This window comes from Patagioenas fasciata, chromosome 2 (genome assembly GCF_037038585.1).
Source record: "Patagioenas fasciata isolate bPatFas1 chromosome 2, bPatFas1.hap1, whole genome shotgun sequence".
In the NCBI taxonomy this organism is placed as follows: domain Eukaryota; kingdom Metazoa; phylum Chordata; class Aves; order Columbiformes; family Columbidae; genus Patagioenas; species Patagioenas fasciata.
Window position 1 is genome coordinate 12,554,024 of NC_092521.1, and position 72,089 is coordinate 12,626,112.

The window sequence follows — 72,089 nt, forward strand, 5'->3', positions numbered from 1 at the left end:
GTTATGAGCACAAGAAGCAACCTCTTTTGTTTTGGACTGCCTCCAAATTTAATAAGAAAACTCCTTTCCTGCAAGTGAAAAACCACTGAGTCAGAAATGGGATTGCTAAGTCTTCATTCCACAGACCTCTGGCCATTTCGTGTTCTTTGTTGTTTTGTAAAATCATATTTAAATGAAAAACTAGCTTCCCTCCAAGTCTTTTTCTTTCAACACAGTAAACAAAGCCTCATTTTTCCACCAAAGTAAAGCAAGATAAACCTATGATCAAAACTATGTCCTCTTGGCCTACTATTTCTTAGAATATTTATTCTCTTTTGCTCTGAAAGAAACAATTTTTAAAAATCTTCATCTTTCTGTATCGCTTCCATCTTTGTCTCTCCTCTTTTTGGAGCCTGCAATTAGCTTTGTCAAGCTGCACCGTCGCAAAATGAAATGAAACTAAACCATTTTAATTGAAGGGATCAGAAACAAGATAGAAAATGGAAACATTTTATTTTCAGAATCTTGGGGTCTGTGGGAACCTGCCTCATGAGTTTTGAACATCTGAAATTCTACAGGAACTGAGGGAAAAAAAAAAAAGAAAAAAAAAAAAAATAACAACCACAAAAACAAAAACAAAACAAAACAAAAAAACACACCAGAATTTTACTTCTAGTAGCTAGAATTAGGAAAAATCACCTTGCAGTTAAAGCCTAAGGAAACCAAGAATGCTCTTCTGAAAATGAGAACAGATACACTGCTTCTGCCATATCCTGATTTTTAAGGGTATTAAAGAAGACTAAAAGCCTTGATGAGAATTTATTCATGCTGGAGGAGTTTAAATATATAACCGAGAAAGACCGGGTGTGATTCAAGGTGAACTGTCCCAAATTAGACCCTTAGATTTGCCCTTCAAGGCCTTCCCAACCATTAATTAACCTTCTAAATTTATGTGAAGCAGTACTTGAGGAGATTAGTTGCTCTTAATTAAAGCTACATACCAAGCGCTAGAAATTCCTAAGTCTAGAAGAAACAGACCAGAGTTTTACTTCCAAACTAATGCTTTCTTTTTAAAGATTTGGGGTCTTACACTATGAATATAAAAAACAAGTGTTTGAAACAGTTCCAAACTTATTCCCTGTGTGAATAAAAGTGAAAAGCAAACATAAATTTGCAGTGGAAAATAACAACTATGCACATGATCAGTTTTCCGCTCTTGAATTGAAAAGTTAGTGGAGAATTAACTTTCTCTTAACATCCTTGAAGGCATATTTTGTGCCATGGGACTGAGCAGTTGGTATAATGCCTCTCTCCTCGCTCTCTAACAGCATTTTGTTTCCAACGGGCACAGAGCCTTTGGAGCCAGAGAACAGCTATTGCTGAGAATAAGGCTGCAGAGCTCACCGGTACTGATTGTCAAGCCCAAATACTCTGTGTTGAGGGAGAACAAGAGGGCTGTGTCTTTGACACCTACCTAGGGGTGCAAATAACTGAAGTAAAACTCCTTCCATTGTCTTTTTCCAAGCATTTTCCTGTGCCAGTTGACCACATATTTTTGAGCATTTATTGCGGCTGAAATATTTCGCAATCTACTATAATATTACTATTATTTGTATTTTCCTCTTGTGGAACTTATCAACCTGACAAGTCCTCTTTGCACTCTTAAATGTACCCGTGTTTTATTTTTCCCATGAACTTTTGCCCCACTCCTACCTTTTTTCACACATCCACATTTCTGTGGGTGTCTGTAATTTTGACACCATTCCTATACTAATCCATTCTTTTTTCTGCCTACTCCCCGTGCAGCCCTCTCAATCCGCTTCTGTCATTCCGCAAGGATTCATATATTCCATAATTCCAAATTCCATGATCAATGGTAGCCAGCATCGACTAGATCAGAAGGTCCTCGCATGCAGACACAGGGCTTGTCTCCAGTGGTGAACCAAGCCTCTTGCCTCCCTGCCCCGAGTCCTTCAGCTCCTGCTCAACCCTGGGGCAAGAGCTGTTGTGGAGTTTAATCAGGAACCCTGGGGCACTGCTGTGCATCTCAGCAGCTTCCTTCCTGAGCTGTCAAGCTGGGAGCAACACTTAAGCAGACAATCTCCTGTTAGTTACAGTGAAGATTCTCATCTTGGTAAGAGATTTGAAGCCTGCAGAGACTTAAATTCCATCCTAAGGAAATACATCATCAATGCATGTCTTAAAGCTCTGAGCATGTCTCACTTTTGGCGATGCAATGGCTGAATTTACAGCCCTGAAGTAGCCAATATTCCCAAATAGATCTATCCAAGTATACTTGCAGGAGATTTCCTTGAGAGTTTTTGAAGTATGTTTAATGAAGGTGTGGAGAAATGGTACCTTAATGAATATCAGGATCAACATGTGGTTGTAAGTAACAATGAACAAACAAAATAGACTTTAAGCATATGTCAGTCATATTGACATTAAAGCAAATTTTATATATGTTGATGACACCAGGTGATAATTTGATTAAAAGAGGAGAGAATTGTTCTGCATATTTCTGTTTAGATATAGATAGGCATATTAAACCTATTCAGCTTTGCTAGTGCAGAGACTGTCTGGTGTAAATTTACACATTGTGTCAACTGAAAGTGAGTTAAAGCAGCTGAAAACGCTGGGAGCCAGCTCTATGCTAATCCTGAAAAAAACTTTTCAGAAACCTCTCTGAACTGGATATGGATATGAACATTGCACAACTTCTAACTTTCAACATTTTAAAAAATTGGCAATCAAACAGAAGCAGTAAAAAATATTCAGTCATCCTCTGAATGAAGATGTTTCTATTACACTTCTATTCCTGGCATATCAAGCATGAATTCACAGTATTACAGAAAAATTATAATTTCTTCAGCTATTATGGGTAAAGAATCTTTAGTTATAAATTCTTTCCAGTTACCTTGTCCAACTTTTCTGAAATTACGTCAGTCTCACAGAACTGATTGTAGTGCTTGATTTTTTCTGATCCACACAAAAACAAATTAAAACATACTTCTGAAACACACAGGTAGGAATATGACAAAGTAGAATAAGTCGCTCCTCTCCTGCATCTCATGGAATCCCTTTAATTACAGCATAGCACAGTTCTCTGCTTGACACAAAGTTTGGGCTCTGTTCCCACAATCCACAGATCTTCTCAGTTCTACATATAATAAAAAAGGAGTCACAAAACAGGGCATATAACATTGATCAAGTATCCACAAAAATTCAAAAACCTGAAAGAAATCCCTCAGAAATAGAATTCAGAAATAAAAGTCAAAATACCTGGAATGGTATTTCTTCTGCTAAATTATTTCTTTTTATAAAAAATTTGTAAGCACTCACCTTCTTGCAGCCTAATCACTTGGTGCAACAGCAGAGCTCCAAATATGTCAATATAGAGCATATCTGTAACATTATTCTGCTCTCAGCTGTTTTGGATGGATTATGGTAGAATAGAAACCAGCTAGGTACATTCCAGATATAAAGAGAATAAAAGCCTTTTGAATTTAAGGGAGTTTAATCACAAGAAAATGAAATGAATACACCCTCTACCTTGTGAAAGTTTTCCAAGGGAGGCCTCTTCTGGAGGCCATTTCTGACTGTTAACACTCCAGAAAGCTTCCCAGAAAATATATTGCAAAATCGTGCTGTGTTTGGACTATGTTACTCAAACTTTCAGCCAGAATTAAACATATTTTTTTATTTCCTCCCCCCATAACACAGCAAAGTCAGGATCTCCACCATTATTTTATGCAGCTGAACTTAGTAACTCTGCAACCTTCATCCAGTAGCACGGAAAACCTACTGGCTTAGCCCAGGTGCAAATACTGACATGGTCCATAGTAACAGGTGATCCTATCTTGATTCCCAGTACCAAAAACTTGCATGAATAAACAAAGATAAATGTCTGAGGAACCTTTGAGACTGACAAGTTTTCAGATGTGAACACACCTAAGAGTCTCCTGCACTTGAAAGAGTAAGAAACCCTCTTTCAACAGTCAACAGCGCATACAACTAAATCGTAAGCCAATTAGTAAAATTGCTGTTACTGGAATATAGAAAAAAACTTTGGATCACAGGATCAGCTCTGAAGAGCTGAGATGCTGAATGATCATGAAGTGCATCGGTACTGAGAGTCATTATCTGTACAAGACATTTTTGTCGACCAGAGTTTTATTCAGAGAAGAAATAAAATCAAGATAAGCAGTATTTCATCACTTTGTTTGTCAGCCTTGAGTCCATTACCACAGCAAATTGGAAGATGGAATGTCAAATAACACTAACAATTACTAGTGAAAAATGAGAGTGGAATTGCAGGCAATCTATGATGGCTGAAGATTTTTTATGTATAACAATCAGTCATTTAGATATGCCTCATTCCCTCTGTGACTGTTATAAGGGCCATAACTGTCAACCCTATCCTGAGTTTGCTGCACTCACTCCAAAACTCTTTTCCTGGATTAAATAAGTATTAGGCATGTGTCTGAGGGTAGTGGAGAAACAATACAGAGTCTTTGGATAGCAGAAGAAGAGCACCTAATGCTGATATGAAGAGATTTGCCACCTGCAGTAGAGACCTTTAATGAAATGAATGAGAAACAATAGTTAAAAACCAATAAGTTACATTTCCGTGCAAGAATAATTAGCTTACCATGAGATATCAGACGTAAAGATTTAGTTATAAAGTGAAGACTGGGACTGTCACCTCACCAAGTCACAAAGGGCCTTCAGTTGGTGACAACCACTTTCTCCTTCCAGCTGGGCTTGGTGAGAACTTGGCCATTGATGGATCCTGGTGGGAAGAAGTAGACTTGGACACAGAAGGTGATCAGTGCCACTCCCTATGAGGCTGACTTGACTATCTTGCTCTCTTTCTCATTTTCCATTTAAAAATCCCCATGTTCCTAATGTCCATAACCCCCCCCCCATATTAAAACAGATTAATGATTTAACCACAACAGTATTTTTGTAGTAGTTCATGCTATGCAATAGTTTTGCTTTACAGTGAAAATAACTCATTTTTTTAGGTGAGTCCTTGTCTCATCTGTTGCTTTTCATTTTAATGTATTGTCTTCTTGTCGTAGCTATAGAAAGTAATGAACTGAGGATCCTGATTGAGCAAACACTGATAACCAAAAGTTTTGTTTATGTCTGTAGTGGATGATTGATGCAAGGAGTCTGCCAGAACCATACAAAAGGGCTTCAGAGTTAAAGAAAGTGAGGACACGTAAACCAAACACAGCAGTAATTTCTCCTAAGTTACAATATTAGAAAGGAGTATTTAAAAACAACAACAAAAAACAAAAACTAAAACAAAAACTAAACCAAAAAACAAACAAACAAACAAACAAACAAACAAACAAAAAACCACACACAACCACAGTTGAAGGCCCCAAGGTCACCAAATCCAGACTACAGTCAGACAAGAAATTAGAGGAGCTAATATAAGCTGTGTGCCAAAAGGTGAGGGGGACTTTTGTAAAAGTAACTTCTGCTCTGTTACATACTACTCATTCAGAGCAAAAGAGGGAGAAGACAGAATAGGGACTTCACTGAATGACTGGAGAGCTAATATGAAAGAAAAATGAAGTTTTTCCTTCTGTGATGTGCAAGTGTCATTTTGAGGTACAAAAACACTATCCAGATGGGACAGATATCATCCAAACAGTGATTTTGTGGAAACAATCAGTTCCTGAGAAAGAGCTCATGGGAGAAGATAACTACGCAGAGGGAAAGAAGAATGAAATGCATGAGGATTTGGCTGAAGAGGAAAACAAAAGGGATGATTGTCCTTGCAAATGAAATTAACTGTCTCAGAGATTAAATTTGGGATTTGAGAGTACTAATAAAAGAATAAGAATTGAAACCTCCCCAAAAGGGTCATTAAAGACCTAATGCCCAAGTGAAAAAAGTTTAGCAAAAGAGAAATAAGGCCAGGAACACCTCTGTGAAGAGAAATGGCAACAGAATAGCATGCATGAAAACATAGCCAGGAAATCATTAAGGCATGCGTATTAAAGTGTTTGTAAAGTTTCTGAATGATTTTTAACACAGTCACCTGTGGTGGAAGCCATTCAACTGAGTTAAAGGTGGGCAGCATACCACCATATGATCTGCCCTTTTCTGATTTTTGAATTGAGAAGGTGGCATTGTCACATCAGCACGTATAATTAATTTGATAAGACATTTCCTTAACCTAATGAATCTGGGAAGTTTACGTTCCTCTCTAGAACCATCTCTTTTGATGATTAATGGGTGACCAGCCTACAGCCCATGGGAAATAACTAGTTATTAACTAGAGGATAATTCCTCTAGTCAGTTCCCCAGTACCATTTTTCACAGGAGCACTCTTGTCCCAAGAGAGAGGCAGACCAGGCTCCTAGGGGCAGAGAGGGCCTGGGAGCCCAGATCAGGGTGCTGCTGATAGAGTTACCCATCTCCTCCCCCGAGGGGCCGGGAAGTGATGATGTTCAAAGGGCCTTTGAAGAAGAAGGGAGTGAATCTCAAGCCAGATGAATTGCCTTGGCTGGAGGTGGTCCAGTCGCTCTCACCCCAGGGAATGTGCATGGAGCAGACACCATTTGTATTGGCACAACACATCTCATGCCTTCAGGTACCAGCAGGCAGGTGGGCAGTGTGACCACCTTCAGCAGAGTGTAACCACAGGGTGGGCAGTTGGCGTTACCTTATGGGCTGCAAGGATGCTCACAGATGATTCTTTTTTTCTCTGACTGGGTATGTTCAATATTAAAAGCGAAGGAGGACAAAGAGGGATGTACAAGCAGCATAATGTCAGCTACTACACATTGCAGTCTTAAATTTTATCTGAGATATCTTTATTGAGATACTGGGAGTTCACTGGTAGCCACTTTGCTGGGCAGTTGTCATTAGTTGAACAAATACCCTTGAACAATTGATTTCAACTATCAGACGAAGACAGAAAGTGGAGGATCTTACAGAGGCTCGGCATCCCTAAAAGACGCGCATGTATTGCTGTGAATACAGCATATAATTTGTATAAGCATACTACTATCATTGCACAGTAGAAATATGAAAGCATCTACAAACATGTCTCTTTCCCTGGTTTTGCAGGCAGCACATCTGCCTCGTAACTGGAAAAGGTACCAGGCAGCTTTGGTAGCCCAAATTTGCCCAGGCTGCAAATAAGCAGCGTTTCCCTCCGAGCCCAGCTAGTGTTCTCTGTCTTTGCAACCATCTCTGTAAGCAATACAAATGCAAATGCAACTGAAACAGAGAAGATGCAGTTCCAAAACAGCAGCATGCTTTTTCTCCTCTGACAGCCTGGAGAAGGAGAAACATCTCGCAGTTTGTTTTCCAGTTAAGTCTTAGCAAGTTATTAGATGCTGACTTTTGCACTAAACTTCTCAGCCAATAACCTTGACTAAGAACCTTAGCAAGACAAACTGCTGGGAGGAGAGAGAGAAGCACATAGGATTCAGAGCACATAGGATGTAGCTGAAATAAATGTGTATTGACAAGAAGAGATAATTCTTATATTCATCCTGTCTCATGAATGCCCCCAACAATTCAATTTTCCCGTGATATCACAGACTCTGCAGATATTTTATATTTCCAGAAGCAAATTTCTGCTCCAAAGACTTTACAGTACAAACGTTTTGCACAGTGGATTCCTAATCAAACTCAGAGCTGGCTGGATGGCAAAGTCCACAAATGCAATATATATATGCACACATCTCAGAAAACAGAACCATCCACTCTGCAAAAATCTTCTGCTTCTTCTATTTGGCATTTGCGGGTCCTCATTTTCCTCTGTAATGAACTATGAACTCAGCACCAGACTATGATGCTGCACTGGGCCCTCCAATGTCTGTGATCCCTTGGAAAAAAAAAAAATAGAGGAAGAACAGCTCTGCATATATGCACAAGATGAATAAGGTTGTTGGTTTTTCCCTCATCAGCCATCTCTTTCTTCCCTTCTCATCATCAGTTGTCATCTAGACCCATCCTACTGCATGTCATCTAGAAGTCTTCTGCTGGCCACCTACTTCCATACTTCCTCAAGAATCTGCACTAGGCAAAAGTAACAGAGAAGAAAATGAATTTCTGAAAGTTGATAATTCATCTGCTCATTGTGTGGCTTGTTCATTGTCAAGAAGGAGCATTAAGGGTGTCATGCTGAATGCTCTGTGGGCATTTTAAATCCCATCTTTTTCCCTAATGTAGTGACACATGAGGCAAACAACAACTTTTCAGAAGGTTTCATTTAAGAATTTTTTTTTTGCAATAGTAAATAATTAATTAATTACATTACATGGGAAATCTAGTAATCCTACAAAGCTACTGAGGAGAGTTTTGAGACTGAATTAATAAATTATGAAGGTAAAAGAAAACACTGCAGCGTTTACTTTAGCAACTACATGAAAGAACCATAACTGTTGAATGAACCCTGTCTGAACTAAAGCATTGGTATTAGAAAGAAAGTGAACTCTTAATCTCAGAGATTTTTGCAGGAGAAACTGTATTGTGGTTTTCACTAAATTGTACCTGTTGCTGGTTACTTTTATTGCTTTACTGTTGTGGTAAAACCGGAAATATTATCATAGACTACACATAGGTGCACTGAAATGAGTGGTGCCTGCTTGCAACCATGTGTACCAACTTTCTCCCCTACCAGTGCCACACTCCTCTATACTAGATTTTAAAGTCCTTTCATGTCCCCCCTGATTCAAGCTTCTGACTGGGTTTATTTCTATACGTGGCAAAGCCTTCTGTTCCCACTGTCAGAATGCGGCTTTTGAAGCATCTCATGAAATGTTCTGCAACCGCTCTCAATCATAATTCATCAGTTTGTTGATAGCCTTTTCCCCAGCTGACTTACCTCCTAATTGTTTTCATTTCTGTAAAACAGAATGTTTTAAAACATCAAGTACTTATTTTAGTCCATTGATTTTAGTTCTGTTATTTTGCTTGCAAATGTAATCAAGTAAAAATCATATGTACCTGAGCAACCCTAGCTTTCCGGTTTGTGATTTATTTCTCTTAATCTTTCAAAACAATGTTTAAGTTAGAATTCCCCAAGCTCAGATGCTTAAACCAAAGAACTTTTAGTTTCTTTGAGCACAAGGACTCAAACTTTTCCTATGCAGTCTCCCACCCTACATGTTAGTGCAGTTTTTCCACTGCTGTAAGAAGAGGTTGGTCATCCTATGCTCTGCCCTGGCTTGGCACTCTGTGGCAGATACAGCCAATTTGTGGCTGGCCTGGCAACTCATAAATGAACCTTAGGAGAGTACCTGTCTCCTTTACATAGTCCGCATACCAAAACCACTGTTGCTTTTCTTGAATCTTCCGCAACACAGACCTTCCTATCAGGTTTTATAAATGCCCAGAAGGTTAATAAATTCTTACAAAGGAACAGTTTCAAATCCTTACTATTTTTCGCTTCATCTCCCAGTTTTTGGCATAAAGCTAATCAAAGATCATCTCTCTATGTCTCTTGATGTTTTGATTCATTTTCTTCTTAACATCTTTTGATATTATGCTGAGTTATCATTTTAATACATTTTGTTATTAATTTAACCTCCTCTGGTAACAGCCTTCTTCCCCAGAAAACTGGCTGCTCTTCTGCTGTTGAGGACTGAAAGTTTATCATTCCCCTGTCTTAGTAAGAGAACCAGTGCAGTGATCCACAACAACAAAAACCTACCCCTCTTACCAAGTGAGCTGCTCATTTTCAGAAAGCTCTTTCTTTTGTTTGGTTTCCCTTCTCCACAACCTTCCGGAGTTCTCTTGGTTTACTTCTCCATACGCCAATGTCAATACCCATTACTGTCAGATCTGTGGTCTCCCATAGCTACAAGTTGTTCCAACTCAATTCCCGTTTCCTATCATCATTCTGAAAAGTGCACAGCCCTATTTACTTGTTCCTTTAAAATATTTTCCCATCCTTTTTGGCACAGAATTCCTAACAGGAGCATCTTTTCTCTTTAGCCTGCTGAAGATCTCCATTTAGACACACTCAATTATATTGCACTCTGGGCTGGTGGCCAGACACAGGTACGTAATTTCATAGCTGTCTAGTTCAGTCAACCAGCTGCATCTTCAGAAATGTTTTCTGCTGTTTTCATACTAGAGATATGAAATTAGCAGGGATACTTCAAATTGTATTCCTCCTATTCTTAGTCCTCTTTATCTGGGCGAACTGAAGGAGCTATAAAGAAGGGTTGTACACAACATAACTTCATTGACTGAGTTTTGACACAAATTTCCTTAGGCTTCTTCTGTAGCTACAGAAACAAGAGGATTCCCTCCAGGGAATGATTCAAGCACTTAAACAACAATCATTGGGAGAGGGATTCTTAGGAGCAGCCCTTTTCTATCTGCTTGGATACAGACAGGTCAAAGGAAAGTGCCTTCACAACACACCCATCTACACAGATTGTTTAGCATTAGGACATCTGAATATCTCTAATTCACAGCTGCTGTCATCTGCCTTAAGCCATGTTGCATGTTTGACTGACACACTGACGCTTCTGCCAGTATTGACCAATAGAAATTTCCTTATGTGAGTTTTGCCATTGCAGAACAGACAGGCCCTCCATTTCCTTATTCAGGAACTCTTTAGTCATTATCACATGTGGTATCTGCATTTGTCCTTCCAATCTTGTCTTCCAGTACAGCCACTGATTTGTATTCTGGATAAAATCCTTGCTGGCTTCAGGCAGGAAAAAAAAATTGTGGACGTAGTCACTGCTCCATCTCAAGTCAATGTGTATAGAAGAATATGGGTGTCACCTAAAGGAAAGTGTATGTTCTGTCTTAAATTATCTTCTAAATAACCCAGGCATCCCAAACAATCAGTTATTTGCTGTTCCTACTGCCCTTCTATACCAATCTGTTGGCAGGAGGGGACTGTCCCCTCCAGCACAAAGAGTGACCTCTGTCTCCAGGGTCTCAGCCACACAGTCTCATAGACATACAAAAGTGTCTCGTCTGCCACAAGCCTGATCACGGGAAGAACAAAATGAAGAGAGTAAAAACACCCACACAAGCCTACAATGGGGAACCATTTTAAGCAGTTGCTGTGCCCCTTCCCCAGAAGAAGTGCCTGTGACTAAAATTATCATTTTTATGAAGAATCCGACCTATAAGCAGAGCTAATTAAAGGAAAGGACATAAATATATGCATACACTTCTCACTTATGCCTGAGGACTCTTAGGTAAATATGCAATGTGGAAAATAATAATTATTATAATTTTAATCATAATTATGAATGGATGATCAGGAGAACCAAGGATTCACAGTTTTCAACTAGTCATTGACATCACTCTTCAAACAAAAAAAGACCAGGCCACTAATATCCAGTGCCATTGGCTTCGTCTGAAATTGCAAACACCGAAACCTGCTGGAGAAATCGAGCGAAGCAGGTTCAATGCCTACTTTCAGTCACCACATTTGATAGCCCCACAAATCTGTGTAACAATATTTTGACCGTAAAATATACTGCACTATTTCAATGCTCAACGTGTTTATGCTTGAAGCTGCCTCTTGAATTCCCAGGGAGGCAGTATAAGAAAATTAAAAAGCACAAACAAAAAATATAACAATAGTCAACCCCCAGTCATAAAGCTTAATTGGAAAGCAGGTATTAAGCATGTATCTTTATTACATTTTGAAACAATGAATAATATATGTTGTTGGCTAAAGACAGAGCTCTGAAGAGTGAGTACATTGTTTTATTATTCAAACACAAATGAAAGTGCACTGTATTATCAATTAATGTGGGCACTATTTTCTGTGGAATAAATAAATCCACCAGCCTCAGCTGCTGATTTACATACTCAAGTATCTTTAATCACAAGCGTAAAAGCAAGGGTGGGAAGAACAGTAGCCAAAGCTGTTGCCAGGACAACTTATCCCTGGATTTAGCATCATCATGAGGACAAAACCTACAAGGAATTTAATTAAGCAATACCTCAACCTTCCAGCCTGCCAAGCACAGCCTGCTCCCTTTCAACTCCAAATCCCTCAGGAATGGTTGCACTACTGGTGTTTGCACCACCCTAACAGAGAAGCAGCATGGGATGTGTCCACATGATTTCTTACAAGCTGACATGAGCATGTTCTGCCCTCTAGACCACAGCAGGAGCCATGAGCAAGCTCTCAGGCCAAAACTGGCCGTCAGCCTGGAGCCAAGCCCAGCTAATCTATCCTTTCCTTTTAACAGCATGTATTAACCTGAGTTTTGCATTGCACTGATGGGATCACACCAACCTGGGGGAGCCGAGTGAACAGGCAGAGCTTGCCTGCATCTGTCACTCTCGACAGTGCAGATCTAATCCCCAACATGATCACTGCCAGTGAGGTTAAGGAGAAAACCAATCTATCATCAGATACATTTGGCTCATGCAGTTGTGTTGGATGGTAGACAAAAGTGTGACAAAACTCAGAGGATGTCCCTGATGCTGCAGCTGCCCCCTACTTCCACAGACCCCTTGTGATCCTGCATTTGGATGGGCAGTGGCAGAATTTCTCCATTCATTCATGAGTAACCTTACAACCTTCCTCAAGACTTGAGTTGCCTGATGTCCACACTGCTGCTGTCAGCAAAATATTACTGTTGCTTTGTTGGTGAAGTCCTTTAAACATCTTCCTACGTTTGCTGAAAGAATCAGGTGGGATACTTGGTTCTCTTTCACAGTATCATACCTGTTTCTTCTTTTGGGGCAGTTCCAGAAAAGTGCTCCTGAAACATATATGATGATACAGAGAATTCAATTATAGTAATCCCTTTGTGGGAATATATTAGGCAAAATTTTTAATCATAACATTTATAGAAAATCTGTCACTGCCTTAGAGTAGCAGATATTAATTCAAACTGCTCACCTTTTCTGTCAATAGCTGAATTTGATTTAGAGACTGTAGAATATCATCAAGGTACAAGGGTAAACTTTGCCCAGCTGATCACTTTCAACACCAGGTCAGATATACATCCTTCCAATCTGTTCAGTAAACTGAATAGATTCAATAACAGCAGTTAGTAGACCCACACTCATGAATAAATATGCAGAGTTTTACAAGAGGATGCATCTTGGTGAAATTTAGTGGTCCAAAAGTTGTTCACTGGAGTGTGTTCACTAATGGAGACAGACAGTTACCTCCAGAGGGAATCCACCTCTTTTTGAGGTGGCATATGAGACAGGCAAAGCCTTTCGGATATGTTTTTCCCTCACTTTTGGAATAATGAAGGCACCTAGAAGCTTATATAAAACATTTAATTCTTAGTCATACAGTTGTCTGAGATGATCCGCCTCTTGCTGTATCAATACCATGAGAATTTGGAAAGACTGGAGAAGTTAGTCCTCATATAACTGTTTATGTTCTTGCTTTGGTTAGACATAATTCGTCAAGAACATTTTTTGGATTATTTTAGTCTTATTATTTTGTGTTGATATTATATTGTCAATCAAGGTATTGGCAAAGCTTAGATGAGCATCTACAGAGCTACGCAGAGGGGATGAAAGGGGAATGGGAGAAAGGAAAAGAGCTCGTTGACCAGTTCTTTTGGGACCTCAAAATGGGAGTTATGGTGAAGTTTATTGAAAAAAAAAAAAAAAAAAAAAAAAGTTAGGTAGTCGTAAAGACCTTATAATTCTTGAATTTATTCAGAACATGTACAACACATGCACCTGTAAGTCAGTTCAGCAAATCACTGCTTAAGAACACTGATATCATATCATATCATATCATATCATATCATATCATATCATATCTATCATATCATATCATATCGTATCATATCATATCATAATTTCAACACCTTTCTTCATAAGAGAACCTATTTTCCAAACTAAGAACAGTCTAGCAAAAATTGAAACCTTTCTCAAACATTTCTCAAATTTGTTTTAAAAGGTCCTTTTTCCCTAACCTACTTTCACAACATAAAATATTCCCTCCCCTCACATAGCCAGCCTTATCATGATTTCATCAGGTTATGTCAGAACTGCACATCCTTTTTGTTATGATGTCTTACAATAGTTTTCTTGTTGCCTTCGCGTCTTTACACCTCAGTTGGAATTATCATCTCAGCCTGCTACTCACCTATGTGGGATTCAAACATGAAACTACAGAGAGTCACCAATGGACATGCACACACCCTCCCTCCCTCCCCATATTAACAAACATACCACATCCACAGCTCTCTTGAATATTAGCATGGACTTTCAGCTCATCTTCAGTCCAGGTCTAGACCCTAGGCTCCTTTATCAGCCAAACTCAGAGCCTGGGTCTGTCCATGTTGTCATCTCCTCCCACTTGCTGGCTAGTGTGACTTGAAGATCACTGGCGAACATATACATACACTCACAATATCATAGAGAAATAGGAGTAGAATTTAGTAAGGGTAGACTATGGTTATCAGGTGCAGGGTTGTGTCCAGGTCCAGTGCTGGGCTCTCCAGTATGACAGTGACATGGAGATGATGAAGATGACTACGGGACTGGAGCATCTAATGTATGAGGAAAGGCTGGAGAAGGGAGAGCTTGGGAGATGACTTCAATGTGCCTAAATACCTGATGGGATGCGGTATGGAAGACAGACCCAGACTCTTCTCAGCCTTGCCCACTGGCAGGACAAGAGACAGTGCACACAAACTCTAATAGAAATACAGGAAATTCCACTTAGAAGTGAGAGAAAACTTTTTGACATTGAACTGGTCAAATCCTGAAGCAGGCCGGTCAGAGAGGTTATAATGTCTCCATCCTTGGATATTCTTACAACACAACTGGATGCAGCTTTCAGAATTCTGCTGTAGTTGACGCTACATTAACAGCTAGCTAACTATCTGGAGTATTGTTTTGCCACCACCAGGGCAGCCATTCCTTTCTTTTTCCTCCCTGCTGAAAAAAAAAAAAAAAAACTTAATATTTTTTTGTTAATTAGCAATTGATATATTTTTCTTTTTTTTTTTTCTTTTTTCTTTCATTTCTCCACATCACTGTTTTTGTCAGCATTAGCCTCTTTGTTCTATATGAAGGCAAGGGATTATATTTTTTTCTCTCTTTTTTTAATTTTTTTCTTTCAGAATCTTCATTAGCTATTTAACAATTAAAGTTTTAAACTGTGGTGGAGAAAGAGGCCGAGTAGTTTAGGTTGAGGTTAAAAAAGCAGTTTTAAGAATGCAGGTATTAAAGCAGCATGCACGGAAGTTTTGATTTTTGTGAATACCATCAAACAATCAATATATGGAGAAGACAGAAACAAAAGATGTTTGTAGGACTCATACAAGAAGAAAATAAAAGAAACATCACCAGGCTTTCAACTGGTTTCATTCTTGTTTTCTGAGGTTCTTCATACTGTCAGGTTTACAATATATATTTTTGTAGCCTCACATTCTTCACTTTCTTTTCAATAAAAACTCAAGAGGTGACAGCATGGAAGAGATGTTTTGTATTGCTTCATCATGTCAAAATAACAATACTGGTACATCAGCACTTAAAGTACTGTCGCACGATCAAAATGTGTGTTTTTACAGGCCTAAGTGCTGATTAATGGACTAATCCTTGTCTTTCTCATGCCATAACTGGTAAAGATAAGGACTGAAATCTTTTGACATCATGTATCAGGAAAGCCTTGATCAAAAGTCTTTTAATCAGCTTTCCTTGTACTAACAGAGAAGTCGAGTATTTCAAAATGGGACAGTGACATAAAAGCCCATGCATTACAGGTATTATAAATACACCATTCACAAAGCTACCATTGAGCATTCAGGCAGCTTATGGGGAAAGATGAAGTGTCTGACTGAAGCAAAAATTCTTTAGGCACCTTCAGACTATACTGAAACCCATGTTTCTGGACTCCCTGCTGATGAGTGGTGGCACTGAAGCATTCTCATGTTTGATTATCATAAATAATAGGCAAGTTCTTCTCCAACATGCTGAAAGGGTTTCCCCATTATCCTCAAGGAGACCAGCATAGTGGCCCGAGAGTTAAATTATGCTTAACTCCAAAAATACAAAATCCAGGGGACATCAAAAGCACACAGGACCATTTTCTGCTGTATCTTTGATGCCCCTGCTCAAAGGTAGCTGCAAAGATGCAACTTTACATCCTCACACACTGATGCAAGTGACCTTTGAAGTGCCATCTCCAGAGAGCTTCACATTTAACAGCCACAGTTACTTTCTTTTCCCCTTCATATGTCATGATGTATATGTTTACTTCTTTGTTGAAAGTCCATAGAGTGATTTAGGGATACACAGACAGGTTTACCTAAGAATTCTATGTATTTTTAAAAGAAACATATAACATCAGTGTAACAGTGGCACCCAGCCTTTGCTCAAATCCTGCATATTCTGATTCATCCTTTTAAGTCTACAAGTCCTATTACCTTCAGATAAGAAATCCCAGAGTGAGGAGCATCTATGGTATTTATGATAATAAAGAAAGGTAAAATTGTGTAAGAAACATCGGAGTTTTCATAATCAAAGGAGTGGGAACGAATGCAAACACAAGTCTTTGTGGAAAGTGTGGAAGTGCTCATTTTGCCTATGAGGGAGATGGAGAAAAAGTGGATTTCATTTGAGAGGAAGAAGTATTAATAAGAGTACGTAAAATTCCTGCATTAGGACCTTTAATAATAAGGGGGAAAGACTACAGGAAGGAAGCATCCAGGGTACATCTGAATGTGCCCAAGCTGGTGAGATTGGTGCACAGTGGATTCATTAGAATGGGCAGTGTCTCACTGCAATGTATCCTGTATCATTCCCTTCCTATTGACAGATCTGCGTTTTCCCTTCTGCTCACAAACCAGGCAGAGAAATGTATGTTACTGTGTCTGTGTACATTAACAGTTGTTTGATGTCGGATGAAGGCAGTACCCAGTCTTCATACCTCTCATAGAGTTAACTTTACCTTCAACCTCAATTACCTTTTTCCCCACCTCAAAACTCCTTTCGTGTCATTTTTGTTAGACCATTATTTTTAGTCTTTGCCACATCTTGGTTGAAATGTCCCACTTGAGAAGGGAAGTCCAGGATATATCTAGAATATAAAAATAGAGAAATATGAATCACAAACCCAGTCACTCAACAGGAATCACATGGTATGACTGGCAGAGAGTAGGCAACACTAGGGTCTTTGTGTCTAGTACCTTTGCTTGGATACAAAAGGAAAGACAAATAACAAACACAGAGATTCTGCACAACAGTGTAAGCACCTTTTACGTTCAAACCTCATGGCTATCAAAAAGCTGGTTGTTGAGAGCAATTGACAAACAGAGGAGAATGGGAAGGATAGATGCAGCTGGCAGATAAAATCTTACAGAAAATTTAGCCTTTAGTTGGTCACTGTGCTTACAAACACAGACCTACCTCGAATGTGAAAATAACTCATACTGGCTGGCAGATGAGCATGCAGTGTCAAAGGGAAACAAAGGAAAATGAAAACATTTTTGGAGAGAAACACAAGAGGTGTAATAAGCCTTCATGTGGCTCTTTAACACCAGGTTGACTCCTGTACAGGAGTAAGTTAGCGCTGTGCAAGCTGAGTTACAGTAACTGAGCATCTGGCTCAATGTGGTCAACTATTTATTACTTATGTAACTCTAACCTGAGTCCAAAATACCAGTTTTCACACAAGACAGCTAAGCTGAGACCTGAACAAAGAAAAAAGAAGCAAGCAACTGGTATAGAAAATAATATTGCAAAAAGAGAATTAGTGGACAAAGCCAAGAAGGAAAAATCATTGTTCTTAGAAGGAAACCATGGGTTCATTCTTTTTTTTCCAGTATATGTTGCTCAGAGCACTAGCATGTTCAGTTACTAGCCCAACTTTTTTCATACAAGTTCAGGGACTGAATATTTATCACTCAGATCATCTTTACAGCAAATTTACATTAACCTCAGTGGAATAAGCTCTGATTTATACCATCTTAAGTAAGGTTAAGAACAAACTCTTGTTTTTCAATGTCTCAAGTGGAACATCAGGTGAGGCAAAGCTAAGCCTTGTAGTTGAGACTCACATTTCCAGACACTTACATGGTTTTGGATTGTCATGCTCTGTTGTGACAAAGTCTGCTTTGAAAGGTGAGCAGAGAAAAGTCTTGACAGGTCTGGATGCACTGGCCTCTGCTCTGCCAACATAGTGCCATTTCACACCTCAAAAGCTGGTCTAAAAGCAAGACACATTGTGTAAAAAGGTAGATTACTGGAGAGATTTGCTATACCTAATTTGTAAGGAATTAACCTGTCAGATTTCCCCCCTCTATTAATGGTTGTATCTTTGCTTCTCAGGGGTGGATGGAGAGCTCCCTTTCTGCCATGTCTGTAGCTCAAGCTGCTGTTGCAATGAACTGGTGTGGCCCATGCAGTGGTTGACCATTTTCACACACAGTGCTGCCCGCAGAGCCCTGTGAGCCAGGCAGAAATTCAGCAACCAGTTTTCATAAGCCATTTGCAGCACGGACACTTTGCGATTATGAGGCAATGGCAATCAACCAACAAAACACAAATACCTCGGGTGAAATAGCTTCATAGAACCTTAGCAATGCACCAAGAACTGAAAATACAACCTTTTTGTTTTGTACCATTTTGGGAAATCAATACTTGCATGCTTGTTCTCCTCTCAAAATAAACATTGCACAGCTGCTTTTCTCTCTTCTTTTGTACCCCTGCCTGATCTCCTGTACTCACAAGCAGCTCTGCAGTAAGTAGCTGTCAGCCTGGGGAGTGCTCAAGGCAGCAATCTCAAAGGTTACAGGCTCCTGGGTTGTGTCTCCCTGGCCGTCTCTATTTGTCATTGATGTTCGTGGTAGATTGCAATAGGATAACATCCATGCCAACATGTTTTTCGGCTGACAACATCTCCCTTTGTGTGGTTGTGGGTGTCTTTATTCCCTCTCTCGCAATATCTTTTGAACTATTTAGCTTATGTCAACTAGACTCATCAGGTTTAACTAATTTAACTTGTGTAGAGGACTTTGGAGAGACCAGAGTGTCATTCCCTCAATTCTGTCTTTCCGAATAAGATCAGATAAAAGCTTTGATATCCAGTCCTCTGTAACTCATTGTGTCTCTGTGGGGCAGGCACTTGTGCAATGGATGGGCCAAGCACCTGCATCCCTCCCACACAGAACAGAGTGAGCAGCACAGAGGAAATGTAATTCAGGGGAACTAAAGCTGAGTCCTTCATGTCACTCAACTCCCTAAAAAACTGTGCTGACTACATAAATAATGAATTCCTCAGAATAAGGAGATTTTCTTTTCATGTATGTTTCGACAGTGCCTAACAGCACAATAAAGCCCTGGTCACCTCTGAAGCTTCTATGCGCTTCTACAATATAAATAAATATAATAAAAAATGAGTTGTCAGAGAAAGAGGTCATGGATCAGCAAAGTAGATCAAACTTTAACAGCCCATCAGGGCCAGACTGCCTAGCAACAAAACAATTCATCATTAAGAAGTTTTTGCGCTTTATTATAAATTTAGGTTTAAAAGAAACATTGGAATCCCTGTGTCAAATTTTGCTCTGAGTTACTTAGGTGCAAACCGAGAGCAATTTTATGAAGTCAATGGAGCTGCTATAAATTGAAGGAAAAAAAGTTACCTCCACATATTTTGAAAACCACTATTTTATGACTTAAGTCTAGGGAGTACATACTACTGTTTTAAATATCTACTGCTATATAAATATGGTTATTTTCTAAAGCAAGTCATTGATTTGGGTTTCTTTTTTAATTACACTTCTTGCATCACAGTCATTTTTAATGTATATAAAGCAAAAGGCGTGGATCTCAAGTGGCCTGAATGAGGGATTGTGTAAGAAAGTTAAAAGCAAACTAAAAACATCTTGGTGTATAAATAAAGATAAGGAAATAAAACTACATAAATAAAAAAAAAAATAAAAGCTTTTGAGGCTACAGCTTCTGTGTTTTAGTGTTAGTTAGCTGATTCTGAAAAGTCTGTTCACTTAATAGAATGTGTAATAAGATATTTAGGAAATGTCTTAACTATCCAAAATCCCTTCCTCTTTATATATATTTTTATATATATATATATATATACACATACATATATATATACACTCTTATTTTTCTTCTCTCATACACAGTAAGAGATCCATCTCATTTGGACTGCGTGTCACACCAATTCAGCTGCTGGCCTAGGATCTGGCTTGGTCCATGCAGACATCTCGCATGTTCTGCACAATCTCGGTGAAGCAGCAGAGCTGATAAGCAGATCACACCATCGGACCATCCGTTGTCAAGAGGGACACTATTGAAATTGGTCTTTTATAGCCACTGTAGGAACATGCCAGCTCCAGTCTCTTTTCCTTTAACCACTTTCACAGGATGATTTATAAAGCATCCATGTCTTCCTCAATAGGACTTTGTAGCTCGTTCTTGAAGATCTAAAAAGCTGGGGTGTTTAATAGCATTCACATCCCAGCCCTGTCTCTTGCAGCTTTGGGCACTGCTGGGTCTTGGCTCACAGGTGTGGTTGTCATCTATTTCTGTAGATTTTTCAGGAGGATTTAATATCAGATTTTTACTATACCATCTGAATAATATTCGGTAGGTTATTGCTTTGTCATCTGGAAGCATTTAACTGCTCCCTTCCCCTCTCCTTCCTGCTCTGCAAAAAATAACAATAAAATAGAACTGTTGCCAAATCCTAACGGTTTTCACTGTACTAGCTCAGCTCAGCGGCTTGATACAGCCAGTTCCATCTTGTCTTTGAGTATGTCACATAGACCAGTTTGATCAGAATGTAAATTGTGTTTGTCTTTCTGATTCTTATTCCAAAGGCCTGGTAAATTTTGGGGAAATGTCAGAAAATAGACATCTGATTAGACTAATAGATTTTGTAACATGAAGCTGTTTCATATTCCGATAGGTTGGGTGATTTTAATGCTTAGAATGTTAGATTTTTAATTGCAAACAGAAGGTCATATGAATAGATTAATAATCTTTTGGTGTCTGGCTTATCCTTTTATTTGCTTTTTTCATCCCATAGTATTTGCTAATGTTTCTAGTTATAAGACAATTATTGCATCTCTATGCTACTGTTAGCAGCAGGGGTTTTACTGTCACAGATCATGACAGATGGACATGTATATAGAGCTTTGATTAACACTCCAGATTTATTTTTAAAACTCTATATTTATTGAGCCTGTAACACAGGTGGTTGAGAATGAGACTGACTTTTTTTTCCCTTTCCTAATATTGTGTCATTGAGACTCACCAAGAGTCAATATTACAAATGGCTTGTAATGGTACATATACTGTGACATTTATAAGCACCTGAATTAGTCAGGATCTTTAAGATATTGAGGTTTAATTAAACTTTCTGAAACTCAGCATTGAACCTGCCTAAAATTCAGTAAGAGCTGATAAAAGAATTTAACTTAAGAATGACTAAAATTTCCATGTTTTCAAAAATATTCAAAAGATATAACTGAAAATCACTGAAGTTAAGCAGCTAGAAACAAGAAGTAAACAAACCAGAAAGCCATAGGCACTTGCAGGGCAACCTAGCTAGTGTTTGGGTATAGATACCCATCTGCAAAGCTTGATGAAACCAAAACGTTTCCTGAGGCTTATGTTTCACCAAGACAGAAAATCAGTAGTTTTTGCTACCTTGCACAGCATTTTGATAGCACAGAATGTCTTAGTACCTGTTCACCCACCCCCATCAACCTGTAGCCTCCCTCGCCAAAATCCACTCTGGCCTCCTACCTCCCCCCTTGATCTCAACACAAAATCCAAGAACTTCAGCCACTTACACTAGAAATGTAACCAGAATAAAGAAAGGAAGAGAGGAACTAGGAGATGGTCATCACCTTTTGTATGATAGCCCAAAGTGGGCTTATTTGGACAATTCCTTTTTTGAATCACATCTTCATCCTGATAGTGTTCAAATCCACATCTCCTGCCTCTTGTAGGTGTGCCCAACTCCTAACTCACAGTCATGGGAAGATGGGCAAAGAAAGGAGTAGAGAATGAGGACACGAGTGTGGATCATGGAGCTGCAGAGAGTAAACAAGGAGGAAGCTTCTCTTCACAGTCTTTGTTCTTACTACTGTTCTGATACTTTTGCCTTGAAACAGCACCAAATAAATGAAACATGCCCTTTTTCTTTAATTCTTCTCTTTCTGACCACACAGATCAACTCTGAAATGAACAAAGGGGAGCGAAATCTGGCACAGGATTACCAGTACAGAAATCCTTTTCACAGGTGTTAACATCCAACAATATAAACCAAAACACAGAGGGAAGAAAAAGATAAAAATAATTTGGAGATATTTCAAAGCAGAGGGTAAGGTGTGGGCTTGTTGAATCTACACCAATGAGTTTGTTTTGGATAAATTAACAGAATTAATTCCAATGATCTTTTTCCCTTAAGGGGTAACGTCTGTGGTTGATTTATGTCTGTTTATGGCAACTAGAACCACCCCAAACAGATCTTTGCCCTGCTAAAATAAAATCTTTCACATGTGAAAGGTTTGAATTGAGATACTTGAAAACTTGGTTATGATTGGGAAGGAGAAAAATAATACATCTTTATTTTCAGTATACTGAAGGGAACTCCCTGTTTAGGACCAAATCTAACCCCTCTACAGATTTATCCTCACGTAAATACAATGAAACAAAAGATATCTTTTCCATCAGATTACATGCTGAACCTCTGTTAAAAGTTATTCATTATCTTTACTGAAAAGAGTCAGATATAATCATGAGTCTGCTAGCTGACCCTATATAATGCTTATCTTCCCTCAGCAGATATAACCCTTAGACAATTGTTGCACATAGAGATAATCAGAAAGAAACTTATCTGGCCAGAAAGATGTCTGTCCAGAAATATGGCCTTAATCTTCTGTCCAAATATCTTTAGGGCCTCACAAATGGCACCAGAAATCAATGCGTGGCAACCGATCCAAGCCCACATCATTCTAGTCAGAAGAACCCAAAGATCTCTCCCTAAAGCAGATACCTGCTGACAGGTCAGTTCTTTTGGGACTGTGACTTTATTCAGTTCTCTGAATATAGGCATCTAGTGCCATCACGATATGTCAGCTGGCCTCCAGCTGTTCTCCCAAAGGATGCAGCTCGTCCTTAAATCTGTCATAGCTACCAGTCCTCTCTAGCACTGAGAGATCTATGTTAACTGGGTACTTTATGACCTTGCAAGCAACAGTTGACTGGGTTTAAGTTACATCCCACTCTACCTCTCCACTGCCTGTAATGGAAGTCCAAGCACTGACAGCACATGTAGGCTCCTGTACGTCAACACCTACACCTAGGTGCTCTTGACTCCATGTCTATAAGTTTGCGTTAAAGCCCCAGAATAAGGATAACCTTAGACTCTGTGTGGCACAAACGCTGTACAGAGATTGTCTCATTAAAACCATCATAGAATAGTAGAATTGTTTGGGTTGGAAGGGAAGAACCCCCCTGACGTGGGTAGGGACACCTTGCACTAGATCAGGTTGCTCAAAGCCCCATCCAACTTGGCCTTGAACACTTCCAACGATGAGGTAATGAAAACTTCTCTGGCCAACCTGTTCCATGGTCTTACCACCCTCACAGTAAATAATTTCTTCCTAATATTTCCTCTGAATCTACTCTCAGTTTAAAACTGTTGCCTCTCATCCTATCTGTACACTCCCTGACAAAGAGTCCCTCCCCAGCTTTCCTGCAAGGTCACCTTTAGGTACTGGAAGGCTGGAACAAGGTCTCCCTGGAGCCTTCTCTTCTCCAGGCTGAATAACCCCAGCTCTCTCAGCCTGTCTTCGTAGGAGAGGTGCTCCAGCCTACTGATCATCCTCATGGCCCTTCTCTGGACTCACTCCAACAGGTCCATGTGTTTCTTACATTGGAGGCCCAGAGTTGAACACAGTACTCCAGGTTGGATCTTACCAGAGTGGAGAGGGAGAATCATCTCTTTCAACCTGCTGGTCACATTTCTTTTGATGCAGCCCAGGGTACAACTGGCTTTACAGGCTGCAAGTGCATATTGCTGAATCATGTTGAGCTTCTCATCAACTACCATCCTCAAGTCTTCCCCATGGCTGGTCTCAATCTATTCTCCCAGCCTGTATTTGTGCTTGGGATTTTCCTGACCAATGTGCAGGACCTTGCACTCAGCCTTGTTGAACTTCACGAGGTTTGCATGGGACCACTTCTCGAGTCTGGCAAGGTCCCTTTGCATGGCAACCCTTCCTCCAACGTGTCAACCACACCACACAGCTTGATGTCATTGGCAAACTTGCTGAGGGTGCACTGAATCCCACTGTCCATGTCATCTACAAACATGTTAAACAGATCATTAGATACCAGAAGCAGCACGACCAGGATGTGTGGAATTTATCCTAATTAGCCCTGCTTAGAAATAGTAACAGTTATCCTGTCTGGAATTTATGGCTATTACTGGCTTTACTGCATTTTGTGACTTAGGTATCATTGTAGGGCCATTCATCTTACCTCACAAGGCTAAATTCCCTGATTCCAGGTCTGTGCTTTGATTTCATGACATGCTGCCCTGTATTGTTGTACCAAATTTGATCAAAGTGACCGCTCAGATGGGACTTTCAAGGGAGATATTTCAATCTGCCCAATGAAGTCAGTATTGCAGTTCATAGTTTATATCACCATGCACCACCCACTGATCCTTTTCCATCTTATTTCCAAACAACTTTAACTCTGTGCAACATGACGTATATCCCTTTTGCAGCCCCCTGATTTCAGCTTCCTTAAGATCATTTCCTCTCACATCCTCTGCAATTCCATCTTCACTACTTGCCTTTCTTTTGCATGGCACTCCTTTCCTTCAGCACATCTGAAGGGAAGCAGAAGCTCTGAAGCACATTAGTTTTGGCTCATTTAAGTTTTCTCACCTCTGCTCCTTACCCTCCTACTGATGCTGCTCTGTGCCAAGGGAATGGGAAGGAGAAGAGTAGGAGGAGAAGCTGTTAGCATACACTGAAGCACAGCTGTATTAACATGCTCCAAAGCACCATGTTATTTCAACTGAGCAGGCTGGAGCCAAGATGAATCTGTTGTTGGATAGCATGGATATTCACTAACCTAGTCTAACTTATGAAAAAGCCTGATTCTGTTTGATTTCCACAGCAGCTGTTATTGTGTGACCTGCAGATTTACTTAAGCTCAGACAGAGATACTGAATCAGAGTAACGTCGCGAGTTATCCTATTTCTTACAAAGTAAGGTGGGCTCACAGCGAGTTGAAATCCACCTCTTGTTGAAAACAAGGTATTTTGAAATTTATTGGATAATCTCTTTCTCCTGTTAGCTTGGACGCTCTGAAGCTGAAAGGTCATGAAAACCAATAAAAGAGTTCAACATTTCTGCACAAGGCAATGGAAAACAGATCATTGGTCGAAAACTGGTTGAGAGAGAAAGCTCAAAAATCCATTTTTAGGCTTCATTGCATAACATTATTTGGCTAGAAGAATAAATATAATAAATAAGGGAGAATGCAAGTGATTGTGTGGTTCAGATAGCTACACAGGGGTGTCTGATGCCATTTTAGACACCAGTAGCCTTCGGGTACTGCTACAGAAAGATCCTGTTTCAAATGCAACTCTTGGCTTATCTGCATGTCCTGTGCAGATTTCTCAGATTTTTTTTAGGCAACAGTACTACACACCGTGGTGGCAGGAGACCTCAGGAGATAACCTACACCAATGCCGCGCTCAAAGACCGAATAACTTCAAAAGCTATATTTTAGGAAAAATAAAAGGTGCAAAAGAAGAAAAGAGATTCTGAAAGCCAGAAAAATCTCTCACTTTTCTACATTTGGACAAAACTCATTATTATCTTTAAAACAAAAAAGAAAATCTAAAGAAGGTTTGATCTAAACTTAGTTTGGGATCTCAGTCCAGTGAAGTGCACTGTTGCTTTCTTCAGAGGTCAAACCAGGTAGCAGAAGTACAAGTTTTTACACTGTTCCCAGCAATGTACTTTATTCTAAACCCAGAGAGGATAGCTTATCTACCAGTGCCTTCAGTCTTCACAGAAAATGGCAGCAAAAACGCAACATGGTGTCAGCAGTAAAGAATTATGTCCTGTTAAAATGGGACACAGACCTTTAACTGAGTACTGAACAGATCTCAGGGGGTCATAATTTCAGGTTATTCTCCATCAGGCCTATAATTCACTCTCCTTAGTAGGACTTCAATGACTTGTAATTAGCATGGCAGTTACAGACTGTATCATGCTAAAACTTTGTACATATATCACATTATCACCTATCTAAAAGCTCACAGGTCATATGCTTGCATAACACAAGTTCATATTGAGTCAATTCTTTACAGCCTCTAAATGTACTCATGTCAAATGCAGATCCAGAAGAGCTTTATTAATGCTAGGCCACAATGCTGATGGTTGCGGTTTGCCAGATATTAGAGACCAATCTATAGTACTCCTGTTTATACAGAATAGTCTGTTACTCCAAAAACTGACTTCAGTGGCTTATTAAAGTAAGGATACATTATGTGCATTTATTTGTTTATATGTGAGTGCTGAAAAAGCTTTTCTTGAGTTGGTGATTACTCTTTTGATAATCCAATATTAATTTTGACCTCCATTTGGTATTAAAATTTTTCATGTATTAACTGTGTGAAAGATTAAAATGGAATTATTTGTTTAGAACAGCAAATTAACGTTCTGATAAGGAGCAGTAATGCACAAGCAACTGCTTTTCAAATCTTTAGTTTCAGCGATTTCCCCATTGGCAAGTATTTAAAACAGATACACAATAGGTCAGTAGCAAATTAAAGAATCTTTCTCTCTTCTGTTAATCTATTTCTGTTTCCTTCTTTGTGGCCAGAATGAAAAGCAGAGAGTAAAAGAGTTTTGCCTGTTGCTTTTATTCCTGGTCTGCCAGAGGGATATAGAAATAAAACATTACATGGGAGAATCACAACACATTCTTGTAATTCTCCACAGATACATAAAATCTAGCATGGTGGCAGCTAAAAGAAAAATGATCTCTGAAAATAACCTTAAATGCATGCATATTTGGGTGGGTGTGTTTTACTGCCTTAACCTTTTGGAAAGTTCATGTTTACATGAATCATTTATTTTTATAACAAGAGGCTCAAGCAAATACTGAATAACATCAGAACACTAAACAAATTGTTTTATTCCATCTTTCTGAAGCCATCAATACCCTCTGGTCCAAGAAAAACATACAACTAAAAATACCCTCACATATTTTTGCTGGTAGTTCAGGCCATGAGGATAGTAGAAAAGTTACAGTCACATGTATTTATTAAGAAGTATCAGTATGATCAAACCCGTTAACTGCAGCCTTAAATATCCCAGCAGCTCCCGAGCTGCCTAATCCTGAAAGAACACTCCTTAGCTATGGGTCAGCTCTTCTTTTAATTAATTCAGTGCTAAAAATCCACAGTGTTTCAAAGAGGCAGGATCTGTCTCTGTAAACATGAGCCCGAACTTGATTATCTGTCTACCTCTGCTACCTGCCTGTCTTGTTACCTCCACCCAAGAGAAAGGACTGGACTTTCTCACCTGATAGACCCAGCTGAGTCCTTTGATGTGTTTCTGAACCTGCTCATCACGTTTTAAGTCCATCTTGATTTTTTTGAAGTTACCCCTTCTTTGAACAGGGAGTTGGAGTAGATGACTTCCTGAGGTCTCTTGCAACCAAATTTATTCTACAACTTGATAATTTTTCAGGGGCGCTTGCATCTATCTCATAAAGTATATCCTTTTGCCAGCTGATGGTGAACTTTGGAAGTTTTAGCAAAAACAAGCAAAACGTACGATAAATAGCATAGATGCCTTACTTGTGTGTTTTCATACTACGGTACATTTAGATTCCTTTAGAATGCAAACAATTTCAGATTTCCTATAGTGCAATACTTCTTTAAGGGATAATTATCACAACCATGAAATGGTTTTTATACCTTTAAAACATACACTCAATCTGAATGAGCACAGTAATTCTGTTAGAATAGAGAAACATTTCTGTTAAGGTAGCAAAATCCTAAGAGCTTTGTCTCAAAGATGACCATCAAAAACTGCCTAAAGCTTATGTCATACTTTCATTGCCTCATACACAAGTGTCTGGAGGTATTCCTCGTGTTATAATGTACCAAATACATCTGTCTACTTCTGAGAGAGATGAAACCAGGTTTGTAGAGTACAACAGCTGGAGGCCAGGTAACCTCAACCTCCAGAACAGCGCTCCACACTTCTGTTCATGCAACCAACTGCCCCACTTTGTGTGGGACTGAGTTCCAGATTCAGAGACTTCAGTGTTTGTATGTAGCTGCTTATACATAGACTAAGTGTCCAGCCTCCCTGTCTACTCAGTGTAGAGATTGGCTGAAAGTCAACTCCCAAAATATAGGCATCTGGTGCTATTTCTAATGCTCAAGAGTAGCTAGGACCTACAGGTGGGATAAGCAGATATGACACAGGATCTGTGGGAGACCCATGGCCTCTGCCCAGGTGAAATGCTTCGCCTTATCCCAAATGATGGGTAATTTCTATTTAAAAATGTGAATCAAACCACTAGTTGTTCCAGTCAATGGTGCCTCCAGAGTGATTTGGTTCACTCTAATGAACCACACATTGGTGGGTCAGAAGAATACCTGTGGGACTCCACCAAACCAACTTCCTACATCTCCACTGACCACAGCAAGATTTTAGACAGCAAGCACACATTAACTAAATGACACATTTCAGATGACAAAATGTAGATGTCCTAATGTACCTTGAATCCCACTCTTACTGTAATTTCTCGAGGCAAGACAGTGTCTGTTATCTTATCAAAGCTAATATAACAGCTGCCCTTAGAACAGTAGGAGCAATTAACAACCTGATGTTATTTACAGGAATCATAATGATATTTATAAGAAAAGTTAAATAATTTATTATCATTTCAGCTTGTTCCAGAACACTCTTAAGTCCATGAGAGTCGTGCAAACTTCAAGAATCAAGAGCTACAAAGTCATTGTTTTTAGAGAGGCTTGTATATTGGTCTGAGAAGACATAATTAAGTTGGAATTAGGGCATAATAAGTGTGGGAGGGAACAAGAATCCCACCTAAGCTCTTGTGTGAACTCTCAGTCCTTCATAAGAAGATCTGTAAAAGCAACACAACTTTTCAGATCTGAGTGGACAGTGAAATGGAAACAACTGGATCTTGTGTATATCTCTGGTATGCTTAACGTTAATGTCAGCTTTTAGTCTAACTTTGCTCTAGTCACTGTTGCCAATCTCTTCTAGAAATAACAAAAATAACCATAAGTCACTGAGCAGCACCAATTTTATTTTGGCCATTTATTAAAAACAGTATAACAAATAAACCTCTTCCTTCCCTCTTTCTTTTAATCCCATACTTGGTCATGCATAAAATAAAAGTAGAAATGACTGGTACAAGGATCTTAAATTCATTTTGCACTTTTGTATCACAAAGAATGCAATACTTTTCTTCCTTCTCCCCTATTCTGCTCTGCAACTCTGTTCTGTCAGCCACTCAAAGAATGAAATTAGTAGCCCTGGTCCCTTTTTAGAAATCCTGTAACTTCATTTAGTCATCTAAGGAATCCCTAAAGCTAGACCACCCCGAAAGCTGACTGAAAATCCAACTTTAATACAAGCTCTGCTCATAGAAGTCCTAGAAATAGTAACCAGACCTGAGACAGAAAAACCAGCTTTCACCTGTACAATTCAAGCCCACCTTTTACATTAGTAGTCTACACACACGGCAAGAATGATTACATCTCCATTATTTTCTCAACCTTAAACCTGCCCCTAACACTAGTAAAGGTGTCTGTTAAAGGTGACACTGTTAAAGGTTGACTGTCAGACCCTGAAACCAAGGGTATAAACATATTATAAGCCTCATGTAAAAGCAGAACTGCTTTTATTTTTTTCTGTGTACACATCACCATACAGATTTTAAATATTTCCATGCTTATTTGTTTTATGTTAACCACAGCCCTAATTCTGACTCTGTTTATTGCTTGCTTTCCAGCCATACCATCCAGTTGGAGAAACAATAGTGAGACACTTACTTGTTTTATTTCTGTAGTCTAGAAACAGTATCACAAAAATTGTATGTCTTCCTCCTTTTCTGATCCCTAGTACTAACCATAACCTTAACTCTAGATTTCCATATTCCTCAGTCATTTATATGAATTAAAATTATAACCCTGATCCACTGACTAACCGGTTTGAAATTATTTTATTTTGAGGGTCTAAAGTCAGCATAAGAGCGATCTACTCTCATTTTTTGAAAATTAACACTAAATCTGCTACAGCTATTTTGCAATCATAGAGCATAACTTGAAAGAAAAATATAATTATAAAAAAGTAATTATTTTGAAAGTACTGTCTGCACTATACAACCATAATTACAGCACTTATCTCCCTCATTCCCATAACTCTAACCCTAACCCTACCGTGCTTCTCAGCCACAGCTAAGAGTAAGCAAAGATAAGCCATTATCTCAAGAAGACACAAGCATGAATATTACTTTTCTTATATAATGCATAGCCACATGGTATAATTTATCCTATTCTTTTTCTTATTTAAAAAAAAAAAAAAAAAAAAAAGTAAAAAAATTTTCATGAACCCATAGAAGTTGTCAAAAAAAAAAGACATCCCCCCACCCCGTGTTCTAATTAACACTTACATTCAGCCTAACTCCTGGGTAATGCTCAATACTATCACAAAAGATTATTGACATTTCCTCCAATCCAACCCTTTTCCTTCCTGTTGAAACATTAACCCTTATTTAATCCCTGAACTCTCATAATTAAAAAGGAGCACAGTCACCCTGGAGTAATAAGACAAAATAAAGGAATATCAATGTCAATGCTTTTCCTAGTACACTTACATTTCTGAATTATACCACACACAAACTGCCACCACAGATAAGTTTTAACTCTTTCTTTCCGATACCTGACTCTAACCAAAATGTCATCCATCTTGAGATCTCCAGACTGAGCCTGTTCCTGAAGGGAATAGTAATTCTTGGCCATTAGTCTATGCCATCAATCATTTTATTGTGAGGGTCTACTCATAATACATCGACAGATCCAGAGCTTTCTTCCACTCTTTTCTTAAAGCTGCCACTATTCTCCCTGGTTGAAAAGTTTCCATGGAACCTCAGATGATCCCATCACAACCACCAACTTCAGTAGCAGTTTTATTTGTCATGCAGCACAAAACATAATCACAAATCTGTCCCTTCCCTCTCTTAACCTTAAATCTACAAGTTTTAAAGCATCAAAGAGTACCAAAGGTTCTGAAAGTAAACTAGTCAATTAGCTCCATTTGCTCCCAGAATGCATTTTGGAATACCTTCACAGTATCACAGTATCACAGTATCACAGTATGTTTGGGATTGGAAGGGACCTCAAAAGATCATCTAGTCCAATCCCCCTGCTGGAGCAGGAACGCCTAGGTGAGGTCGCACAGGAATGTGTCCAGGCGGGCTTTGAATGTCTCCAGGGAAGGAGACTCCACAACCCCCCTGGGCAGCCTGTTCCAGTGTCTGTTACCCTCACTGAGAAGAAGTTCTTTCTCAAATTTAAGTGGAACCTCTTGTGTTCCAGCTTGATCCCATTGCCCCTTGTACTATCATTGTTTGCCACTGAGAAGAGCCTGACTCCATCCTCGTGGCACTCACCCTTTATATATTTATAAACATTAATAAGGTCACCCCTCAGTCTCCTCTTCTCCAAACTAAAGAGACCCAGCTCCCTCAGCCTTTCTTCATAAGGGAGATGCTCCACTCCCTTCATCATCTTTGTTGCCCTACGCTGGACCCTCTCCAGCAGTTCCCTGTCCTTCTGGAACTGAGGGGCCCAGATCCTCCCCCTCAGTGCATTGACAGCCATAACTTCAATTCTTACTGTTTAATAAATTTCTCAGCTTCCAAGGTCTCCTTCACTCTGTCCAATAAATAATAGACTCCAAACAAAAAGGTGTTAGTTTTCCTTTCCTGGGTACTCCACTATTTAAATCTTTTTGCTGCTTCTCTTTCAGAAGCTGTAACATAATGCTAAACATAATCCTCTTTTTTGAAAAAAATCTGTGGACTTCAGGAAGTAAAAATCTAAAAATAAGTGATTCTTCTGAATATCAGTATTCACTGTATGCTTAAAAGTTTATCAATAGACTGTGTCTGAAAAGTTTTGGCAGGATTTTTTTTTCTAAGCATCGAACTATTTAACTTTCTTTAATAACCTCCATGGACTCCAAGAGTTTCCAGTGAAAACAGAACGATGAGAAAGTGGAGTACAGGTCAACAGGAACAAGGAGGAGTCTTTGGAGAGAGCTGAGATGTGTATGAACTGTTGCTTTCAACATAGACCGGCTGAGGAAGAACAGAGGAGAGGGTGCAGAGTCTGGGATGACTCACAGTGATTTTAGAAGACATTGGTTGCTGTGAAATGGCATGCCATAGAGCATAGCTTAGGGTTGGAGACTTGCTTTTGTAAAGGAAGAAGGGTTGGATATTAGGAAAACAGACATTATGGGTCACTCATTCAAACTTTAGCTTGATACCTCCTCTCACCTTCACACAGCAGTTACTGGCCAAAGCTCAGTATGCACCAGAAATATGGAATAAGAGCAAAATTACAGCAGTTGCATAGGACTTGAAACAACCAATCAAATTAACTAGTTATCCATGTGTTCTAACACCCATAAACCTTCTGTTTGAGACAATAAATGGTAGCATGTGACTAGATACACATAAAACTGATAAAGAATTAGAGATATAAAAAATAATCTTAACAACAATGGAGAATTGCATAGAAACTGTCACATATACAAAATACCTTTCATATTGTTGAAGGAATGATGATGATGAAACTCAAGCTACCTTCCCACTCCTACTTCTTTTGTCACTCACTTTCCTTTGACTAGAATGGACTATAGATGAGTGTTTTTGTGTTGAATACTCACTGTGAAAGGGGCTGGAATTGGTTGTCTACCAAGAGACACAAATATTAAAGTCACATTTAACTCAGGGATCCAGGTAAAATTGACAGATGCTCAGGATTTATTCTGCATTTGCTAGGAAGGGGCTGATTAGAAGTTTATCTATAAAGGATTTTTACAAAGACTGCCAGTTTTGGAAAAGCTTTGAAACTAATCCAGCATAGGTACTGATAATGCTCCACAAATGCTATGAGTGGACAAGCACTTGGACCACGTTGTGCTTGAAAAGAGATTTAGTTTGGAACCATTGCAAACTGCTTAGGTATTCTGACATCATTTTTACCAGAGGGAAAATCAAGGAAGAAGCTTTAACAGTGTCATAAACTGCATCTCTGTCATACTCCTTTACACCACAGGCCACTAGTCATGTGTGTACAATAGAGATTTCTGAGGTGTCAGTGTTGAGATGTGTCACTAGATAGAGCATAACTTTGAAGATTGTAAACGTATTCCTGTAGGAAGAAACTATTTATTTCCCCAGACTTGCTGGCAGGATTAGACTGACTTTAGCACTGTATACGTATTTAAAAAAATCCCCTGCAAAATATTCAAGAGGAGTGCTCCACAGAGAACATTGCATAGGAGATTTTTCTTAAACATATGGCAGAAAGCATATTAGCATGAGTAACTTCTATGACATTTCCCCCTCCTCCCATCCCCAGAATTGCTATGAGGCACATACAAAGTGCAAGTGAGAATCTGGAAGGAGAAAAGAAACAAGTAGGAGTTGGAAATCAGGCTTGGAACTGAAAATCAGAGGATTCCTGAGGCCCAGGTTTTCTTCTTAAACAGGCAGTTGCATTTTGGTAGCTCCTGAAATAAAAAGGCTTGAAATTCAAAAAGTCCCGAGTCAATTGGTGAACCCATGAAGGGATTTTGTGTGCATTTACGTATCTGTGTAATTAACCTACTAATGAAATTCTTGTGAACAGAACTTCTAACATTCCTGTCTCTACCACAGAGCTACTTTGGTAAATTATATAATTTCAGTGTGCCTTAGTTTCCCATATGCAAAATTAGAATAACAGTGCTTCCTTTCTGTAATCTATGTAAGTTGTGAGCAAATTTGGGAAAGAAAAAAAGAAAAAAACAAAACCAAAAACAACTGGGTCTACCAATGCTGGAGGCTACCCCACATCATCCGTGTCCACTGCTAATAATGAAAACTCCAGACACTTGCAATCTTGCACCATTAAAAACAAATCCGAACGCAAGAAATCGTAAGGAACCATTTTTGTGCTCTCCTAGTCTGGTCTTTGTCATACTTCTGGGAGACCCAATAAGGTTATAAAGATAATTATCAAAAATTATTTCATGAAAAAAGAAGTAGCACATTTTCTGTCCTTCATCAGTTATGTAGTATCAGCAATGTGATAAATCTGAATTCCAAATATAGTATTACGCTCATGCTCTGATCCATATTCCATTTTATACACTCATGAACATATATTGGGAAAGCTGAGTTTAAGCAAAAGAGAGATCAAAATCCCAAGAGACTTTATCAACTTCGTTTCTCTGCCTGAGACCTCAGCTGCACCAGTCCGTAGTTTCACTGTCCTGTCTCTCTTTGCTCTTCTTCACCTTAGACAGGAACTCTGATGCCCCAAATCCACGCTGACTGCATGTGCTCCTGCAGTTTGGGAATTAGAGCATTCTAAATGGGAGTGAGCATCTCAAATTTTGTGTCAGATTGATGCTAAGTTGTGATTTCATAGAAAAAGTGGCAAGATTATTTTTTAGACAAAAGGCGAACAGCCAACCATATACCAGTTGCACAAAATTTCAGGTCTTCTCTAGTAAGTGTGCTATGAATCAAAACTTCCTACTGTGTGAAACTACAAGGAAAATAAACAATAAAAATCAATGATTGCAATTAGTACACTATATGTTCTTTTTCGGCATCATCACCTTCATGAAAGCAACTGAAACACCTGAAACCATTGTTCTGCTTTTCAGTTGTGCTATTAGCTTGTTTCTCTGCTAAGGTTTTCAGATTCAGAGAGCACTGAGATTTCCAATTTGGGCTTTCATAACCAGAACAAAGTTGTCCTCATTGAACCTGACAGGGGAGAGTCTAAGTGGATCCTAAGTGTAATTTCAAATGGTAAAAATGTTAAGCAGCATTCAGCTTCAAAAAGTTAATGGTCCTCTAGGCTGAGATCTTAATACAACAAGAAGAAAGTCAAAGTATCATCTCACCAAGAGCTAGAGAAAGTGACACTTTTGGGTATCATCATGTAGACTGAATGGTCCAATCCAGGTAAACGAGAAAATACTGCAGACATAGCAGAGCCTTCTTGATCACTTATGAAAAGGCTGTAGGTGCTGCAGCTAGAAGCTGGAACAGATTTCAGAATGTGTCAGCACTGCTCAGAGATGACCCAGGGACAGGCATTGTCACACAAGTGATGAGTGAAGAAATGTCAAAAAGAATTTGCGAAAGCTTGTGTTTTCCAGTTTTAAATATTTTTGTGTCACTTCACTGAACCAGGCTTCTCCCCAGCATTGGTGTTTGCATCCAACCTCGCCATCAAGTTGTCATCAAGATATATGTTCACTTTTGAGGTGCAATAAGAACTGGAAATCCTGTTACACTGACAGCATCAACAGTGTATTTTTAATAAATATTGATATCAGCTATTTAGATTTTAAGACAATTTGCGTAGCTATCCCCCATCGCAGTATTTAACTGAAGTTTCTTAACAGTTTGTGATCAGAATAAAACTGTTTAAAATGCTAATTTCATTTCTTTAGCCAAGTCCTTCTAAGAAGAATGTGTAATTATCTGTTCAGCAGTGGTTCCAGATAGATGACTATGTGTCCCTTTCATTTTAAAGAGAATTTCCTTACAAATTTTCAATGTGGTTATTTTTCACTATGAAAGGGAATATGAAATTTTAAAAGCAGACCAAGAAGATGGTTTAGGATGAAAAAGGGATGGATTTTCAGTCTGAAAGGGTTTCTGATCAACATAAAAAAAACTATGCAGTTCTCCTGCTTTTTCTGAATCTCAAACTTTTTTATAAATCATGAAGTTGATGGAGAATGACAGAGTGCTTCTCACCCACGAGACTCCAGATTATTTAGTATACATAATACCTTACAAAAGCAAATCCAGATCATGACATTTTTTCAAGCTTTTCACATGAGTAGGTGCATTGTGGTTTTGTTGCAACCTTTCCTCAAGGAGATTAGACTTCACAAGATTTGGACTAATTTGCACAGAGGGCAAATCAGAAGGACATTAATGACCAATATAAACACATTAATAAGCCTTAACTAGTTCATTGGCTGGCAATCAGGAGAGCTGTGGCCTCAAGCAGCTACAGAGTAACTGGCCTGATTTTTTGTGTAGTAATCATAGCAAAGCGGCAGATGTTGTTTACATCCAGCGCTGGAGGATTCCCCTTGAACGTGAGCTCAGATTGGACTGTGACAGACTGATCTGGCACGGCAGAGCATTCCGCTCATTCCGCTTCTGTTTAGGTAAGTTTAACAGATAATAAATGGATTCCCCCCAGTATTCACAAACAGCTCTAGCCCTGAAATAATTATGCCTCTGTTCAAAGTTTTAGAGCCTATGCCAGCATGTGTGAAGCGAATGACAAGAAAAACACCCTTCAAAAGTACAATTTTAGTAATGCCCAGCATTAAGTACTCTTCAATCTCATAATACATTCTCCAGCGTGACTTTCCTGTTCTTTCTCAGGGCATAAAGGAAGCATGGGCACAGAACGTGTGTGACATAAGGGGTACTGCCCTGAGTGGTGTTTGTAGAAAGAATTGGGAACACAGCACCTGACCTGTAACTTCAGTAACTCCTGTGCTTGCAGATTTCCAGGAATTCCATTGAGTCCTTCAAAGAGCTCTTGAGTTGCTTATTCCAGACTGTGGCGATACTATGGTTCAAACCTCCCAGAGAAGACCCTTCCTGGATGGCACTCAGTATTTTCCTTTTCCCCTTATCTTATAATATCCGTAAGGAGCAGATTCTGCCCTTACACAAATCTACAATCACCTTATTCTTGTCACACATCTCCATTTATTATTTCCATCAGTCCATGTAGACCAACTCCACTGGAGTGTATTTGATATGGACAATAGGAGTGTCATAGGCTTTTCTGATCTGTAAAAACCCTTAAACAACAGCATATATAGGACTTGCTACAACCCACACAACATACCAGTATCCATTTTCCAACTTTCAGGCCCCATTTCATGCTTATATATATATATTTTTTTTTTCAGCAGAGCCACAATGATTGAATGTAAATCAAAGGTGCAGAATCTTCTGCCATAATAGTAACACTTGTATGATATATCAAGAAAATTCACTATGGGAATGGCAACATCTCAGTTGAGTGACACTCCTAGGATCTTCTTCACAAAAGGAAATAAAGGCATCTTCTTTGTCTGGAAAATGCAAATTTAGAAAACTTCATCCGTGCGTTTGCTCAGAGCTCAGCTACTGAAAATTGTATTTTGCAACCTAAATTCTCCTGAAGTAAGACCATATTCACAGTGGGACTGAGATAATTTTTCATTACTGCCCTTCATTTGATGGGAAGGCTTCTCCATAAATATTTTAAAAAGCTCCCCAACAGATGGATAATACTGCTGCATGATCCAAAATGTACTCTTAAAGTGATAGTTTTACATTTAATTTTAAAATAAGATTGGTGCATTTAATATTGTCAAATTAAATGTCATGTTTGGTGGATAAAAATGTTCCTTCTCAAAATCATCTCTTAAAGAGAAAAACAGTTAGGATGCTCCTGACCTGTATATTAATATTTATTGTTTTATTCGAAATCTGTTCTTTCTGAACATATAAACAAATAAAATCATTTTGTGTTTACGTAATAATACTAATATAATCTAAATCATGATTTAAAAATAAAAATGTGATCATTCTTTCTAAAAAAAATCACAGGCTTGCAATTTCTGAACGATTCCTTTGAATTATTTATGAAATCAGCATTTTCTGATGGAGAAAATTTTGCAGAATACTTCTGAGAAATTCAACGAACTGTAACCTATTAAAAGAAATCCAGAAAATAAAATAATAATCTATTCTAGAAGTCTTACAAGAGGTGTTCGCATGTTCTACACATAATATTCTTTCCTCCAAAAATTTATTTCTTTCTAATATAGATTTGTTTTTTCTATGTCAGTAGATCTCATATCCACACAGAGAACAACTCTTGTGAACCTATTTCTTCCCAAACTTCACAGTTCAACTCCAAAGTAGAGTCACAGTGCTTGAAAAATAAATAAGCAGCCCACTGCAATCCCCATGTACACACTATGGAGTAGTAACCGTTCACCTTCAATCTCTAACTGCTCGGAAAAGAATCATTTTTCTACCTTACCTGATTCCTTAGAAAATTACATGAGAAAGACCTCAAAGGAAATGGAGTTTTGTAGCACTTTTAAAATAAGCAGAAGTGTAAAACTCTTTGAATGAAGAAAAAAAAACAGAGATGGCTTTTGTCTGTAGCTCTAGGAACTATCAAAATCATAGTTTTGAACCAAAAAGACTGTCATCTATCCCTGCAACCCATTTATGACCATATCTTAAAATGGCTTGATGTTCTTTTTCCTTTCCTTCGCTGCCCCTGGACTGGCATGAAAAAGCCAAGCACCTCTGTGCTTTCTGCAGATGGTGGTACCAAGTTTCCTTGCCAGAGCAATCCCAGGCAGAGCACCTCACCATTTAACCTTGTGAGCTTCCAGGCATGATACATCCACTGCAAGGGGCAGTAGAAAGGCACTGTTGGATAGATAAATAGCAGTTCTCAGAGTATTTTTAAAATAACATGTGAAACACCAAAAATGGACTTAAGACAGAGGTGAAGCTTAGAGAAAAAAAAAAGTTGGTAATTTATCCCATTGACTGCTTTACACAGATGGTAGACAAGGCTGAGCAAGTGGAAGATCTTTCTCTGCTTTCTCAGAAAATGAGAATAGCAGTAGTCTACAGGTGGGATGAGAAAACAAGCCAGTACGGTTGAGGTTTCCTCTGTAGCACATGCATGAAGGTGCCAGAACTGACTGCTTAACATGCACCAGGAATGACAAAACCCAGAAGATATTCCAATATGTTGAATTCTTCCTGGGTAAAAATGGTTATAGTTTCTTTTATTCCTTCTGCTTGTAAAAAACTAGCACATCAGTGTGGATCCTCAAGCAAAATGCAGCAAAAGTCTAATATTTAGCATTATCAGTCATTTTTTTCAGCATGACACTGAGCAAAGCTGGGAAAAAACACAGAAGGCAAATTAATTTCTCTGAGAACGTTAGTTCCACACACCTCGCAAAATAAGGATGGGAAATAAAAGAGTTAGATACACCTAATGTAAAATACTATGTTAGTGGAAAACTGAAGGATGAGGGTTAAACTAATTTATTCAGAAATAAATTTTTGTGTGCTGTGTCAAGATGCAATGCCAGGTCACATAACACCATCACAACAACTACAACAAACAGAATGTCTCAGTAGCACATACCATGTGTAAAGAAATAATAAATAATAACAGAATATTTTGCATTTAAATAACACCTTTCATCCCAAAGGATTCTAAAACACTTGACAAGTTTAAACATCCACATAGATTTATTTATATACGGAAAACAATTTCTTCCACTGCTAAAACATATAACTTTCATAAACAGCAGTATGTAAGTCAGAAAACAAAGAAAAATAATTAATCTAAATTAATCCACAGAGGAAACCTCTATTTCTTGTGTTGTAGTGTAGAAGGTCTGGCAGAAGAAAGCAGCATTAAATTCTGGTCTAACTTAATTCTCTAGTTTAATTTGTCATTTTTTGTAGAGTCTTCATCTGAAGAAACCTGATATTCAAACCCCAACTGGACACAGTCCTGGGCAACCTTTTAATCTAAATGAATCTGTGATTTTCCTGTATAGCTAAAGAAAAATTTCTTTGGTGTTGCATGGAAGCAAGTGTACAATTTTATCATAAAATACCTATCCTGCCTATTTACTTTTGATCACTGAGAGGTTCCAGCAAGTGTTTCAAACTGCTAAGGCATCAGATTATGGACCAAGGAGATATTTTTCCAACAGTGATATCAAATATTCAGCCTTAAAGAAGATAATTTTATTTGGTACAAGATAATGGAGTTTTTTCCTCCCTGGAAAACTATGAAAAAGGCCAGCTGCTGGTCTGACAATCTAACCAGCTAGTAGTAGCTGGTGGGGAATGCAGAGTCTGTGATGCTCTAAAATCCTGGATTTGGTGACTGGGAGTTTGCCCATCTGCAGCATTTGTTCTTCACCCTGATTGCAGACCTGGAAATCCTATTGTGCAAGAGAACCTAGCAGTCTCACCAAGAGCATCGCGTCTCCAAAGGCCATCATGGAAACTCTCTGATGCACAGAAAGACAGAAGCTTTCACAACCAGAAGCTTACGAAAGCTTTAACGTCAATGGTCACCTCATGCTAACCTAAACTTGCAGAGCTATAATATATTTAAAGCTGTTAGGGAAGATGGCAAAAAGTTCAGATCAAGTACTCAAATAGGCTTTTTATAAATTTTTTATCAACACACAAACTAAAGGGTGACTCCTAAGCAGATATTTCAAATACTAAAGCTCCCGACATAAAATATCTAGCTTATTTTACTTGTGAGGTAGGAAAACAGTAAAAGCCAGAAAAATGCTTCAGAGAACCAAAAACTTTAAAGTGCCCAGCTAATGGTTCTGGAATAATTCCTGGCAACTAACCATGGGTTGGGCACATTATAAATAACTCCATCTGAAATCCACAGTGTGAAGAAAACATCAGAGAACTAAAATTTAAATCTTCATAAGTATACACATGCACACACACAGTGTCCTGACATTTAAAGGGCAATGCTTAGCCAGCTGTGTTTCTGTTTTCCTTCATGATTCACAAAAGTATGATTCAAGCTAATAATAACACATAGTGAGATACCTCCTCTCCATATTGCAGTGTTTTATGAAAAGCTTTTTTAAGACAACCGTGTCAAAGCTCCAGGTGCTGGTCAGGTTAAATTGGTGTTGGAACTGAGGGAAGCACTCTTCTCTGTCATTGCCAAGAAACAAGTATCATCCCATTCTGGCTCAGTATTTGGTTTACAGAATAAATGAAGCTATATTCTTATACGTATAAGTGACCTGAGCTACAAAGCAGAGCTATATAATTTTACATATCGGAGCAGAAATTTGGGTATCTGTTAGACTTTGCTGCCACAGCCAAGAAAAGATTGGCTTTGTAAGTATTATTGAGGTTTTCTACAGTGGACAAACACCTGCAATGTTAATGAATAGGAAGAAATCTTCCCCTGAGATGGCAGAGCTCAGATTGGTGCCAAACACTATAAAGTGTCTCACAATGGTGTGGACAGGCTGGGCTCTCTTGGGACACTTAGCATCAAGGATCAAGTGCAGTACCTAAAACTGAACTGGACTTCTGCTTATGCTATGCTACCTTGGTATCAATGTCTCAAATTGACTTCCATGAGGTAAAAAGGGCCCAAGAAGAGCTGTGGCATGATATGCGAGAAGGAAGACAAGAAACCAGGACAACTATTTTCCCCATTTTTTTTGCTCTTCATACAAATATGCTACTTTTTTTTGATTTTTCATGTTTGTCATACAGAGTCTTTGATGGCTACCAACTCTGAAGGCTCAGAAAATAAAGGGAATAACCGCAGAGCAGAGATGAGGACTCCTGCAGTGATCTTATGTGCACAGACTTCTTAAGCCACTGGTATAGGCTTGAGTAATGCGGAAATGTTTCCATGGGCACTAAAACTGCTACTAGTGTCCACAGCAATGTGCATAGGAAGCTGGCATTTCCAGCAAGCATAGAAACAAAGCAGTCATTACTTATTTATTTGGCACATTAATACATAGGAGTGCACCAAAACTCGCTTCAAAGAAAAGGGCATACCTGTGTGGTAGAAACACACAGTTAGGTTTGGGTTTATGTGGTGGTAACGTTACGTGGCCTACAGAGTGTGTTCTGTTCTCTGGAGACAATAGATGTGCTGTAAATAAGGAACAGTGCTCCAGGTTGCTTTTAGGTATCTCAGCTGCTGTAGAAGGGCAACTGGGAATGAATTACCACTGCAAGCTCCCACCCAGCAGTCACCAATCTGACAATCTGCCAGAGAAACTTAGTTTTAGAGTATACTCCTGTTTTCTGCAGGGAAAGACATGTTTTTTCCGTATCACAGGAAAAGCAATTACCTTTGGTTAGTCCAGTGTCAAGATCCTAAAACCCAGGATTAATGTGTTTAGTAGCACCAGGAGACAGCATTTACTCTGAAGATCTAAGAAAGGATTTATCCTCAGTTAAGAAGCAAGAAAAAAGAACTTGAGAAAAGGGGTGAGCAGGGCCATGCCATGTGCACGCTACAACGCATGTGCTGTGTAGTCATCACTACGCTCCTGCATCCACGTTTTCCTGATACCCCGTCATGAATTCAGAAGAGGAATTCGATACATGAAACGAAGGCAAAAGGTTAATTAATCTGCAAAATACTAGCAAACTGCTTTTAAAAGGAACGGGTATATTCATATTGTTATGTGAGATCAGTAAAAACAAAGGGGCAAAATGCACAGAGTGTAAGGTATAGTGGTAAGAGTAAAGGATGGGACTAATGTCATAGCCTTTCTGACATTTAAAAAACTAGATGGGCAAAGTGGGTCTATTGATTGGAATAACCATTCATTCCATAAAACTGTGTAACAGGTAAGTAAATGAGATTCACATCTCAGTCAGAAGTCAAATGCAGAGCAGGAAAGTGAGAATTCCTTAATAAAGCTGCAAATGAACCTACCGTGGCTGTGGATAATTCTCATTAAAATAAAAGGCAGAGGCAAATCTTTGCATCGCATTCACTTCTGATGCCAAAACTGCAAGAGCAGGAAGTACATCAGAGAGAAACAACATACTCCATGACATGGGAACGGTGGTCTTCATCCCTCTGCCCACTGCAAAGTGTTATGTACCCCTAGAAGTCATAGTCAGTGAAGGTGACGCACATATAATGGAACTTAAAACTAGTCCTAAGGACAGATACAGTCATTCCCAAAGGTTCTTGTCAGAAAGAACTTCAGAGTTTAATCTGAAAGTGGGAAAGAAGTGAAACCAGATAAACTGCTGGTGACCCTTTATGTGAAATTGCCTGGGGGAACCTCCAGTGAAGACAAGAGCCTAAAGCAGGAGTTACTGTGTATATTTACAAAGTATCAGTAGAGACCTGCTTAGAGAGAAAAGGAAATATTAGTCCTGAGTTTTAAATCCAACTATTCCAGAATTTTGGCTGATAACTATTATACTGTCATTTTTCTCTAGATTGTTTTCGACTCATGACCTTGTTGCTTTCTTGGATCAACTCCTAATCCCTGTGCCATTCAGAATGATCCCTTTTACTTTGCCCGCATTTTCTTTACAGAGGTATTGATTTTTTAATTAAATTGTGCTCCAGAGCTTGGTGCAGCCCTTAACGACTACACTTTCTGCAACAGCATGTGTGCGTTCAGGGGAGATGCATCGCTGACTGAGGGAAGAGGCGTTTGAGTTCAGGTTTTTTAAACTTATAATATCAAAAATTACACAGGGAAAGACCCAAAGACAAGGTCTTGTAGATTCACAGCTGGGCTCCCAGAAACTGTTGGATAAGATAACAGTGTGAAAGGAAGAGCTGAAGCGGTAGGGACCTCATCAGAAAGGGAAAGTCTGCATCCTGGCTCAGTGAAACATATAATCTTCTTCTGTTTGCTAAAACAAAACAGAGCAAAAGTACATTTCAGAAATCAGAAGATTTGCTGCAGCTCCCTTGTGGAGGAAACATGGCAATAAGCCTGCTGTGAGATGCTAAGCTGCTCAGACATGCTGAAGCGAGCACAGATCCGGACTGTAATGTTTGATGATCAATTTGGTGCTTGTTTCTTTTCTTTTTCTTTGCTTTATTGTACTTTCATAATATTCCTCAGACAGATCCATATTCTTTACACAGAATCATAATGCCTGAGGCTTGTAACTCTATGACCTCTCCTGGTGCAGTCATAAATCTCGCCTTTAGTTGTCTTTTATGTCATGTTCACTTCGCTTTCTCAAACACCTCCTGCAGGTTTGGAGGGGGTTGGGATCTTTGCTGTGTTTTTTCCCTCTCTAGCACTGCAGTGAGTTGTGGGTTTCTTGATCCTGTTGCCATTAAGAAACCAGGTAGATAATTACCAAAAGCCGGCAGTTGTGGCTGGCAGAGGTGAGTACTTCATGTTCTGATGACTCCCTGTCCCTTCAAGGGGACTTCACCCTCCCTTGTAGAGAAGTCTTGTGTTGTGCCAACACCAGGTAATACAGTGTACCTCTAAAACTACTCACTCAATGCCCGTATGCTCAAAGAAGTTTTCCTTAAAGCATCTGAAATCTAAATAGCTGTTGTTATTGCTCCCTGCAATGCCATGGAGCACTCTCTGCCTGGCTGGGCTCGCTCACCTTGTCCTTGACTGCAAAGCAGCCTGTGCAGCAACACCTCAATATTTTTATGAGAAGATGGGGCGTCGGCTGTCCTGAAATTAGTACTCGGCATGACACATCAGCATGTACCACTCCTTCAATTAAACTCCTTGTTTGTTTGTTGTGTTTGTTCATCTAAATCTTGCTGTTGGATATTAAACACCATTTGCAGCAACCACACAAACTGGGCACACACAGCTTTTAGAAAGTGAAAATTACTGTGAGTGAGGAGGGACAAATTATTATTTCTGTTCTATAATAATTAATTACTTCACACAGCTGGAAACCATGTTACAAGTCTTAGGTGTTTGCAGGAATGAATGGCCTTGTAAAATGTAGCTGGCAGCTAAATCCATTCTTGTCATCCATGCTTGTTTCTGGTGCTCTTAGTGCTGGATAAATGTGCCTGCCAAAGACTCTCATAGGCCCATTAGTGTTTGGAGTGGCTGTGGACTTAAATAGACATTTTTATTGTTCTCTACTGTTTTGAGTCAGAGTAGTTCCACAGGCACCTGGGAAATGAATGATACACGTAAACAATTAGAATGAGCCAGATAACCAGGCCTTGCACAAAAGCTGCATGTTACATATATAGATAATTACATATCAGAAACCATCTGTTGAAATACAATAATTTTTCAGATTCATTTCTTAGCCTGCTGGTATAATTCAGGACCCCACATGGTTGTTCATGCAAAGAATCATTAAATCTCCATTTCAGTTGGTGAAGGAATGAAGAAAAGAAATGCAGAATGAAATGAAATTTTCGCTCACTATTTTCCCCTCAGTGTAATGAGTTAAGTCCCACAAAGCAATGTGACAGGACACAACCTCTGAAGCTCTGGTTATCTCACATAGGAAGCCCAGGATGGCGGTGCAGCATTTGAAAAGGCCACAGTCCCTGGTATTTCTGTAGCTGCAACGCTGGCATGGCCAATTGGTCCTACAGCCCGTGAGGATGACAGAGACAAAATAAGTCTGGGAAGCAGGTGAGTCTGAGCATCCTGGTACCCACCACTTGAGGGTGCAGCTCCCATAGCTGGCTCAGGACATGGAAAATGCTATCATTGATGTAATCAAAGAAGGCAGAAAATAAGATGCTTCTTAGGACATTTTGGTCTTTTTTGCCACAATGCAAGATACCTGGGTTTGATTCTTAGGGCAGAGACTGTAAACATAAATTGACTACAGCTACCAAGCTCCTAGAAAGGAATTGCAGAAACATTTGCTGCCACAAAATCTTCTGATTTATGTGTATTTGACAAACTTTTCATTATGTAGTCATTCAAAGGTACAATATATTTGCTTCTATGCTTGCTACTTTCTCTTTCTATGAATCCCTTCTAAACAAAGTTTTAAAGGAAATGTTTCAGAGAAAGACAAGCTAAATCTACTTGAATCTCATTATGTGAATGTCCATGATGGAAATGGAAGTAGATATGGTTTGAAATGGAGGAAACTTTAATAATAGAAAGGAACTGGAAGTCATTCAGGCCTTTCCAAAATATGTTTTAATTTAGACAATGATACTTAATAACTGATGTAGGTTTGCTGTTGAACATAAAATGCATTTAATTTATCTGGGAGTGAACTCTAATTAAGTCTATTATTTCCTCTCTGAAGATGGGCTGCTGGCTCAAGAATAGTTGAAAGCTCTATCAGGATATGGAAGCAAGCTTAATTGATCAAGAAAAAAACATTAAGTTTATATGTCAGTTGGCACAAAACTTCACGCAGACCTCTAGAATTAAAGACCATGAAAAGGTACACAGAGTGTTCAAGTAGAGATGCAAATGATAGCTTTTGACAGGCCATGTATGTTGTGTGGGAAGATATTTTGTGTGTAGTCTAAAGTATGAGTCACTGGGAAAACAAACACATAGTATAGTGAAAAAGAAGCGTTATCAAAGAAAATCCACTGTAGAAAATGCAGGTAGTGGGAACAACCAGGGTCACAAAGGCTTGAGTGTCTTTGTACATGAGAGGAATATGACCGACCAGGGAATGCAAGAAGCATGGAAACACTAAAGAAGCAATATCATCCTGGATGTTACTCAAACTTACTGTCAGTCAAGTACAGGAAAAGAGCTAGTTTCCTCCAGATTTTGATTCAAATTAAATAACAGAAGACCCTTGGTATGAACATTCTTAAGAATGCCCAGCTGAAGAATAAGTCTTATTTTATATAAAATTAATATTAGTATTTAAAGAAGACAAACCAAAGGTCAGATGTGATAGGATTTGCTGATCCAAATCACTAAACTTTCTGATCATAAAGGCCATCATATGGTATCATTGAGTAGTACTGGTTTATAGGAAGCTATCCGCTAAAATATTATGGTCACTGATTTCAAGGTATGAGAGTTAAGTACATATACGGGCATATTGACCTCAAAAAGTCTTGCTAATACTCGTGTCAAGTGCACCAAGTAATAGACAGTATTTATTTACCCAATGTAATTCCATCAAGCAAGGTCTTTCTTGTTCTCACTCCTTAGCATCCTTAAAGCTTTATTCCTCTGCTATTCTTCTGCAGTGTACACTACAATACCTCTCACTTGCTCATGGGTATCTATTGATCAGGTAACAAGGCATAAGAATTCAATCCACATTTCAGCCTCATTCATATGTGATGTTGAAACTGGAGATCATGGAGGGAAAAACAGTTATACTGTGAATCAGTACTGGAGATAAGAGACAAAAAAAGATGCTGATGTGTAGGTTCTGTCACCTTCTCAGCAATAATCCTTCCTAGGAGAGCATTACTGGTCTATGGAAGAAAACATTACACAAACACAGGGTTTAGATTCAGCTCACCCAAGTTTAGGCATCTGCTACGTAGCTGTTATCTGAGTCATCCAGGCTCCCGTTGCAGTGATGTTGGGGTGCAATTTGTTTTAGAATGAGGTGAATTGCTTTGCAAACTATGAGCATACTGAATTTAGAAATACTGATTTCTACCTGTTGATCCAAAGATGTGTTATGCACTGTCATGAAATGGAGGGACAAAATTATTCTAGCTAAAACAGTGACATTTCAGTCAATATAGATAATCATATTTGAGACCTGAGTGACACTTCATTTCCTTGCATAAGAACCTAAATGATGGGGCTGCCCAGCCTTACTCCAGCATCTTTGCCAGTGCAGAATCTAGTCTGATAAAGGATTAGAGCAGAAGGTACTGTGTAAGAATTACGTGCCATTAATACACTTGTCTGTACAAGGAACAGTTCTCTTTTCTCTTTTGAGTAATTGCCACAATATATTATATTCCTAGTGATGAGCAGGCATTCACTTTGCTGGGGCAAAACGATACATCACAGTCTATTTAGATAACTATAGAACAGTTCTATCTGTTAAAAGCACAGTTGTTTTTTTTTTCAGAGGTTGCACATACCTGCCCTGAAAATTTCAGAGATTCATGTATTTCTCAGAGAAGCATCACAAAAGCTCTAGAAAAGTAGCTGTAGTTGGCATGAGTAAAATTGATCAGGTTAGTTAGCATAATCTAATTCAGATAAACACTCTTTTACAGGGTCTTTGAGGACACAGTTCCTTGCAGTTTCGTCTGCAAACAAATCTAAATATTACAGGTTAACTCCTGAAGGGATATATCATACTCAGATAAACCCAGAGTCTGTTGAGGTTGTATATGTTGGCTGGACAGGGATATGAGAAGGAGGGTGGGCAGGTAATTCCAAACATTTGAACAGAAAGCCAGGATAACCTCTGGGAAGGGCCTCTCCAGAACATGGTCCAAGTTAGATTAGACTGATACATCTGCACACCCTCTACCCCTCTGTCAGATAGAATTTCATAGATACTTGTTGCACTGAGTGCCTACTTAAGGCCTTATGTGAGTACAAATTAACACATTAAAAATGTCTGTTACAGAAAAATCTGAATAATATCAGTGAAGAAATCTAGCAACTAGAGGATTTGGGGGAAAAAGAGGAAAAAATAATCATGGGCAAAATCCTGGTATGCTGGTACTGCTGCTCAATGCAGTCTGTAGAGCTACAAAACAGCTCTCTATACTCTAGAAGGAGCAAATGGTCCCAAATGACAGTTTGTAGGACCTTCCACAGAAGAAATCCCACTCATGTGGCTCTGTAGCTTGCACTGCCAGCACCTGTCCTGCTCTGCCCTGACAGAACCAAGTCTTCCAGAGGAATTTCTCCCTGTGTTCACATACAGTAGTGATGAACCTTCAGGTAGGGACCGCCCTTTTCTTGGGGAGGGGAAGATACCAGAGAAGATCAGAAATGTCAGCAGCAGCTGTGCTGGCAGCTTTAGGAAGTCTCACCTGGAGACCGTTTGGGCTGTTTGGGATGGTCACACCTGGGCTCTGCCTGAATTTCCTTGGGTACTGTAACAGTCAGCTTGACACTCAGTATGTGGTGTCTCTGGAGCTCACAAAACAGGGAAAATTAAAAGATAATTGAGGTGGAGAGCAATCTGAAGAATAGCTAGAGCAGCAAAGACTCATGCAATCAAGACAAGGTTATGGCAAAGGGAATTCCAGAAACACAAATGCATCATTGAGCTTTTTCCTACCAACTGCTGACTCCTGAATGGGTCAGCTCTGCTTGGAATGGTCCTGCCCCATTCTACTTGGGGAAAAAAAAATTGTGCTTCAGCTCAAATAAAGCAGAAAAGAGGAAAACAAATCCTGCTCTCCTTGATGTTCTGCATAGGAAGGAGATGAAAAAAAGAATTAGCAAACAAAGAACCAGGGGAAGGAGTTGTGGGAAAGAATCTTCAAACCGTTACTGGAAATCTGAATTCTGCCAGAAAGGGTCTGCAGCAGCAGCTGCTTTATTGCTTGTTTTGTTTCTAAAAGGACTGAAAGAACCTGCCAAGGATGTGGCAGAAGATTCACTGTAATGACATGAAGCTGAGGGAAGTCTGGCATTTTCCTGTGAGTGACAGGTTAAAGACATGACAGAAGAGAGCTTTTGTTTTCCTTGTATGTTTCCGATTACCGTCTGACTTTATTGCTTCAGGCTAATATTTTGCACATAGACACTGATAAATCTGAGCTCCAACTGCTAAAAAATGTGCTACTCAGGTATGCAGTACTGATGCAACTACTTAGTTAACTGTTACCTGTAAAACCTAATTAAAATCAATGAAGATTTGTAGTGAAAGGTCCGTGTTTTATCAGAGCATGAAAATTGGACAAAACTCTCAATAACACTGCTTTCTTTTTCTATTTATCTTTGCGGATATCTTACAGTAGCCTGTGAACAACCCCCACTTCAGAATATTTAAGATAGACCTGACCAAAGTTTATCTGTCAACCCTGTAGTAATACTGGCATAATTACCATTTTCTTAATCTCTAAGCCTGTCATGAGATTAATCTCTTACTCTCTAGTGAAAAGAAGGAAAGTAATTTTGGCCTAACATCAGTGTTAAACTCTGTAATAAACTTTCTAATGATGTGGCTCTGAGACTCATCAGCTTGACTTTTTAGCTTAAAAAAGCAATTGTCTTTGAGAAGCCCTAAACAATGCTTTTAATAGATGTAAGGGAAGAAAGGTCAGAATCTGAACTGAGATCTGATGAGCTGCCTCTTCATAGCCAAAATTTCTAGCAGACATTTCTCAAGCCATGAAAGATACAGGGTCCAAAACTATAGTTTGAGATTGTACTTCTGGCTCTTGTTTCTTTATTCCTCTTTCTTTAAAATATCAAACTTTGATCAAATACTGAATTTTTAGGTGATATCACTGATAGCTATCATAATAGTGTTTGGTCACCACAGTCAAATTTCATTTTTACAAGGAAAATATCACAAAACTACAAAAATCCATAAAAGTCAGTCTGAGTCTTGTTACCCAGTCAGCCCCAAGCCTGCTAGTATTCAAGAAGAGACTGGACAACACCCTCAGACACATGGCATGAACTGTGGGGTTGTCCTATGCAGGGACAGGAGTTGGACTCGGTGTTCCTTGTGGGTCCCTTCCAACTCAGGACATCCTATGATCCTATGATTCTAAGACTTCTGAGCATCATGGAAGGCTTTTAAAGGAGAAATAACATCAACAATGTCTTCTTTACTTGCCTGCAATGTCTCTAAAGAGCTTACAAAGAGGCATATAAGAGGACTTCATTTTCCATGTAGCTTTGTACATGTTAAGTCCCACGACAAAAGCAGATGAGCTTTCTTTTTCTTTCTTGACTGTAGGCACCCATCTCCATCACTGAGAAACAGTAAGCAGCTTCCAAAGGCTCTGAGTCCACGTGCCTACAAAATCAGCTGGAGATTTCCTCACTGATGAAGAGAACTTAACCTAATCAAGCTCACATAGCTCTATTCCTGTTTCTGGTACTCGGTATTGGGTGTCATAAGCACATGCATCTTGAGGAGAAATCTGGAAGTCCCTCTCTACCCATTCAGATTTAGTAGAAAATCCACTCTTCTACTTTGTAGGGTCATCAGAATGTTGGGTTCATAGCAACAAATTATAGACAAAACAACCCAGTATTCCCTGTGTGCAGCAGCTTTAAAACAGTTCAGTTCTGTCTCCCAGTCCTGTGTCCAGAATATTGAGCTGTTGTTAACTGCCCTGCATTTTGATAGCAAAAGCATCAGATCTGCAGTAGCTGAATACACCTGGCATTAAGCAGTGAAAAATTTTGAAAAGGAAAAAAAAAATCTGAAGGTTTTACTCTGAGCACAGTTTTTGATGTATTTCTAAAACTCTGGCAGTGGGATCACTTTCCTGTTAAGCATGTGCAATCAAACTGACAGATAAAGATTGCTTTTGTCTTTAATTCATAATTCTGTCAAGGATTTAGCCATGTCAACCAATTAAAAATTATGTGAGTTGAAAATAATTGCACTTGTTGGGTTTTTTTACCAATTACCATGGTGCCAAATCCTTGAGAGAATAGTGATTTCTGGGCAAAGCCAATTGTTCATGTTTTTTTCCCTTTTCCAGCTGTGTATTTTATCTTCCTCTGGTGTTTTTTGAAATATAATGCCATCCCTTTATTTATCAGAATTCTCTGCCTGTTTTTGATATGTAGAGATATCCACAGGCTCCCCTAACCTTGCCTCATGTTGCCGTGTTATATGAATTATTCAGAAAGATTCGCTTTTGAAGTGGTCAGTAATCACATAACTTAACTCCCAGATAAAAGAGAGAGAAAGAACATGAAGAGACATCACATAACAGATTTTCTATCCTTCAAGTAGGGCCTTAGTGGATAAATTTTAGAGACAATGTGTAGTTAAATGAGTATATTTAATGTATTCTTTGGCATTTTACATTTAGAGTGTTCAAGGTTTACCCCCTGCTGCTTAAAGAGCACTTATGATCTCTTTCCCCTTACCCACCTGTCTACCTTTTGAACTATTCATCTTGGAGCTAGTAAATCCTCAAAATGCTGGATTATGAGAACTACTAATGTATGAAACGCCAATCATATATGTGTAGGTCTATACCAGACCTGTTTATGACACTGGCAGTAAGAGGTGTTGTTTGAGGAGAAGACAAGGGCCTGACTTCTTTCTATGGTTTCCTTCAGCACTTAAAATGGTTCTGCTGACATGTTAGGGGCTCATCTCCCTCACTTAGTATTTGGTTTGGATGTGTTGTCCATGAATCTGTATTTTTTAGTATTCTGGCATAGTTTATCTCCAACGTTTCCTGTGGCAACAAGTCTCAGAAGTTCTACATTTTTTTTAACTTGTTTTAAGTCAATCTTTTGCTAGTTTCAGCAAATTCTGTCTAGTTCCAGTGTTGCAGTATTTGGGGTGTAGCAGTTCTGCATTTACTTTTTCCCATATTTTTTTAGAGTTTAGATGATTTTTCTCTGAATACAAGACCTTATGTTTATCTGTACCAAAGCTCATCTATCACCTTTTTGACCACTCAGTTTTGTGAAGGCCTGATGTAACTCCTTGTCATTTATTCAGTTTTTGGGTACCTGAAATATTTTAATACCATCCTCACATTTTGAGATTTCACTGCATGTACCCCTTTTGGGGTCATTCATGAGATATTGAAAAAAACTGGTCTCAACACTGATCTACAGTAGGACCCACTGCTGAGTCTTACTCAGCCTGAAAACTACTAAGCCTCACTCTGCTCTTCTTATCCTTTAACCAACTTTAAATTCACAGAAGTACCTTCCTTCCAAACTCATAACAACTTCATAACCTTAACCTTTTGCTGCAGAATCTTGTCTAAGGTCTTTCAAATACCCACATTGCTTGTATTTATTGGGTCTCCTTCATGCATACGATCACTGAAACCATAGCAGAGCAGGAGGCTGGAGAGGCAGGATTCCCCATCAGAGGAGCATTGTTGACCCCATTCCATCAGGCTGTGCACTTCATTATCTTCTTCTTTCCTTCCAACTCTTACATCTTACTGGTGATAGAAGTCATCGTTGTAAATAAGAGTCATACTGGAAATCTTGACAGATCTTTTTGGTCTAATGCTTCATGTATGATTACCTAAAATAAGTGTAGCTCCTCTGACTAATCTGCTGTGAAGAATACATTGAGTACAGAAACCTCACCAACTTCTTTTACAGTTAAGACCAAAACAAAGAATTTATCAAGCTTCTCTGCCCTAGTTTTATGACTTCTTAGTTCCCCCTTGGCACTGGTGTCATCAAGCAAGTCCACCAGTTTCCTAGTTTTTTTCCTTCTTTTCTTGTATTTAGATAAAATTTTGCTCTCAGATAAAGTGTCATTTGAAAGGTGCTCTTCAAATTCCTTTTTTAGCTCTTTTGATTTCCTTCTTACTTTCGACCTGCTGTGACTTTTTATTTGGTTAGATTTACCATTTTTAAATAACAGCCTTTTCCATGGGAGAGCCTGCTTGTATTTCACAGAATCAAAGAACGGCTTGGGACCTTCAAAGCTTATCTAGTCCAACCCCCCTGCAATGAACAGGGACATCTTCAATCAGATCAGGTTGCTCAAAGCCCCATCCAGTCTGGCCTTGAATGTTTCTCAGGAGGGACATCTCTGGGCAACCTGTTCCAGTGTTTCACCACCCCCATTGTAAAAAATTTCTTCCTTATATCTAGTCTGAATCTACCCTCTTTTAGTTTAAAATTATTAGTCCCTGTCCTGTTACTACAGGCCTTACTGAATAGTCTGTCTCCATCTTTCTTATAAGCCCCTTTTAAGTACTGAAAGGCCACAATAAGGTCTCCCTGGAGCCTTCTCTTCTCCAGGATGAATAACCCAAATTCTCTCATCTTTTCCTCATAGGAGAGGTTCTCCAGCCCTCTTTCCTGTGCTGAGGGGTCCAGAACTGGATGCAGTACTCCAGGTGAGGTCTCACCAGAGCAAAGGGGCAGATTCACCTCCACCAACCCGCTGGCCACACCGCTCTTGATGCAGCCCAGGACATGATTGGCTTTCTGGGCTGCAAGTGCACATTGCCAGCTGATGTCCAATCTTTCATCCACCAGTACCACCAAATCCCATTGCTCATTGCGTGTCAACCATACAACTCAGGTTGATGTCATCTGAAAACTTGCCGAGGGTGCACTCAATCCCAATGTGTCACTGATGAAGATATTAAACAGTACTGGTCCCAGTGCAAACCTCTGAGGGACACAATTTGTCACTGATCTCCATCTGGACATTGAGCCATTGGCCACTACCCTCTGAATGTGACCATCCAGCAAATTCCTTATCTGCCTGTGGTGGGTTGACCTTGGCTGGACGCCAGGTGCCCACCAAGGCTCTTTATCATTTCCCTCCTCAGCAGGACAGTTAGGGGAGAAAATAACATTAAGAAAAGAAAAACAAACTTGTGGGTCAAGATAAAAGCAGTTTAATAAAGCAAAAGTAAAATCCATATGTGGAAGCAAGAAGAACAGAAGATTTATTCTCTGCTTCCCATCAGACAGCGATGTCCAGCCACTGGCCAAGAATCAGGGCTTCCATATGCACAGCAGCTACTCTGGAAGTAAAGAATGTCATAATAATGAATGCCACTCTCCACTCCTCCTTTGTCCCAGCTTTTATGGCAAAACAGGAGTCATATGTCATGGAATATCCCTTTGGTCAGTTTGGGTCAGCTGTCCTGGCTATGTCCCCTCTTGCCCACTCCGAGCCTACTAATCTTTTGGGGGAGAAGGGGAATGATGGAGGGACAGCCTTCATCCTCTGCAAGCATTGCTCAGGAATAGCCAAAACATTGGTGTGTGATCAACGCCTTTCTAGCTACCAATGCAAAGCACAGCACTGTGAGTGTTGATAGAGGGAAAATTAACTCCAACCCAGACAGACTCAGTACACCACCAAATAGTCCATCCATAAAATCCATACCTCCCCGAATTAGAGAGAAGCATGTTGTGGGAGACTGTGTCAAAGGCCTTACAAAAGTCCAGATAGATGACATCCATAGCTCTTCCCTTGTATACTGATGTAGTCACTCCACCAGAGGAGAAGGTCTCTAGGTTGTTCAGGCAGGACTTGCCCTTGGTGAAGCCATGCTAGCTGTCTCAAATCACTTCTCTGTCCATGTGCCTTAGCATAGCTTCTCAGAGGATCTTTTCCATGATCCTCCCAGGCACAGAGGTAGGTCTGAGAGGTCAGTAGTTCCCGGGGTCCTCCTTTCTACCCTGTTTAAAAATGGATGCAGTGTTTCCCTTTTTCTGGTCACCAAGGTCTTCACCTGACTGCCATGACTTTTCAAATATCATGGAGAGTGGCTTCACATCTACCTTGCCCAATTCCCTCAGGACTCCAAGACACATCTCATCAGGTCCCATAGACTTACATATGTTCAGGTTCCTCAGATCATCATGAACCTGATCTTCTCTTACAGAGGGAGGGACTTCGTTCCCCCAGTCCTTGTCTTGAGGTCCATCCACTTGAGAGGTGTGAAAGGAGAGACTGCCAGTGAAGACTGAGGCAAAAACACTGTTGAGTACCTCAGCCTTCTCTTCATCCAGTGTTATCAGTTTGCTAATCATTTTCATCCGGGGAGTACACTTTCTCTGACCTTCCTTTTGTAGCTGACATATCGATAGAAAACCTCCTCATTATTTTTTGCATCTCTTGCCAAGTTCAGCTCCAGCTATGCTTTGGCCTTCCTGACCCCATGTCTGCACAACTGGGCAGTGTCCCCATACTCTTGCACACCTGTCCCTGCTTCCACTGCCTGTGCATTTTCTTCCTGCCTTTTAGTTTGACCAGCAGGTTTCAACTCAGCCATGCCAGCCTCTTGCCCTCCTTACCTAATTTCCTTCATCTGGAGATTGAGAATTGCTGCACTCGATGGAAAGTGTGCTTAAAGATCTGCCAGCTCTGTTCTGCTCCCTTGTCCCTGAGGGCAGTTTCCCGGGGGGTCCCACTGACTAACGCCTCGAACAGAGGAAAGTTTGCTTTCCTAAAATCCAGGCTCCTGACTTTACTCTTCACATGTCCCATCTCTCAGGACTGTGAATTCCACAAGTGCATGATCACTGAAGCCCAGGCTGCCTCCAGTCTTGACATCTTTGAATAGCTCACTTGCGTTGGTTCATTTCCTACAAAGCTGTTCAGCACTTCTACCAGACTGCTTTGATTTCTTTTTGATCTGTGGCGGGGAGTTTACCTGGGCTTCTAAAAGTACTTTTGAACAGACAGTAGATTGCTTAGAGGTTTATTGCTTGGTGACTCTTCCATAACTCTGGTCTTCCTCTTTTGTCTTATATTTAGGAGCAGCATGAAGAAACAATTTCTGTCAATCAGAATGCCAGCATTTCAAACGTGTTTTTCAGAATGGCAGCTGTTCAGAATACATCACAAAAAGGACGTCCCATGGTAGAATAATCATGTTTAAAAGTTTTGGTTTGCTACATCCAAATACTACATTATGTAAAAGAGATGTGATGAGTACACGTTTAGGCTTTTAGTGAGGTGTTCAAATGAGAATCAGTATGAGACAATCACAGTGAAATACCACCTATTTTGAGGAAAAAGGTTTCTTCTCTGAAAATTGTAGCTAGATCAGCACATTCCTACAGAATGTTTCTAATTTGACTGATGTGCCCTACAAGAAACCTTTTCAACCATACCTACTGCACCTTCTGTAAACCTTTTTAGCAGCCATAACACTGAAAATATGTCAATGTGATTGCCTGCATATCACATTTGAAGAGTCTGTGTTCAGACTCTTCATATTTGAATTTAGGAGGTGCCCCTTCATTCTGGGGGTGTCTAGGAAGACTGGAAACAGTTGCAGGTTTGATCGGCAAGTCTGTCGTGTCTATGAAGGGTAAGGAATGATCATTTGCATTGAGAGCAGGGCAATAGCTCCATGTATCTCTCATACATTTACCAGTGTCCTCCCACTAAGCCCTTTGTGACTTTGAGCTTGATAAACTGTCTTCAAAGAGTTGCAAAAGCTCACAAGAAGTCAGGTGAGCAACTTGATTTTCAACAGTGGGGGAAGAGAAAAAATAGCAAGTCCAGGACTCTCTGTTTTAAAAACTGTGGATGGTAAGTGATTTTCAAGATCTTAATTATTTTTGACAGTACATAGCTGTATGCTAGATGTTATATCTAAGCTGCTTGGCAGAAGCACTTAGGCAACAAGTCTTTATAAACATCACTTTTAGAACTGCCTCTGTTTTTATTGGACCGGCGTCTTGCAGTTGTTCACTCCTTAGCTGGATCTGTGCAGATATTTTAATCAAACCTAAGCATTCTCATTTTCAATTAGAAAGAGGTTTTATAGTCTTCTGACAACACTAGGTAGTCACAGATCATATTGAAATATAACTTCTGGGACAGTTTTAAACAGGAGATTTCTTTTGCCTGGTCAGCTGTATTTTAAACTACTACAGTTGGAGAAAATAACTCTTCATCTCCAACTGTCCCTGAAACAGTTCAAAGGAGTCCCTGTGGTACATTCATGCCCTTAGGGCAAAATGTCATTATGAATGTAAGAATATTGTAGAGGATCAATGACTTGCAGAAGGTCAAACACACCTTCTTCTGTTCCTTTTGAAAAAAGAAAAATAAAGGAGAGAGAAACCATATTTCCATGTCTTAAATCTTTGTGTGGTATGGAAGATTATTATTTATTTCTACTGAAACTGTCTCAGTCACACAGGAACCTCATTCTTGAGGCCACCAGTATTGCCTTTTTCTCATTTGCAGCTATAACACTGACAAAACTCTTAGCATTTCTAAATGCTCCTTTGTTATTTGCATCATTTTGTAGAACACTTTCTTGAAAATGACAGGGCTGTTTTTCTGCAAAGACGGGAGATCTCTTCATTGTGATACAGGGTGGCTTCTCAGGACCCTATTAATTGGAGACTGTTGCTTTCTGGAAATTATGCTTCGGCATCAGCAACTTACCTCATCTTGTCTACATTTACCAGGACCTGGTAATCAGAGACCTTAAGATACAGATGGTTCAAAAAAATTCAGTACTCACTGTCCCACATCAACCACTCTCAACATGTATGATAACAATTCTAACTCTTCTCCAGATTTCCACTCAAAATCTTTTGTTGATAAGCATACCAAGAAATACGGTTGCATGAGAAAAGACAGGTATGGTGCACTACAATAATTACAAGAAAATACAAGAATAGAGCATTGCTCATAGTGTAATAAACATCCTAAACTTGTCTGGGTTAGTTTATGTGTCCTACACTCACAAGAAGGGACAAATGTCCCTAAGACATACTTCCATGTCTTTAAAAGAGGGTTATTTAAAAAAGTTACCCAGGAACAGTGTATTCATTGGAATTTGCATTGTGACACTTATTTGTCCAGCAGGTAGAGTACCTTTCTCTACAAACAAGAGAGAACAGGTGAAGTCGCTATGTGTGGGGACACCTCATGGTGGGAAGCAGGTGGTGAATGATATTTATATTATTTGTCCTGAATTCCAATTTTTGTCTAGATTCATCTCACCACAGTTTTACTGCTTAGCTGAGATGCCAGGATGCAGTTGCTCACATCTGTGTGTCTGATATAGATGTCAGTGTCTGAGCTGGCCAGCTCCCATTACACTCAACAGAAATTCCATCAATGCAGTCAGTGCAGCCTGGATGAGATTTATCTGACCAAAGGCAGACATCTGCTCTGGGATGAGAGGAATCATAATCTGGACTCCACTGGCAATCTCAGCTAGCTGTTCTTTCACTTGTAAGGGAAGTCCAGAATGACTTGCTCAGATGTGCACCTATATTGCTCACAGCCCTAGTTTTTCAGGTGAATTTCCTCCCCAAGTCACCAAAGGAAATCGAAAACCATACCCAGAAAATTATTCACGTGCAAGAAATTCATGTTCACATTTCCCTTCTGACTGATTCACAACAATGATTAAACTCATGCCCCAAACCTCAGCTGAATCCAAAGAGCACAAACATAGCCTGTGTGACCCAGAAGACTTGGGGCTATGATGCAAAAACAAGTTACTTTATGATCAAAAGTAGCTATAAATCAGTTGCTTTGCAATAATTGTCCCTGTAAATGTTTCTCCTCAGTGGTACCATATAATAAACACTGGGTAATTTGGGGAATTTTAGCCCTTAAAGAAAAAGGGCACAAGGTAGTTTCTTGAAGAGGACCATGTGATAAAGATAAGTGGAGGAAAACAACTGAGTGGCTGACATCAGCAAAAATATTCACCCGATCAAATATAAAGATCTTTTACCTGTGTTTACAGATAAGGTAGTCACTCACGGCTTGTTCACTCATTTCTTCTCATCCTAAAGTAGCTCCCCAGAATGTCAGATGCATTGCTACCTAAATTTACATATTCTTTCTACTGACTGGAAAACCAGCAGCAACTAGGTCACTTATAGATATACACACACAGCCAAACAGGATGAGTGTCTCTCATGGAAACTTTTCATTCCACAGCAATTTACACAAATGTAATGCTATTCCAAAGTGATTTGTGCACATGCGCATGACTTTTCATGAGCTGGGCCAGAGATTAAATTTTTCCTCCTGTTGAGGAGTGTCTTGCCTGGAGAGAGGTGATGGGGCACAGCTGCAAGACTAATTTTTATGAGCTTGTTTTGTGAGGATCATCTTTTATTCCAAGCCTTTCAGGAGAATAACATTTTTACATTAATTAGCACTTTTATTTGAGTATTTATGGAAGCATTTCACAAATTTCATTTTTATTTATGAAAGCATTTCATGCTGCCTTCAACAATATCCCTAGAAACCTGGATTGTTTGCATTAAAAATAATAATAAACAAGTGGGAGTTCATTTGAAAATAACAAGGTCTCTGAGCAATTTCATTGTGTTTGGAAAGAGGGTCACTGCTGAAAGCACTTTCATTGAGGCTGATTAGATAGAGCATGGGGGTTTTGCTGTAAATATTTTTATTCCAGCAAGGATATTAACCATTTGAAGTCTGATGTACAACACGGAAGCAGAAGAAAAAGAATCTAATTGTTCACTGGGGGCCCATTCAGCCTGCCTGGCACTCTCCTATGAACTCAACACTTCTCCTGTACACTCTGCCAATAATCACGTAAAGCACTAGGAACAGCTTTTAGGTGGGAAAACTATGCAGGTGCTGCTGGGTAATTTTTTACAGTATGAGACTGTCTCACAAATTCTCTGTGGTGTACGGCTCCAGTTTCAGGACTGAAAGAAGAGCCATGAGAAATTAGGAGATCTAGCATTCAGGCTGTAGGTGTGTGACTAATCCTTTCTGCCCTGCCATTAACCCCTGCTTGAGGCAGATGAAGTGAAACCAAGCTCAGCGCCAGCTGCAACCACCCACACACTGTGCAGTGCGTCTTTTGTAGGGTGAAATTGATGGTTTTGTTGAAACACACCAATTTTGCTCATGTAATCAGTCTGCAGCCCATCACACTGATTCTCCCTGAAGAATGTGAACTAGCTTTCAAAGACAGCTCTGATGCTTCACTTTGGTAGTACAGATGGCTCCAGCTAGCTTGAAAAACAGAGAGAAGAGTTCAGAATGTGCAGGCACACCCAGGCTAGTTTTAATCTAGGTCATTTCAGCTCAGGCTATCCTCTTCAGTGTGCTCACAGATGGCAACTTGTACATGCCATGCTGTCACAGATACCCTCTTGTTGATGACAGTGTGTGTCTACACGTATTCCAGGCATATTTCTGGTTACTTAAAATACAGGTCTGCCTGGAGTTTAGAGGAGACTGCCCTGAGTAAGACTGGGAGTAAGCCAGCACCTATTCATGAGAGCAGAGCAAGAGCTGTGGCCAGCACTCTGGGGAAGTGCTCTGAAAAGACAGAGAAGGAAAATGGTCTCTGGTTTTGCACTTGGCAAACAGGGCACGGTTTGGTTCTACAAATCTTCCTGAGTCACCATGCATTGTCAGCTGATGCCTCCATCCCACGTCTGCACTGTGGTGTGTGGTGAAGGTAAACTGACCCAACTGGCAGATGCCAAGGTCCTGCAGCAACAGGGGCAGGTTGGACGGCAGACAGATGGTGGAGCTGGATGACTGGGACATTGGTTTCAAACTGGTTGCAGGAGCCTTCTGAAAGCTCTGACATTTTTTTGTTCTCCTCTTGCAAAGCAGAGACGTCTGGACAACGTGCATTGGGGAAATCTTTCGGTTGACAGACCACCAGTAGCTCCTGAGACCAAGTCACCCCAGAGCACTACTGTGAAGCCATATGAAACAGAACAATGTCTGCACTCTTCATTGCAGTTGTTTTCTTGGCAGATTATTGGGAAAGGTTAAAGTAAGCAGTGACATAAAGGGGGGGATCCTATAGAGATATGGCTGACTTAAGAAAACAACAACTTGTGATTACATAAAACCCTATCATCTGGAGGTGGAGAGCAGGGGAACACTTACTTTCTGTCCCTCTGGGTCAGCCAGGTTATACCTGCAGTCAAGTGTCTGGTGGGTGCAACAGGACTGTTTCCTTAAGTAACTATTATAGTATGCTCGATACTGCCATATTGAGCAGTACAGCAGCTCAGAAAACCTGGGAGGCAGAGGTAGTGTATCTACCAGTATCTGTGAGTGAGCAAGCTTCTCTGCTGCTGCTTTAAACAGTTATTTAATTTAAACTTGTCTTAATTTAATTCTTCTGCTCTCAAGCTGTCAGCTTCTGTCTCCACAGTGCCAAAAAGGCCAGTCTTCACTGCCCATTAATCCAATTTATGCTCAAGCACTGCTGCTTTCCTCCCAGGCTGCCCATCATCCAGAGAGGAACTCCCTGTAAAATCTGCAAGGCTTTAGTACTTTCGTCTTGTGAATGGTTCTTCAGTCATAGATAACGACACCAGTCTGGTCTCTCTGCTGCCTCTCGTATTGAACATGATGTTTTGATATGATTTTGTCTTTTCCACTGTATTGGTATTGCAAACCCGATACATCCACTCTTGATCTCTCTTTGCTATAGAATCACAGAGTCATAGAATAGGTTGGATTGGAAAGAACGTTCAAAGCCCATCTAGTCCAACCCCTCTGCAATGAGCAGGGACATCTTCAACAAATCAGGTTGCTCAGAGCCCTGTCCAACCTGTCCTTGAATGTCTCCAGGGATGGGGCATCTACCACCTCTGGGCAACCTGGGACGGTGTTTCACCACCCTTATGCAAAAAATTTCTTCCTCATGTCTAGCTTGAATCTCCTGGGTTTCTTTAGCTTAGAGGAGTCTGAGGGGTGACCTCATTAATGTTTACAGATATATAAAGAGTGAGTGTCACGAGAATGGAGACAGGCTTTTCTCAGTGACAACCAATGATAGGACAAGGGGTAATAGGTACAAACTGAAACACAAAAGGTTCCACTTAAATTTGAGAAGCAACTTCTTCTCAGTGAGGGTGACAGACACTGGAACAGGCTGCCCAGGGGGGTTGTGGAGTCTCCTTCTCTGGAGGCATTCAAGACCTGCCTGGACACCTTCCTGTGTAACCTCATCTGGGTGTTCCTGTTCCGGCAGGGGGATTGGACTGGATGATCTTTCAACATCCCATCCAATCCCTAACATTCTGTGATTCCGTGATTCTGTGTGATTCCTCCCTCTAGTTTAAAATCATTCTGCCGTGTCCTACCATAATGTGTCCTGGAGTGTGTGCACCCTAGTGAGTAGGTGTAACAGTCAATTCCTTTGCTGAAGGGACTATTTTGTCTGTTCTTTGACCAGCATCTTAAGGTCTTGATCCCTCACGAGGACCCCTGGGCCTTCATAGACATTACTACCGATAATAACGTCACAAATGACTTGGCCTGTAGCTGTCATTCCGAACATAAATGGAAATATTGCTCTCAATGCCTGTATTTTGCTGCAGTTTTTCACTTTGCTTTTGCAAGATCATGACATAGTACATTTAGAATGGAAGACACTAAAGCAAACCATGGCTTTTTCTCCACTCATTCTCTGGTCTTTAAACACTTAAGTACCATCTAGGTTTGTACAGTTACTCTTTAATTACCCTTAAATAGTCTTAAATCAAAGGGAGAGGAGAATTGAATGTCAAATGTTAATTCACTAGCCTATGACATGGCTAGAGCTCAGGTTAGCTATAAACACAATAGATTTCAGTAGGCTTAGTTCAAATATACAGAAATATAACCAAGAGATTAATTTGATCTTAAAGCAACATTTCAGAAGACTCATCAGAGTAGCAACTGGATTTTTAAAAGCAGCATTTAATCACATTCCAAGCATGCAGCTCTGGTGGGAATGCTGAGGTATATTTTGTTACACTTTTCTGAGTAAGCAAAATGGAGACAATAATTCTATTAGCGAAAGCTGGAACTGTGTTTACCACACTGGCAGAAATAGAGAGCCCTGTGTTTATATATTAGACTGGAAATTAATCAACAGAAAAAACATGGAGTAGAAAGCCCTATTCTAAAAATAACAACAAGAAAATGAACCAATAATTATCTTTTTCACCAAGGCAGCTATTTTGTTGACTGCACTACATATGCAAGGCATGAATAAGCCTGCAGTTCTCTTGACAGAAAGACAGCAATCAAATCATGCAACATGTTCTTCTGCTGTCGTGTCCAATACATTAAATTGTGCTGAGCAGGCATCAGCAGAAAGCCTGTAGGACTTGGAAATATGCATTGTTCCATCAACAGGAAGCTTTACAAGTTAGTTAGCCATCTATGCAAGAGATAATAGCATCTTTATTATCGGAGATGAGGAAGAGCTAGAGAGCTGAGAAGCCAGACCAGGGCACAAGTATTCTTACGGTTTAAGGAACATTCATAGTGGAATTTTAATTCCAAACTTGGGCATGCTTGGGGCAGAGGACTACAAAATTATTCATATTTTATCTGTTCATTACGAAGTCCAATTCCTTGCTGCCTGAAGCAATACCAATTTTGACAGCTCACTATTATGTGCAACAATCTTCACCCAGTGGTTTCTGTCATTGTTCAACTTAAAGCTTTAGGCCTAAGGGAAGGAAAAGAAAATTATGCATGTATTTTTATAGCATAGCATATGAAGATACTGAGGAAACTAAAGCAATATTAGAGTTAATCATAATTTAGTATCATTCAGTATAACCATCTGTTGTAAGCAAATGACCTGACAGCAAAGCAACCGGAGCCTGACAAGTCAAACTGCATGTAGACAATAAATCATTTGACAAATACAATCTGCTTTCATTCCTTTTTGCTAACTAATCTATGTAACACCTCTGCTGAGTTACTGGATCTTAGAAAGATACTATTGGATCCTGACATGTACACATGGCTACTAATACAGTGAAAAGTTGCATTTTGCCTAAAGGCAAACTAAATCCAGCCTTATTGACATGTACTGGTAGATGCTCTGGAGATCAGTGGGAAATTAAAGATACAGAACTATTAAAGGAGCATCAACAAACTTTAAGAAACATCTGCAATAGATTCCTTTTCCATGTCAATTCCTATTACAATTTTGCAGTCATAAAGAGTAGATAATTGTAGCCAAAAGAATCAATGCTTATATATTAATAGACTAGCAGACCAGAGGAGAATGAAAATAAATTTCTCCAGAGAGAAGTCCTGATATGTGCCTCCTCTGGAGACTGAATTAGATACATCCCATGTTAGGACTGTGGTGGAAGTGTAACAGTACACATGACAGGAAAAGCAAAGGTCAGAGCAGTGACTATGGCTGAGATTTTCCCTACATATCAGACTTGTAAGTGCACAGAGCTGCAGCAGAGGGCATTTCAATGGCACTAAGGCTAGAGGCAACCGCATCCAATCTGAAGGTGATCAAGTGAGCAGGTGCTGGATTTTCACTCAGTAAGCTGAGCCATTGGTCCACTTGATATCAAACCCCAGAAGCTCATTTAACTTCTCCTTTCTTCAAGCTTAAGCTTTTTAAGCTTAAAAGTGACTCTGCTATAACTTTTCCATCTCCCAGAGAGAAGCCCTTCTGGCCATGACAGGACCAGGGCTGCTGAATGATGGGTCTCTTAATGCGAGCCAGGCACGTGTTCACACATCACATGGCTTCTGGTGCACAGGGCTGTGTTTCTCCACTCGCTGTGCTTGGACGGATCTCACTCAAGCAGGTTTTTCTTTGGTCTTGCACTCATTGTCAACGGATCATTTATTTTTAGCACCCACTGACTACTGTGGTCAGGCTTGGAATTTACACTGGAGCTATCAGCTACTTCACTAGTAAATCGTAACTGTTCCCCTCACTCTGCTTAGGCCACTTTGTGTGATGTTATGCTCATCCAAGAGCACTGAGGATTGTTGCTGACTGCAGCCCACTGTGATATGCTCACTTCTCCTTGCCAGCCCACACGCACATTACCACATTGAGTTGCTACTTTTCCTGTACATTGGTCTTGTCTTTTTCTCTGCCTAAAACAAGTATGGTCCAGTAATCCCATACCACAAATAAAAGGGGGCAAGGGAGTGATCCTGTTGCCAAGAGGCATGGACCTGTTTGTGTCTACATTGTTTAGAACTCAGTCCTTGAAGAGGAAATCAGACAGGACCACATCACATAGTTCTTGGCCACGAATTTACTTTGCTCTGAACATTTCAAGCACTGTGGAGCCTGTGGTGAGACCACCTGCATGCCAGTCGTAGGACACAAAGCACAGCATATCTTGCAGCTCCCGTGGTGCTCACGAGGGCACAGCAGGCTGATTGCCAAGTCTGCTGCAACAGCACTGCAATGTTTGTATGATGGAAGGACTTAAACCTGGTCCATTCTCATCTGCTATTGTCTTTCAGGAGTAGTCCTTGGTGTAAACCACTCCCTGAAAGACATCCAGGCTTCATCTTAGAAAGAGTCTTGGAGCAGCCTAGGACAAGGCCAGGGATCAATGCAACAGGCCCTACAGACAAGCAGCAGTCCAGGGCTGATCCTGATAACCTCACCTGTTCAGGTTTTTTAACAGTATGGAGAACCACATAAAAAGAGCATCTTCTGTTCCAGATGGGGTGGACGTTCCACATCACATGAAGATTACACACTCCAATCCATGCTGTGTACATGTCCAATGTCAAAAGTACATACTCAGAGGAGGTGTGCACACGCACTGTGTTGTTTATAGAGTCTGTGCTGATCCATTTATGGCTTGCAGGGCTTGGTAAGTATGCTTCAGAGCTGTGATGGCTCATGCCAAGATAAAAAAAAAAAAAAGTTATATTGTGTCACCCATTTCCACTTCTGTATTTTCAGAGCTAAATTTCACCTTTCTCACCTTCAGTTACTGGAAGAGGAAAACATACCGAAAGTTTTTCCTTCTGTGTGGAATGAACAGGATTTGGTATGCTATTCTGGTGGGTCATCCTGGGCTGGGGGTTTTAGAAGAAAGCAGGACCATGGTCTTGTATCCCAGAGCAGCATCACAGGAGAGTTCAGGAAACTCACAGCATCATGTTCTCAACATCCAGAAGTCATCAGTCACAAGACATCTGCTCAAACCTTTCCCCAGAATGCTTCAACATCACAGGAAGCATAATAGAGCCATCAGGTAGGTTATCTCACAGGTGACAGCGTTTTGCCCTCCAATATTCTTTAAAGTATTCTGTCTCACTGCCAAGCTGTTTCATACCTAAGGCAAGATGCTCCTTCACAGAATCACTTCTCCCCTCGGACAAGCTTTTAAAAGTACAATACATATTACTCAAACTCATTAAACTCCCCTTATATCAGTTCATTGCTTCATTCTGCTTGTCAAGGGTCCACTTGAATTGTAAGTTATGTCCTACAAGCATGGGAAACTCCAGGGGTTTTTCCTTCCCATATGTAAGAGTCTGCCTCATGTTTTTTTGTTTTTTTCATGAGATTTGTGGATGATCAGCCTGAGATTCTCCACGTAGGAGTTTACCAGAGTAAACAACTTGCAGAAGGAGAGTTCATAGGAGATGATTTCAGTTGATACAGGAGCTTTAGCAGGCCACATATACATAATCACCTGCTGAATCAACTATACCAAGTGAAAATATAACATAAACATTTTTTAAATAATTAATGACTCAAGATATTGCAGTTCCAGTTGTTCACCTTCTGCCCATCCTTTGGAAAGCAGACCCTTGACCTGAACAAAATCAAAGCATCAAGAATTTCTAGATCTTTTCTTTTCTTTTCCTTCTTTTCTTTTCTTTTCTTTTCTTTTCTTTTCTTTTCTTTTCTTTTCTTTTCTTTTCTTTTCTTTTCTTTTCTTTTCTTTTCTTTTCTTTTTCTTCTTTTCTTTTCTTTTCTTTTCTTTTCTTTTCTTTTCTTTTCCTTTTCTTTTCTTTTCTTTTCTTTTCTTTTCTTTTCTTTTCTTTTCTTTTTTTTTCTTTTCTTTTTCTTCTTTTCTTTTCTTTTCTTTTCCTTCTTTTCTTTTCTTTTCTTTTCTTTTCTTTTCTTTTCTTTTCTTTTCTTTTCTTTTCTTTTCTTTTCTTTGCTTTGCTTTGCTTTGCTTTGCTTTGCTTTGCTTTGCTTTTTCTTCTTTTCTTTTCTTTTCTTTTCTTTTCTTTTCTTTTCTTTTCCTTTTCTTTTCTTTTCTTTTCTTTTCTTTTCTTTTCTTTGCTTTGCTTTGCTTTTCTTTGCTTTTCTTTGCTTTTCTCTTTTCTTTATTCTTTTCTTTTCCTTTCCCTTCCCTTCCCTTTCCTTCCCCTCTCTTCTCTTCTCTTCTCTTCTCTTCTCTTCTCTTCTCTTCTCTTCTCTTCTCTTCTCATCTTCTCTTTTCTCTTCTTGGCAAGACTAGAAACAAGAAAAAACACAACTCACTTCTGCTCAGAAAACATCTTGGTTTGGTTTTAGAACTCAATTAAAGAGAATATTTTTATTTTTCACCAGAAGAAAAAAGGACTTAAAACAAATATTTTAATGTTCATATAACACTTGAAATATTCACTAAAGTGAAATAATGACATGCATTTTTAACATAAATAATGATCAGGAACTCCATGGCAGCTGATAGTATGTGCAAAAGTGACCTCCCAGATTTTATCTGCAAAATCACAGTAAATGAGACATAATGGGAGACAATCCTTAGTGACACTAAACAATAGATGCCCTATGATTGATGCTACTTCCTTTTTAGTGAGACTTTTAGAACTCCTGTACATTGCTTCAGTAATACCTAAACTAAAAATTAAAAAAAAAAAAAAAAAAAAGTAGTCATATAGTCTTTTTATTTCTTATGATTAAATTCATCTAATGAAAAAATGAAAACTCTTTACTAAATTTTACTTCCAGAAAGGGTAAGTGGAGTTCTTCACCTCATCAGATCACAGCTAGGCCATGGGCAGAGGTTGCTCCACCTCCCATGTACCAACCACATTGTGCCATGGTGTAATTCCAGAGCGAGTGGATGGATGGTTTCCACAAGGCTGGTGAGGCTCGTGCCTTGCAGAATGCAAGTACTTCCAAGCTGAGCCACTCAGAAAGGAAACCAAACATGACATTACCTAACCACTGTGCATGGCTGTCTCTGCCGTAGGATGTGTGACACCTTTGTGCACTTTCCATTAAGAGGCTCAAGAGCAGCAGTAGCTTCATGAAGGAGCCACAACAGGGTACAGATAGATACCTTCAAAACCACTCTCTCATTAATGATCATGTGGCTACCAAAGACATCCTGCAGCTAAAATGTTCTAGAGCCACCACTGGGCAGGGTTTTGAACCTGCCCAAACCAGCTACATATGTGTCTGTTCAAAGTCAGACTGAAGTGAGTTTGGGTAGCCGCAAGACGAACATTTGGTTGAACGTGTGTGGGAAAGGTAGAGTGGAAACACGAGGCTGGAGAATTTGCCATCCCTGGAGATGAGGAGTTGTGTTATCTCCAGTAGAGGTTTCTCTCCAGGCTCATCCACAGAGTGTTGGAGTTCTTCCGGTTGTAAATGAAGCAATGTGAATTAACACTATCACACAGCCTAGACAGACAGTATATGTTCAAAAATATCTTTAGCACTGGTCTGTGCCTTCATCTGTATTGTTACACTGTGCACAAAAAGACAGATGAGAATGATGTCTCTGAGCTGTCCCTCAGTTCTGGTCAAAACACAGATCTAGGATGCTGATAATTGTGCAGCTTGAGCCAGGTTGTTTTTGCATGTTATCTTGCATGTTGAAATCTCCAAGGACAAGCAGTCCAGTTATTGCTGCTGACAGTTACCACTGAGCCTCTTTAGTCTAGCTTGAAAATGAGCCTAAAATCTATTACTTTTCCTTCAGGTCTGCTTCTGTTATCAGGTAAGTGGTCCAAGACCTGTGGTCTTTACAACACAGACAACAGTAATAGAAGGAAATGCTCCGATCCTTCCATGTGCTGAATTTTCCCTGCAACATGAAATTTAGACCTGCCGTTCCCAAAGGAACCATCAAAAGTACAGAATCTTCCACACAGGAATTTTTATTCTGCAGTCTCAGAAGCCCTGGAGTGCTACAGTGTGGGGAACAGATAACTGAACTGTCTTGGTGATTTGAGCCTTGGCATTCATGACAATTTCCGTGCTACCTACCTGCTCTCTAACAGTGTGTCTCTTAGGTTTTGTCCTGCCGTTTGACTCCATTTGACTCAGACAGACAGAGATTGCTGGGATCGGTGAGGACAGCCTGGGGAAACGCCATGAAACCTCAGTGCTCAGTGTGTGTTCCCCTAGCATAAAGGGAGATTTGTAACACAAGTGAAGCAAAGTGCAAGGAATGACTTAGAAACTATCTCATGGTATATTTTTGTTCATGCCAAGCCATTAACAGATACAAGCCTTCCAACCTTTCAAGGTTAACCATGCTGAGAAGTTGGTAGGAGCTGTGGTCATCCAGGGGAAAATTGTCCCTTTATGGATTGTTCCACTGGCTTTGGTACATCTTGATTAATAAAATTCTCTCTCAGACACTTCAGACAGATCTCACCTGGCTCAGCTCAGAGATATAAAAGGCACTGATCGTGAAACTGATAACACTCTCAGCTAAAAAAGGTGGAGAGACACAGAAGACCATAGATCAGATGACTCATAGTTTGCCCACTGTTGAAACTCAGTTTAGTATGCCGTAATACAGAAGAACTGTAGTGAAAATGAGAAGGGGTTAAAGGTGGGGAACTGTTATATGTAATAATTTAGTCTCATGGATTGAGAAATTACGTTTTTTCTTTTATATTCAGCGAGCTGTACCCAGTGTTTATTCATTATGCAGCATTACAGCAAAATGTTACTTTATAAAAATTGTAGTCAATCATTGAGGCAGCCTATATCTTCTCATAATTGCCTAGTCAAAGGAAAATAGGCTCTTTCTTTATGGAAAATCCACCTCCAGAGAATGTGCTATAGCGTTATGATTTTTCCCTGAAGTACGGCACGCAAGACCTTCTGTTACATTTTCCCCTCACTCACTAAACTGCTAGACACTATCCACCATGGATTTTTTGTATCCCATGTTAAATGAAACACATCCTTCTTTGATTATTCCTTAAACTTGTCTTCAGAACAACCACTTAGTCCTTTTTAAACCACCACAGTTTGAGGTACTGACTGTAGCATAAAATAACGGCCATCACTTTGACTACAGTAATTCATAACATTTAACTCTCTTGACCAATGCACTTTAATGACTAGAAGTGAAAAGTTCTCCTTCTGCCCTTCTGCCCCTCCAGGTAAACCATTTAATTGTCATCCAGGCTGACCCAGAGCTGGTACCTTACAACAGGCCACAACCACCTCTGTTTCACCAGGATTTAAGACAGACATTAGAGAAAAAAACGGTTCATTTGCAGTTTCCATGTGCATCCATTACCTGATTCCCTGCAGCTTGAAGTTAAATCACTTTCTAATTTCTGCTGACTGTGGGGTCAGTCTCCATCGGGTATGTTGGGACCTTAGACACCTAGAGGTACATATCTCAGTACAGGTGTCTAATCTGGATCTGACTTCAGCCCTAAGAGCTTTTCTGCTTCAAAGCTGACAGAGGAAAGATGTGAGTATAAATCTTTCTCAGATGTGCTACAGTGCAGTCTAAGGTAAGCGTGCACTGAGTTTTCCCATGGACGGGAAAACTCTTCACGCCAGAAGAGAGATCATATCTAAGGGTCTACCACTGAGACAAGGTCCGCAAAGTCACAAAGAGGGACGTATCTTACTTCTCAGCTCAACCACTTCCCTGGTTTCTTCTTTTCCCTCTGGATTTTGTAGGTGGCTTCTCCCTCCACAGCTCATGAAAGACGTTTCCCCAGGGGAGCAGGGGCTGGGGCACTATCTCACATCTATCCTCAAACCATTTGTGTTCTCTAGCACATTTTTTCTGTGTCTGGGACAGCTCACAACAAAAAAAAAAAAAAAAATACAGGCATTATTTTTTGCGGGACACATTATAGTATCTAGGTGTTAAAAAAATTATTAACTAAAATGTCACCCCCTAAAGCCCTTAGCCGCCATTATCCCATTTGCCAACAGGATGGTTCAATTAACAGGTGATTCTTCAATATGGGATTTAGGTTGCCTCTTCTATCTTCCACAGCCACTCTCATGACAGATTCACAAATTCTGAGTGTCTTATGGGAAGTTCATCTACAACTACTTTGTTTTGCATATATTCTTAACTTCCGTCTATGTGATAGTGAATCCCTGTTCAGGGAACGTTGAAAGTACCTTTAGATTATTTTTCCATAAAGATACAATTTTGCTACAAGGACAGCAGCTATCAGTTTCACTCAGAGCTGAAGTTTAGGAAAATAACCTAATATTCATATAGGAATGGTGCACAGCAAAATACGAATATGACCTTCTTCATTTGTCTCGTCCTCTGGCTCGCTAATAGATGAAGGCTCTCTAAAAACTCTGATTAATGCTCTGCAATAAATGCAAAATAGGTAGCTACTTTAGAGAGTTTTTTACTCATCAGAAATACCTGAAGGCACCCAACAGCTCACATCACCCTAGTGTCTGATAGCCAGCTGATACCAGTCATTTAATTTTAAACTACACCACAAAATGGCATTGGTAGTTGAACAATCTTCCACAGTTTCTTTGTTCTCACACACAACCTCAAGCAATTTTGGGGGAAAAAAAGATCCTCACAATTAACACTTAAACTTCTATATGTCCCTTGGGCAACCCTAGGTGAATATTGTGAAGATTTCAGGTGAGAAGCTGAAGAAAGCAGAAGCTTTTTAAACAGGAGGCAGAGGGAGTCCTGCCTGGCCACTCTCAGTAAGTCCAGGTAGATCTGCTCTCTCCTGGTGTC

The 72,089-nt window shown here is 39.7% G+C and overlaps 1 long non-coding RNA gene across 1 annotated transcript; it reads right to left on the reverse strand.

The window, feature by feature from the left end:
- Positions 1–14,135: 14,135 nt before the first annotated feature.
- LOC139827334 (uncharacterized) lies at positions 14,136–59,303 on the reverse strand. The gene is made up of 3 exons (XR_011737848.1): positions 59,129–59,303; positions 16,890–17,002; positions 14,136–14,859 (listed from the first exon to the last, which is right to left on the reverse strand). It is a non-coding gene; the product is annotated as an uncharacterized lncRNA (long non-coding RNA).
- Positions 59,304–72,089: the final 12,786 nt, after the last annotated feature.